Source organism: Sinocyclocheilus anshuiensis, unplaced genomic scaffold (genome assembly GCF_001515605.1).
Source record: "Sinocyclocheilus anshuiensis isolate Anshui unplaced genomic scaffold, SAMN03320099.WGS_v1.1 scaffold292, whole genome shotgun sequence".
Lineage (NCBI taxonomy): Eukaryota > Metazoa > Chordata > Actinopteri > Cypriniformes > Cyprinidae > Sinocyclocheilus > Sinocyclocheilus anshuiensis.
Window position 1 is genome coordinate 2424402 of NW_015555757.1, and position 55020 is coordinate 2479421.

General features: G+C 36.6%; 2 protein-coding genes across 6 annotated transcripts; one reads left to right on the forward strand and one right to left on the reverse strand.

Annotated features, from left to right (window-relative positions):
* Positions 1 to 3360: 3360 nt before the first annotated feature.
* LOC107673914 (mitogen-activated protein kinase 8A) lies at positions 3361 to 14654 on the reverse strand. Of its 4 annotated transcripts, none has more exons than XM_016467733.1 (12): positions 14578 to 14654; positions 12717 to 12885; positions 12494 to 12623; positions 12339 to 12397; positions 12018 to 12156; positions 10406 to 10571; positions 8934 to 9005; positions 6795 to 6977; positions 6373 to 6497; positions 5436 to 5499; positions 4515 to 4592; positions 3361 to 4385 (listed from the first exon to the last, which is right to left on the reverse strand). In XM_016467733.1, exons 2-12 carry the CDS (start codon positions 12836 to 12838, stop codon positions 4240 to 4242), a joined length of 1284 nt encoding a protein of 427 aa, XP_016323219.1. In that variant the 5' UTR covers positions 12839 to 12885; positions 14578 to 14654; the 3' UTR covers positions 3361 to 4239. The 4 variants fall into 4 exon arrangements, with proteins under 4 accessions (XP_016323219.1, XP_016323218.1, XP_016323220.1 ...); XM_016467732.1 differs by having other exon boundaries at positions 14439 to 14649; XM_016467734.1 differs by lacking the exon at positions 14578 to 14654 and adding an exon at positions 12973 to 13642.
* A 389-nt stretch (positions 14655 to 15043) lies between these two features.
* Positions 15044 to 49376, forward strand: LOC107673913 (tyrosine-protein phosphatase non-receptor type 13-like). 2 transcript variants are annotated; one of them, XM_016467731.1, is made up of 47 exons: positions 15044 to 15056; positions 19360 to 19484; positions 19577 to 19737; positions 21445 to 21510; positions 21654 to 21833; positions 21935 to 22010; positions 22695 to 22784; positions 23439 to 23514; positions 23607 to 23760; positions 23860 to 23931; positions 24086 to 24260; positions 24401 to 24536; positions 25529 to 25667; positions 25746 to 25898; positions 26072 to 26257; positions 26376 to 26535; positions 26729 to 26972; positions 27061 to 27161; positions 28956 to 29033; positions 29127 to 29234; positions 29318 to 29434; positions 29688 to 29887; positions 29986 to 30087; positions 30171 to 30264; positions 31378 to 31463; positions 32656 to 32845; positions 33954 to 34156; positions 34507 to 34602; positions 34684 to 35117; positions 36056 to 36371; positions 36708 to 36878; positions 37009 to 37183; positions 37340 to 37550; positions 37647 to 37684; positions 38687 to 38770; positions 39344 to 39408; positions 40882 to 41043; positions 41123 to 41297; positions 42036 to 42121; positions 42434 to 42507; positions 43042 to 43190; positions 43337 to 43482; positions 43708 to 43798; positions 46990 to 47324; positions 48290 to 48505; positions 48661 to 48723; positions 49031 to 49376. In XM_016467731.1, the coding sequence occupies exons 2-47, from the start codon at positions 19361 to 19363 to the stop codon at positions 49124 to 49126; spliced, it is 6654 nt and encodes a 2217-aa protein (XP_016323217.1). In that variant the 5' UTR covers positions 15044 to 15056; position 19360; the 3' UTR covers positions 49127 to 49376. The 2 variants fall into 2 exon arrangements, with proteins under 2 accessions (XP_016323217.1, XP_016323216.1); XM_016467730.1 differs by lacking the exon at positions 15044 to 15056 and adding an exon at positions 16565 to 16755 and having other exon boundaries at positions 19337 to 19484.
* Positions 49377 to 55020: the final 5644 nt, after the last annotated feature.

Sequence of the window (55020 nt, forward strand, 5' to 3'; positions counted from 1 at the left end):
TGTTCTGGAACAGTGTTGTAAATACAACTTAACCACTGATTTCTAGTCGTGTCCTCTTTTGGAAGGCCAAACAAAGTAGTTTCGCTTTCACAACGAAACACAGCGTCACACACGGCTGCCTAGAGTGAGCGGAGGCCGGAGGCCTAGAGTGAGTGGAGGCCAGGAAATAGAGTTAGCGGTGGCGGCCTAGAGTGAGCAGAGGCCGGCGGATTCGACAAAGGAGCGTCCGGCGGGCTTGCGGCATCCACATGTGACGACCCTGGGCTGGACTCCGCTTCGTCCACGGTGAAAGCCGATCCGGCGATCCTTTCTTTGCGTGAACATTTGGGCGGCGTTAGGCAAATCTTCCCACATCGTGACGTAGACATGTGGGGGCGTGTTAGAACAAGGTTCTAGGTAGGCGTGGTTGACTCTTAACTTTTATAAAGAATATCTCTTTGGATTTGAGACTTTAGTCTTTGCAACATTACAGACCTTCTTTATGCACCAAGAACTTATAACACTCCAAAGAGAAAGGAAAAATTGAAATTGCATCATATGACCCCTTTAAAACCAGTCACCATATACAAGCTGCATCCCGTCACACTGTGCCTCACACTTCCAGACATGAGATCAACTGTTACACCATCAGACCTCACAGACACAAACTCTTTTCAGCAAATCCCTTTATTGTAAGTAAAATGCACTAGAATAAAAGACCGTTTTTGAATTAGGTGAGGTAACTCCATCCAAACTGTACAACTGTCCAATTATACAACTGTTAAAATCTCAGCTATATTGAAAGATTATTTCAGCTGCAAGATTGCCAAGGCTAATATTTATTTAAGCTTTCTCAGGTGGTGTTTTTCAAAACACTCAATGAATGAGTCTCTTTATATAAAATAGATGATGGAACTAAAGCTGACGTACTTGAATGTGTTAAAGTATTTTTTTTAAGTATGCACATACTGTATTTTCGTGTGGTCGTTTTTTCTGTTAATTGATTCCTGAATGCAGAAAGTGCCAAAGTAGAGGTCTTCAAAAATTGGGTGTTTCATTTCAAATGAAGACTGACTAGTCTTCCTAATAAATTGTCGTTGTCATCAAAATAATTCTGTGATTTTATGATCCATCAAGGAAAGTCTGAAGTTAAGATAGTGAAAACTGAATCATATACTTAGTGATAACATTGTACAAAAGATATTTGTTTTCTATCAAACATTTCAAAAATTAAAAAAAGGAATAATTCACCCAAAAATGAAAATTCTGTCATCGATTACACTCGTCTTACACTACACATTTGTTCATCTTCAAAACAAAAATGAAGATTGTTTTAATGAAACCTGAGAGATTTCTGTACTTCCATAAAAAAAGTCCATTCTACCAAAACTTCAATGCTTCGAGAAGTATGTACGTTTGAGCTTACGTTTACATATTTTATGTGCTTTATATGTTCTCTGATCAATGTTTATATGTGAATAAAAGCCTAAGTAAATCTGTTCTTCACATAAAGCAATTGTGTCTACTCCGAGGACTTGGATTAAACCACTCGATTCATATAAATTTCCTTTATGAACATTTTTAATAGGCGTCAAAAGTTTTGGTTGAATGGACTTTTAATAGAGACAGAAATCAGTTTTTTTTAAATACCTTAATTTGTTTTGAAGATGAATGAACGTCTTATGGGGTTGGAGTGACATGAGGGTGAGTAAATGATGACAATTTTCATTTTTGCGTGAACTAACCCTTCAAAGTCTTTGGTTATATATATAGAAAGCAGCAACAAATTCCAAAGTTGTTCATGGTCAAGAAAGATAAACTAAGAATAACTTCTTGGAGAAGGGACAATAATGGGTAAACAAAAAAAAACACACACACAAGCAAACCCATTTTCCAACTGTTTATTTCCATTTTTCCAGTTATGATGTTAACAGTTGAATTTCAGTGCATTCTAATGAGGTGGTAATCTGCTAACCCTAATATAAAACAACTGCATCAGCTTGTGCAGTCTAATAAACCCAGCACCATGATCTTATGGTTCTTGTACAGTGTTTTGGACTTAAAATCAAATGCTAAGCAGGTCATGCAAGATACCGCCCATTGTTGAGATTGGGGATGAGAAACTTTTCCTCTCCATTTTTATTATTCTCATTTCTTTTTCTCGAAACAGCAAAACATGGACAGAATCCTTCCAAACATTTTCGCATAGATGTCGAGTCTGAAATAACATGGTTCATTGTTCAGCTTTGAGTTACTGCACATAAGCTGAAGAAAACAAAAAAACAGTCTAGATTAGAATAAACCAAGACATACTCGCTGAATTGTATACACATACATACAGTACTTTCTCACAGATTCAAACTATACAGCCAGTTGAACACTCCTATTTTTCTGAATAAATAAATAAAATGAAATAAAGGTTACAATAATACTTTTAAAATGTAGCAGTATAGCATCAGTGTGAGGTAGTTCAGACTCGACCTTCAAACGGCTCAGTGTTTCATGCCTAAAACATATCACATGTTAGTATATAGGGTTTAAAATCATTGCCACTGTTAAGAGCACTTAAAAACAAAACAACAATAATATAAAGTAATAGCAAAATATTGAGTTTTTACCCTGTGCACAGGTAAATACAGGTGCATCTCAATAAATTAGAATGTCGTGGAAAAGTTAATTTATTTCAGTAATTCAACTCAAATTGTGAAACTCGTGTATTAAATAAATTCAATGCACACAGAATGTGAGCCAAAATCATCGCAATTAAAAGAACCAAAGACTTAAACTACTTCAGTCTGTGTGCATTGAATTTATTTAATACACGAGTTTCACAATTTGAGTTGAATTACTGAAATAAATGAACTTTTCCACGACATTCTAATTTATTGAGATGCACCTGTATATCCAATGGGCTGAACCCCATGTCAACAACATTCAAATTCCCTCTAAACTCCACAACTTCAGGCCGATTCGGCATTCTCTATCACCTTCACATTCAGAAGCAAACGTAAAAGAAACCCACTTCCCTGATTTTTCTTAAACGTTTTATCAAATAATGTGTGGAGCTCCACAGTATTCAATGACACAAGTTACAAAACACATATGTACAGTAGGTCAATCCCCAAAACAGTAGGTCCCATTCATTTACAGCACATCACATGCCAATAAAGACCTTCCAACCTGACGGGGGGAAAAAACTAACAAAAAAAAAACACTAAAAGTAAAAGCGATCTAGAGATAAATTATTTTCAAATCTGGTTCATTCACTGTTGTACAAAAATAAATAAGTAGCTTAAAACTCTAATGGAATATGCTAAAAATTAACCAGTGTAGACTCTATTGTTGCTGTTCCAAATAATAATAATAATAATAATAAAATAATTGTAAATTATTAACATTTGTTCTACCAGCTCAGGAAATTTCAGACTCATATGCCACAAAACAAAACCTTATTAAGGGTTGGGAAAAACAGAGAAAAAAATGCAAAATGCAATGACACAATAATGAAGCGCAATGCTTGTTCTATACGCAGATTTTGAAGAGGTAAAACAATTTTTTTATTATAAAAAATAAAGGTGCTGAAATCCTAGGTAACTAGGACTAGAACAAAAACGAGAACCCCACAGACATACAAGCACGTCACATTTCACATTCAACCAGGAAATTAACCAGCAGCAAAACTATTAATGAAAAAAAAGAACAGCCTGGTAAAATAAATCAATGTACATATAAAAATATTTTTTTGATGTTGTAAGTTACTATATCTAAATGAAACTGTACAAAATTTAAATAAAATGTGCTGTGCACAGTGATGGAAAATATGACCAGAAAAAGCCACCTCAGGCAAGTTATGTCAAAATGAACTTAAATAACTATGCTGATATTAATTTGTGCAATATTGTTATGTCCATTCAAGAATACTAATATGGACTTGTTTCTAAAGTTTTTCATATCCCAAGTGACCAAGAAAATTATACATTGACCAGGAAAAAAAGACTCAAAATAAATTCATTTGAGAAAATATATTCACAATTCAATCTTTACAGATTACCTTCCAAAATCACTCTACGACAACTTGACAAAATACTCTAAACGTAGCTTTAAATATTAGGGCTGCTGCTAAAAAGATAAAATTGTGTAGTCATTTACAGCATCTAGAGCGGAACTAAAAAAAGCCACACCCGACCCGAAATGAAGTATTAGACTGGCCTAAATCTGATACCATGCCACACACAGAGAAACGCCAGGGGAAGGTGATAGTCATCTGCAGCAGCTCAGGGGTCCTGCGGAGGCCTCAAGGCTGCTGTCTGTGTCAGAGGCCACGGTGGGCTCTGTGGACATGGAGGAGACATCATTAATGGAGGAAGAGGAGGAGGGCTGGGGTGAGCCGTTGATCACTGCTCCACCTGTGCTATGTGAAACACAACAGTCAGTTAGATCACCCGCACATGATGTGTGGTTATATGCAAATGGGAAATAAATAAAAATAATCAACACAATCTGCATTAGACTAAGAGAAACTCGTCTTAACTAACCTAAAGGGGAAGGCTGACCTCGAATAACACCGTTTTTCATCCGTTCTTCCCAATCCAGGACTTCTTTATAGATCAGCTCTGAAGAAGACAAAGAAAGAATAATTAGAATATAATGCGAGACAAAGAATAGATGAAAGAGTCAGGTCATTTATTTTGAATTAGTCAATTCAAGTTGATTTGCTTAGACTACACTACACAATTTTTATCTAAATACAATGAAGCCATTTAAGGGAATATGGCTTTAGAAATGTATCTATTTTGCACAAAAACATAGGGATTTCAATTGGCTTTAATGAAATTGAACAGATACATAAAAACTAGGGGGAAAAAAACATATAACTTGAGAACATGGTGATGAACACCAGCATGTAATTACATACTTGGAAGAAAAAAAGGAATTGAAATGAAAGTCAATTGTTTTGTTTTTCCCCAAATGAACTGATTACTAAAATGAATCAAAATTGGCAACACTTTTAGGAACTTGTAGCATCGTCACACTACATACGGTAGCTAGTTTGTTGGAACAACTAGTTTGTCATTGGAAATTTGGAATGGCTAGACTGTCTTGAAAACAGCTGAGCAACTGTCATGCAGCTGAAAAAAAAGCTAGTTGCATTGTTACTTAGATATTTACTGTCATATGCTGAACAGATGAACGAAGTCATAGAAACTGGCAAGGTTTAAATTGACAGCACACGTTCCATGAGTTGAAAGAAATATCAATCTTTCTAATTTTAGCAACTGCCGTCAGACATTTAAACATGCGGAGGAGCTTATTAACACTATTCAATCAGGTGACCCCTGCAGACAAGATTTCGACTGCGTGTGCAATGGGCAAATGATGCTCATTCTCAACCTCTGGCATTTTCCTTTTGCATTGGCTTTCACTCTGTGAACTTTAAAATTAGAAAAACAAACCACCTTTCCACTCCTCCACTGTGTGATCCCTCTCATCGAGCTGTTTGTCTGTGATTAGAGGAGGTGGCTGAAGAGAGAAAGATAAGCACACATAATTATACTGGTGAGAAAAACAATCAATGTATTGAATATGAGCTTATCTGAAAAAACAAACAAAACAGAACCACAAACTCCATGTTTTTGTTGTGGGAACTATTAAATGACTACCGCTGAAAAGTATGTTGTTGTTTTTAAAAGAAATTAATAATTCTATTTCAAATAAATGCTGTTCTTTTGAACTCAAAGAAATCTGAATATATCACAATTAACAAAAATATTCAGCAGAATTTGAATGATGTCTTGAAGGATCATGTGACACTGAAGACTGCAGTGATGGCTGCTGAAAATTTAGCTTTGCCAACATAGAAATAAATTACATTGTAAAATACAGTGAAATAGATAACATTGTTTAAAATTGTAAGAATATTGTACAAAATTACTGTTTTTGCTGTATCTTTGATCAAATAAATGTGGCTTTGGTGAGCATAAGAGACTTCTTTCAAAAATATTAAACAAAAAACTTACAGAGACCCCAAACGTTTTAACAGTAGTGTATATTAAGTTATCTATTTTTTAAAAGCATCAAGTATCCTTGACATTTTCAAACCAATATTAATCTTTACATGTATAGAAATTATAAAAGCTTATCAATAACTACAAACCTTTCATTTGAACAATTCAAATATTTATTTTTTCTTTTTGTGCAAATTTACTGATGGAAATTTAACAGTTTTAATAAAAAGGTTTCAAAATTGCAGCTCTTGGTTTGACGATTTGAGAAAACAAAATCCAACATTATTTTTGTAAACTATTCATCAAAATTACATCAAAACAATGAGCTTGAATGTTAGTTGACTGCAATGGATTGGAAATTAGTGTGTGTGAATGCGCATAAGCTCACCGCTTCCACTTCAGCTGGGTCGTACCACACGTTAATGTAGGGGTGCTGCAGAGCTTCCTCCACAGAGATTCGCTTGGATGCATCTATCACCAGCATTTTAGACAGCAGGTCCCGCGCCTGGCTCGCTGCATAACAAATCACATCCAGTACAAAGAGTTAATGGTGGCTTAAGTGGCTTGACATGTCACCACAGCTGATTATTCAGGCTACTCACTGTGAATGCACTGGAAATGATTAGAATTGCGAATTAGGTTGTCTGTGTTCTGCAAATATGTGTGTAAATTAAATGATGGATGAAGTCTTTCATTTCCATGGTATTTAAATACTACACTGACAGAATACCAACATTTAGACATCCACATTTGCAAGCAGCGATTACAAAGCTGCCCAAATAAGAAAAAATGCTACAGAAAAAAAATTACCTTTCAGTTTGTTGTGTTCTGACTCAGCAGGGAACAGGACATCGGGGAAGAGCTTCTCAAAGCTGAATCCAGTGTACCGCGGCCTGTTCTCCACATAGGTCCGCACAGACTGGTTGAGTTTCATCATGAACTCCTGGGATGGTGTTCCCAGCTGCTCTATGACTTTGTTCCACTGATCAATATCTTCAGGCATTAGAGGGTTAAGAAAAGTATAAACAGGCCTACAATATCTAAAATGAACTTCTTGAAGGCTTTCAATAAATCTTGTACTTTGAACCAATTCATTTTGATTGCCTATGCTAAGTCTATTTAGTCCTAAAAGCCATAGTGTACCATGGAAAACAAAGTACTGTGTTTAATAAAAAGAAGTGATGACCACGGAACGGATGACACATTATATACAGGTAAGGATACGATCTGAACCCGGAAACAACACACTACCTCTGACCATTTTCAGCCATGATACAGCCAACAGACCATACATCCACTGAAAAATGAAATGAAAGTGAAATTAGCATGCAACACAGAGCTTAAAAAAAGGGAGGCAGAATGACAAAAGACAAAATGATGATGAAATCAGATGGCAAGCCAAGAAGAGTGATGTGCGTCATGCAGGATCTGCCATGTCTAGCAGGGAAAGTCAGTGAGGATGGAGCACAGACATAATAGAATGATCATCGCAATAATATAAATAAACCGGAAACGAGTTTCACAGGCCTGAGCATTTACACTCATGTTGTGACTAACAATGGTAACTCAACTGATTATGATGGAGGGGGAAAAAAACATTGTACAATATTACAGATTTAGATTTTTTACAGATGACATCAAAATCCTGATGTAGGCTTGGACGATGGGACAATGTGTTCTCAAACACCATCAAGCCACCCTTAACCTAGTGGTATACCTCAAAGATCCCAAATTTCTAATATACTGTACACTACCATTCAAAAGTTTGGAGTTGGTAAGATTTTTTAAATGTGTTTAAAAGTCTTTTATGCATTCCAAGCCTGCATTTGTTTAATCAAAATACAGTAAAAATCAATAATAGACTTTTATTTTAATATATTTTATTCCTGAGATGTCAAAGCTGAATATTCAGCAGCCATTACTCTAGTCTTCGGTGTCACATGGTCCTTCAGAATATGCTGATTTGGTGCTCAAGAAACATTTCGTATTTCGTTTATTATGTTAAAAAGTGCTAAATATATTTGTGAAAACTGTGATATATTTTTCAGGATGAATAGAAAGTTTAAAAATGCAATTTATGCATTTATATTTTTTATTATTTGTAGTATTATAAATGTCTTTGCTATCACTTGATCAATTTAATGCATTCCCTTCTGAATAAAAGTAGTATCTCATAAATGCAACCGATTCGGTGCTAAGGAGTAATTTTACAGTATGAAACAAACAATGTCAGACCCTTATCACAAGAGCAGAGAACAGAACAGCTAGAATGGCTGAATGAATGTCAAAACAACAAGTACAAACATACAACTGAGTTTAGTGCCACATAAAATACATTTTAAAAGAATTTCTAGGATAAACTAGAGAATAATCTCATAATATGCATATTGTTATGACTTTATTTTCAAACATTAGCTTCTTTTTCATTTAATATGAAACTAGAACAAGTACCAATGAGAAACAACTAATAAATAAAAAAGCAGGTGCTAGAAATCCAAAACTAACCCTTCAAATTAGTAGTGTTCATTAGACTTAGCCAGAAAGTAAACTGGAAAGTCAACCCCCCCCCCACAGAAATAAATAAGGGAGTGAAATGAAAAAAAGAGCTATAACCAAAACACAACCAACCAATGTTTGATGAACACACAGCATGCATAACAAAGAACACAATCTAAAAGAATCGTCATAAGCATAATAAATAAGGGAGTGAAATGAAAAAAAGAGCTATAACCAAAACACAACCAACCAATGTTTGATGAACACACAGCATGCATAACAAAGAACACAATCTAAAAGAATCGTCATAAGCATTTATGCCAGACTAGCGAGGGACTATACAGTATCTAACTCAATATGTGGCCCATGAGCAAAATGCAGTTTGTCAAAATGACAACAGACAATTCTAGCATTGATGATGCAGTTTTCTTTACTTGTACGGCTCAAGGATACAGTCCCTCCCAGGAAAAAGGATTTTGTGACGGACCATTTCTGCCAAAATGCAGCCCACAGACCAAATGTCCACTAAGCACGTGCAGCAGAGGGAAAGAGAGAAAACAGTTAAGCAGGAAGTCAGGGGGTGTTAGTATTTTTGTACTGTTGCATAAGAACTTGTTTTATTCATTATAGTTTGGGTAAGAAATGAATGAACTAGGGCTGCCCACGACTATTAATTTTTCTAGTCGACTAGTAGTCATTCATTTTAGCAATTAGTCGACTAATCGCACGTTTATATTAATAAACCATATAATTCATAATAATGAGCCTTTATTGCCTATAGCCTATCAGCGCTCAAGTGCACGCATAAAACTTTCCACAGTGCACTGGCATAAGCAATGATTATGAATGCGTCAGGGAAAAAAACAGCAAGAAGACTGCCTTAACATTAGAATAATGATAAACTAGTGTTTTCTGCATTTTCGGCTGCAGCGATCTCCACAGTGGACGTGCATGTTTCATACGGATTACATAATCTGAAAATATTTGTTTTCCATTTGAATTGGTTCATTTAAAAGTAGACAATTCGCTTTCTATAGATATATTTTTCATGTTGGTGAGGCAAACACGGAGTGTTTTAATCTTTAATTTCATTTTTTTTTTTTACATACTCAAGTTCACAGAGACCTAAGAGACCTAATAATGTTTGCTTTTGTTATTTTACAAAAGCACAACGTTCTGTTGTTGTTGTGAATGCACGCAAATAAAAGTAGACCTTTTACAGATTCGAAAGATGTATTACTCTGGATGAGCAAAAATGACAGAGTATTTTAAGTTAAATGCAAATTATCGCTCCGGCGCCTCCAAGTGAACTGTCATGCAGTGAGCGCGATATATTCAGCTTCCACACTCCGCACAAACAGTTCAATAGAGCACATTTTTCTAGATTAACGTTAAATGTAATGTTGCTGCTACTTACATGTTTCAGATGATAAGTCACATTTGAGGTCGATGAACAAAACGAACGTTTGGATGTCCGATGTACTGTAATTACCACATAGACCAGCTGTTAATGATCTGTCCATCACAGACTTCATGACTTTGCCACTTCCCGTGGAATTTTTTTTTTCTGTGACTAAGCGACTAATAAAATGTTGATCGACTAAAGCCTCTTCTCGTCGACTAATGGTTAGTCAACTATCAGGGGGCAGCCCTAGAATGAACACACCAAGCCATTGTCTACTCATCACACACTGAACAGGCTTCACATTTCATCAAAGAGAAAACAAAAAAGAAAGAATTCCCAACAAATCTTATCCCTCGTAACACATTTTGGTGCTGAAACCACAAAGCTATTAGTGCAAGGAAAGCATTAGAGAGGCCTATAAAAGCGTGAAATGAAACCTGCAACACGAGGATGATATTGGCCGTTAAGCATGCATAGGATGTGCCAACTAGGCATTCTGCAACTTGTCAGCAGCACTGACCATTGGCTTGATATCCCATTCCCAGGATGACTTCAGGGGCCCTGTAGTAACGTGTCACCACATATGGTGTCATCAGCAGACCTGTAGCTGCTGTCCTGGCCAGACCGAAATCCAGGATCTTCAGGGTACAGTCTGACTTTACCACAATGTTACTGGGTTTCAGATCCTAAAGAATCACAAGATAGAATATTAGTAAATTTTTCATGTAAATAAGTAAATAAGAGCTTGCATCTCATTTACTTCTTGTATGTTTTAACACATATTAAAAAATATAATGGCAGTCCAAAAGTCTGAGACCTAAAAAAATTTAAAACCTGAAAAGAAAAAAAACCCACAAAGTTTTAGGATAAAAAAAAAAAAAATGTAACTAATAATAATGAAAAGGTTGTGACATACTGTTTGGTGCTGGTATGACTTTTTAAATATTTTTGAATTAAGTCTCTTATGCTCACCAAGGCTACATTTATTAAAATAAAGAAGAAACAGTAATATTGCACAATATTACTACAATTTATAATACCTGTTTTCTAGTTTAATATATTTTTTAATGTAATTTATTCCTGTGATGGCAAAGACTAATTTTCAGCAAGCATTACTACAGTCTTCAGTGTCACATTCTTATATAGAACAGTTCAAAAGAACCACATTTATTTTAAATAGAAATTCATGTCAATTCAACTTTCCACTCAAACTGTTATGCTGATAATATACTGTAAAGATAAAAAATGTATTAAATTAGAAAAAAAGCAAAACAGAGGCAGACTTTTGGACGCATGGCTGTAGCTATTAACATTCAGGAAATATTTATGGGTAACTGTAAATTTCAAAAATGTGTTTCAATTTTTATCAAAATAAATAATTGCAAATAAACTGCCATAAGTGGCTTTGGAAAGGGGTTTAGATGTCAGCTACATTATTCACTATTTTTGGTTTCACTTATGGTCCTGTCTGACTGATAATTGACCAAAAAAACAGTATATTTCCAAGGGCTACAGTGTATCAAACCTAATGTTCTGTATTCCACTCTCAAACAAACAAGTCTTTCCACACCATTAACCTTGAAAAAGATGACTTATTTCCTTTCAGTGTTCCTATGTTTTCTCATTACCTATCAATCGATCTGTCAGAATGAAACCATTTTTATTCATTTAACGCTTGATTACCCACGGTTGCAAATGAAATTTGCATTTTTAATGTTCAAAGGTCGGCATTTATGATACACGACCTTGTGCAGTGACACGAGATTCATTGTATTAACAAAGGACTCCGGTCATGTCTGTGCAAAAGCAGTACACTGTATAAGACAGAGGTAAAGTCAAGGTGAAACGGGACTACAGGACAGCGATGTTTACTGAGGATCACTTGATCGCTTCCCTCCTGTCGCCTCTCAACACGTCCCTGCCTCAACAGCGCAATGCAGTCCACAGCAGCAGCTGCAGTCAGGCAGGCAGGCAGGCAGAGGTCTGGCTTTTTGTAATCAGCCCAGGGGATGAAACCCTTCCCCCTCCCTCACCTTAACTGATTATTAAGCTTTTCGCTGTCAGTGCAACCTTGGCTGCGTACGGCAGTCTTTTTGTTTAGGCGGAGAGGCTTTAGGCTAAAGAGCACAGACCCTGTGGATGATCCCCGCCGAGTGGAGGTGTTTTATTCCGCACAGCATCTGGTACAGCAGATAGGACAGCCGCTCGTGGTCCAGCTCCATCTGAATGACTTGGCAGAGGTTGGCATCCATCAGCTCCATTACTAGGTAACTGCCGTTGGGGAAGGGGCGGGAAGGGGAGGGACAAAAAAGAGGGTGTGATGGGGGGGCAAGAGAGAGCAGAGAAGAAGGGGAGGGGTGTGTGTGGATGGGAGTGAAAGGGGGGAGAGCATTAGGGGGGTATCAGCTGGGGTCTGTCATTTTTAACCATATAAATACGCAATATATACTCACACATCTTGGAATTCGTCTAATGATTTTTGTGATGTAAAAACATTTAACAGACCTATTATCTGGAAATGAAAATGCACATCCATTAGACGGCTTATGCTCTGCTGGATTTCCCATTGCATGCAACATGTTACGACCCATTTGGGTTCATGACTTACGTTTTTATGGTTGACACACTTCATGAGCACCAGCTCTCTGTATGCGCGTTTGGCATGAGTCTGATTCTGAAAAGGCCGGCTGAGTTTCTTTATAGCCACATTTCGCTCAAGGTTGTGGTCATACGCTGAGCTAAAAGGGAAAAGGATGCATAAATCAGATGAAAAGATGCGGTGACCGTGTAACGTCCTTGATTTGAGGTGGAATACGAGCTCTAGAACATACCAGACTATTCCCTGAGCACCCGAGCCAATGGGTCTTAGATTCTGATACCGCTTCAACACTGTGAATGTTGAATCACCCACATCTACGCTGTAGAATTCTTTTTCTTGCTTATTTTTGTTCATGGTGAAGCCGATGTGTGAGCATCCGAACAAGGCAGACTTTTACAAACCTAGACCATAAAAACAAAACAAAACCCAATATAATATTGCAATTGTTCTGATATCTTTATAACCGTCACATGATTTTCCTGCAGTACCTTTTTTTTCTGGCACAACAGAATAAACTGAAAGGACAGCATAGAGTGGTCTTGAACCTCTTTTTGGCTCTGGGCTTTATCTCTATGCCATCAAAAAGAAAATAACTAGAGCATACAGCTCTTAGAAACACACGCACACATAAAAAGGGGACTCATACACCACTAAAGAGTAGGGCAGTTTCCTAATAGCTCTTAACCGGAGTTAAAACAGCAGGACTAACAGCATGACCTAGTTCCACAGAAAAATGCTTCCACATTTTTTTGTTGTTTCTGCAAATGGCATAATATCAGGGATATTTTTTCCTGACATGTCGCAGTACATTAAAAGTAACACAATTCACTGTTTTGAGAGGAAGTAGCACTGCATATGTCTGAATATGAAAGCATGAAGAAACTGCATTTTGGATCCACAGCAACAGGGAGAGAATTTTGCCAAGATGTTATTCTGGACAAGCTTTGATTTGTGGTTGTAACTGTGTACAATCAAGCAAGAAAAAAAATATAAATAAATAAATTACCAAACATGTTTTGACATACAGGCCAATATCAATGCTTATATTGTATAATCAGGCATGCACCCAAACAAACCAGTTAATCAAGTTAAGCAACACAATTTCTCATCTTAATCAGAGTCTAATAAAGGCAAAGACTTCCAGGCTAATAACACTGACTCACAACTACTTAGCACAACATTCCTAGAGAGAATAATTTCAAACCACAAGTATTATTATGCACAATAAAAGAAATTAATAGAAACTGTATTCAAGCAATTGAAGATCACTGATAAAAAAGTAAAAATGAAACACACAGTGACTACTGTCATATAACGAATGTGACAAATCCTGATTAAGACACAAACTTTTATGGTTTGTTCATGCCACTAAAAAAAAGGGCTCACAGTTTGTTTTCGTTTCATTAATAATTATAACAATTTATTCATCAAACACATCTAATGGGCAAATTCTGTCAAGCTGAAATCAATCAGCCTGTCGCCAATTCATTCAGAAGTGACATTTAAATGTTTTAAAAATATGTTTATCCTGATTTATATGACAGTACAGGCCAGGAAGATACTATATACACACAAGAAATGTATAGTATAGCCTATCTTTTGTCTAGCCTTAGACAGTGATCAGTATGCATTCTAAACCTATAAGTAATTCAGCTTTTCATATGTTACGTTCCTGATTAAATTGTATCCAGAATACACACACAGTATGGTTACAGTGGGTGGCTGGCAAAGCGAACAACTTGACAAATAGCATTGTAAGCGATCTCACGTAACGTTAACCCACGGAGCCCGGCTCATTTATTAGCCGCTACGTTTAAAAGTCTCATCATTCAAAACAGCGACATTGTCGTATTACTGTTTCAGATAAAAGAAAATGAGCTGTGATGTAGGCTGACACCCTCCCCCACGGCGTAACAATACCACGCATTAAAACCACCTTAAAACGCTTACTTACCTGCTACTTTTGAAATATAAACACTTCCTCTTCCTAAATGCCACTTAAATACCAGGACTCTTCGGAAACGATGTGGTGAAGGCTCTATCGATTATTAAAAGCGCTTATTCTGCTGCTGGTCTCGATAACATGACCTCACCGTATTGAAAGCGCTTTCTTCCTCTGGCAGCAGGCCTCGCGTGCACTGCGGACGACATGCGCTCTACGTCAATAAACCCCACGCGTTTCCGTGCCATCACGCCGGTCTATTCATAGATACAGAATTCTATCTATCTATCTATCTATCGTCTGTCTGTCTGTCTGTCTATAAAAATCTGTCAAAAATAATATTGATATCAATTCTGTTGTGCATCCTTTTAAGGATATTATATTTAGCCCACTCGGATAGTTATTTTAATTCATAAAATATGAAAATACATTGGAAAAAATACACATTTAAAACTATGTAAATGAATCTTAAATCCTTTTAATATTTATTGCATGAAAATTGCTATATAAATCTGTTTCTCAAAAAAGAGGGCTGTCCACAGTTATGGCACCTAATAAAGTTTTTTCAAAAGTATTTTGTTTACCAAGGAGACAACAGTGGCAGTGATGAGCTTGAGATGAAGTAGACAGGTAAAACCAATTGTTTAAATATACCTTTTTCTTTTTTAATTCTGTGTAATTTTCAATCAAGCTGTAAAACTATGCAAGAAGTGTGGAAATGTTCAATTGTGTGTATTTTAGATACATCTGCTAGCTAGCTTTAGCAAGACAGCCATTTTATTCCAAAAATGTTTTAAATGTAATTTCCACTACAGAATGATATTTAACACAATATGTGGTGAGAAAGAATCAGAATTCTTCTGTGCATGCAACAAGGACGACATGCGCTCTACGTCAATAAACCCTACGCGTTTCCGTGCCATCACGCCGGTCTATTCATAGATACAGAATTCTATCTATCTATCTATCTATCTATCTATCTATCTATCTATCTATCTATCTATCTATCGTCCTATCTATCTATCTATCTATCTATCTATCTATCTATCTATCTATCTATCTATCTATCTATCTATCTATCTATCTATCTATCTATCTATCTATCTATCTATCTATCTATCTATCTATCTATCTATCTATCTATCTATCGTCTGTCTGTCTGTCTGTCTATAAAAATCTGTCAAAAATAATATTGATATCAATTCTGTTGTGCATCCTTTTAAGGATATTATATTTAGCCCACTCGGATAGTTATTTTAATTCATAAAATATGAAAATACATTGGAAAAAATACACATTTAAAACTATGTAAATGAATCTTAAATCCTTTTAATATTTATTGCATGAAAATTGCTATATAAATCTGTTTCTCAAAAAAGAGGGCTGTCCACAGTTATGGCACCTAATAAAGTTTTTTCAAAAGTATTTTGTTTACCAAGGAGACAACAGTGGCAGTGATGAGCTTGAGATGAAGTAGACAGGTAAAACCAATTGTTTAAATATACCTTTTTCTTTTTTAATTCTGTGTAATTTTCAATCAAGCTGTAAAACTATGCAAGAAGTGTGGAAATGTTCAATTGTGTGTATTTTAGATACATCTGCTAGCTAGCTTTAGCAAGACAGCCATTTTATTCCAAAAATGTTTTAAATGTAATTTCCACTACAGAATGATATTTAACACAATATGTGGTGAGAAAGAATCAGAATTCTTCTGTGCATGCAACAAGGACATGAAATGAAATTATACATATTCAAATATATACATATAAGGACCACAGCTTCACTCTCAGAAAAAGGTACCAAACTGTGGGCAGTAGCCTTTCAGAAGGTACTGATATGTACATTCTAGGTAATAATATACCTTTAAGGTACTAATATTAAGAGTAAGGTACAAATATGTACCATTTAACTTTTGTTCCTTAAGGTACTGTCCCAGTTACAGATTTGTACCTTTGTTTTTGGGAGTGTTGAGTAAAAAAATGTTCCTGAAGACTTCCTCATCCTCTTTTGTCGCTGCTCATTTAATCCAATTGAGTTTTTAGCTGTAGTCTAAGAATAGTTGTTCAATTTGCAAAAATGTTTCGCGGTCCCACAGACATCAGTTGCTTCTTAGTGATTAGATGTGAGTAGTTTATCAGTAAATGCATTTTTGCATGGTTGTACAATACTACAGTATGCTGAAGCAGAGATTGTGCGTGGCTGGGTCACATGAGGCACTTTGTAACAGAAGGTAAACAAAACATGTAGTGATCCACAGGATTAAAGTGTGTGTGCTGGGACTGAAGGCATCAGAGGGAGATCAGGACCTTAAGACATCGAATGCTAGAAGGTAAAATCTGTTGATATTCCCAAGATGATAGATCACATTTAGTAGATTTTGTACTATTATGTTAATCTATCTACTATTATGTCTTCATTTAAAATTCACAAACATCGAATGCTAGAAGGTAAAATCTGTTGATATTCCCAAGATGATAGATCACATTTAGTAGATTTTGTACTATTATGTTAATCTATCTACTATTATGTCTTCATTTAAAATTCACAAACATCGAATGCTAGAAGGTAAAATCTGTTGATATTCCCAAGATGATAGATCACATTTAGTAGATTTTGTACTATTATGTTAATCTATCTACTATTATGTCTTCATTTAAAATTCACAAACATCGAATGCTAGAAGGTAAAATCTGTTGATATTCCCAAGATGATAGATCACATTTAGTATAGTCTGTTTGTAATTAATGCTGCTGCCATGACTTGGTCAGCTATATTGGTATGCTATTAAAAAGCTACAGTGCTGAGCTGTGATTGGTGCATGTGTATCTTTTTATTTTGGACAGGGAAAGCCTAGAACCTCTCGAACCTCCTGATATATTTAGTAATTTAGGCAGTGTTTGTACATGCCCCTGTTAGTATTTGTGCACAGAGGCTACACTGTTTGTCAGAGTATTCTCAGATTTGATTATTGTAGGAATGCAGAGAGAGTTTAGTGTCATTTATTTCTCTTAGTACATGGGAAATTGTATGTCTTCCTAGATACTGATGGTCTGAGAGAGCTCAAGCTTATATTGATTTTTATTTTGAGTTTAGAGGCACATATATACAGCTTTGTTGATTTAAGTGTTTTTAGCATTTGTGTGCTTAAAATTAAGCATTCTATTTCTGACAGGCCACAAAAAGAAACTCAAGGCTCCTTGTAATGTTCAGACCTATGTTTACACATCTGCAGGTCCTGCTTAACCTTCTTTGGAGTTCAAGCTCATTATTGCATTGGTACAGTTTTGTGTGTGTATGTGTCCAGCCCAAACATTTGTTGTTCTAATTGATCTGATATGAGGCAGTGAACAACCTCAGGTATCTATAAATAATTTATATTTAGATTATTGCATTTACCATATTTTAGTATGTCCTTTTTTTACAAAGGTGTTGAGTCAGCCTGTTAACACCCAGGTTGTGTAATTAACTAGACGCTGTAATCTCCCTGTATTGGCACATGGACTTGATCTAGTTTAATATAATAAGCCTCAAGACAACCAAACAACAAAAGACTGAGTGTAAGGTTTTGAAATATCCTACATTCTTATTTAAATGCATTTAGTATATTTACTTAATATAATTCATATATATTGTTTAATCTAATTTTTAAAATCTAAATTACATTTTTAATTTTACATTTAATGTATTTTTGACAATATTCAAGTTCTGAAAAGTCATATAGATGTCTTATTTTTCAAGCAGTACTTCAGATTTTACAAAATATACTGCTAAATATCTGAGTCAGCAGTATACAGCAAAATCATTATTATTTATGAGAGCTGTTACATAGCCTTTACATTTTTTTTTTTTTACATTTTAGTACATTCCTCTTGACTTAAACCAGAGATGAACCTGAAAATATTTTGCTCTCCGTGTCATTAAATGCAATGTAGTATTTTACCTTGACATGATGAAATTAGCAGAGTAAGAGTGTCGTTGAAAATAATGTCGTGACATGATGGCTCACGCTGGTGACATCTCTTGGCACATTTACTTGAGCAGTCACTTGGAGTATCCTTATGGACATCTGATTATATCCCACTTCTCATGCCAGATCACTGTAATCCTTAACTTTTTTTTTTAGCTAAATGAATTAAAAAGTCACTATTCTGTTGATAATTTTCTAATAAATCCCCAAAAAGGTGTGTACATTAAAGTTCATTTCTGCTCTAGCTATCAATTTAGATTTATGAACTTCTACATCAAATCAAAAAGAATGGTACCAAAGAAACATTATTTTGTTGAATATTGAATTGAATATTGAATATTATTGACTAGTCTAGTATACATGTACTTGATATGAAATGTCTCCCTCTGGCTTCCATTTTGAGTAGTTACAGTTAAGACTCTTCAGACCGCATCAAAAGACTTTAGGAAACTGTCTGTATGTCTGTATTGTTCAGTATTGCAGCAGGGGAAAATACTATAGACTTAGATGTGGAGTAGAATTAGATATTTTAACAAAAATATTTAATATTGGGGAAAAAAACAGGTGAACTCTTTTGGCATAGTTTGTAAAACAAATATGTAACAAATTAAAATCGGTCAGTTTGTAGTTTTGCTATTCTCCAAAAATGATCTGAAAATGACAAACAAAAGTGAAGAAATAAATTTATATGTGTCCTATGAAGTTAGAAATGAAGTGGATAGCTGGAATGAGGTCAGCAAAAGACAAAAATAGATAATTGCAGACAGATTTAGATTTACACATCACAAATTATAAATCATGTGTATATTACACAATATTGTTATGAAACATTGGTGATGAGCTCAGAGTCCCTACTGATCACTCTGTTTAGGCTCCATCCTCCTCTTTCAACAGATTTCTCTCCACCTCCATCAGCCAGTTAGCTTGTGTCTCTCCTTCACAGGTATCTGTCTCTCGATTCCGCAGGATGAGCAGCACGTTTGTGACCCTCGCCGAGGTGCTGGAAGCCAGAGGAGGACCGCTGGAAGAGGACGAGGTATGGTCGCTCCTGCTGGGCTCAGCTGAATCACTCTTAGACCTTTCCTACAAAGGTAAAACACTGACCTTGAAGTTAGGTGATTTTTCCTGATGGTGAAGAGTGCACTCCATGCAAAATTAATTGAATGTGGGTCTGTTTTTCTAGGTCACAATATCTGCAACATTATAACTCCTGCATCACTGCTCTTGTCCACGACTGGGACGCTGGCATTCAAGAACTGTGCTATGACAGATGAGTTGTGTGCCTTCACAGCCCCAGAGATGCTGCAAGGCCGTACCATCTCCACCAAGCTAGCCATGGAGAAGGTCAGTTTCATTCAGCTATGCATGGCATGTAGTCTATATATTATTGTTATTATTATATATGTTCCTGTGGCTCAGTGGTAGAGCATTGCGTTAGCAGTGCAAAGGTTGTGGGTTCAATTCCCAGGGAACACACATAATGATAAAAAATGTATAGCCTGAATGCACTGTAAGTTTCTTTGGATAAAAGTGTCTGCTAAATGCATACTTTTAATTTAATTTATTATACATAGCAAATCAAATCAGGTTCTCTTCACAAAATGACAGATTTTTACGAAGAACACTGCGAATAGAGTCATATCAATAGGAATAGTGCACTATAGAGAAGGAGAGGGAAAACTAAACTGTCTGTGTCTGCGTCCAGTTAGCTGTATTCCCACTTTATTTATTTATTTTACAGCTTTTTTTCACACCCTCAAAAATTAGCTAACTTAGAAATACTGACCTGTCAAACGCTCAGAGCGTTCTATAGGCACCCTAAAGTGGTGATATGATATGCAGTGAAAATAAATGTATTCTCACTTATGCATAAAATTTTATTTATTTAATGCTAAATTTGATATATATATATATATATATATTGTTTTTATTTTTATTTTTTGGTGACACTTTACAATAAGGTTCCATTAGTTAATGTTAGTGGTCGACCGATATTGTTTTATTGACAGCCGATGAATATCTTAGAAAACAGGGTGGCCGATATAAATGTATTTATTTTAATTAATATTTAAGAAATTTGAAATCATTTGAAAATGGATTTTAAATAAATTTGTAAAATAAACATACTTATACTTTAGATGACAAAGTATTTTTCACAAATAAATAAATATTTAATAAAATAATTAAAAAGGAAGTCAACTGTAACCAACAGAGCACTCAGTATTCTGGGAAGTTTGTGTGCATTGGGAATCATATTTTTTCAAATAAAACCAAGGTAACACTCATTTTACATACAGCACACAGTGAAAATGACATGAATATGACAGTGGGCAAATGCATAAAGCGCAGCATAATTTGAAATCAGAATTTAATGTTTAAGCATTCAATTTGCACGAACCGAAAGTCACGCAAAGAACACACGATCATGCAGGTCACATGCACACTTCACAAGATCTCCAGAACTGTTAAGGACGACGGCGAACAAGAGGGAGAATGTGAGCACTGCTGCCGTTCTCAGCCCTGTCAAAATAAAAGTCCAGCGCGCTGTCGAAACGCATGATCGAACGCATCCGCCAAACAGAAAAACTTATCGGCCACTGCCGATATTTGAAAAATGTAAAATACCGGCCGATATATCGACCTTGGCGATATATCGGTCGACCACTAGATAATGTATTAACTAACATGAACAAACAATGAACAATACATTTATTACAGTATTTATTAATCTTTGTTAATGTTAGTTAATGAAAATACAGATGTTCATTGTTAGTTCATGTTAATTCACAGTGCATTAACTAATGTTGCCAAGCACAACTTTTGATTTAAATTTTAGTTGAAATTAACATTAACTCAGATTAATAAATGCTGTGCAATTATTGTTAATGCTTAGTTCATGTTAACTAATGTAGTTAACTAATGAACCTTATTGTTAAGTGTTACCATTTTTTTTGTCTCCTAGCATGAAATTTAGTCGCAGGAAGGTTGGATTTATTTTAGAAAAAGTGCTTGAATGCTCAATATGCTGATGATGTTTGTCTTTTCTTCCAGATAATCGTGTATTCTCTTGGGATGACTCTGTATTGGTCAGTTGATTATCATCTCCCTCAAAACCAGGTCAGTCTCATTGAAATTAGAGTAAGAAAAAAAAGTAAATCAAGTAAAATATTGATGAACAAATCATGCCAGTGTAGAATAAGGCAGCTACATTAAGCTTCTCACCTTCAATGTGAAAATAAATGTGTTTTCTGCTCGTTCAGCCCATTCAGCTAAGTGACTCTCTGAACTGCCTTCTCCTGAGCATGTGTGAGGACATGGCCCATCGACGAGCCAACCTGAACTCCATCTTGGAGGTGTGTGAGTCACACCACAAAGCATCTCTGCTGCCTCCTCCCAACAAAGTCATCAAACAACTGGTAGAGGACGTCTTCCAAGACTCTGTGAGTTAAAAAAGAGCATTTATCATTTATACCTCATATACTTCTCAATTGCTCAATTTAGAAAAATATTAGCCAAGAAGTTCATGAGATTTAATTTCCAGGTGGATCGAGCTGCTTTAACTAAAAATGTTGTGCAGTTGAGTGGGAAAAGTCAGATGATCAGAGAAAGACTACATGGTAGGAATTTCATCCTCTTCTGTTCTTATAGTTGTGAAATTGTAAAGAAGTGTTGTCAAATGAGTTAAAATATGAAAATAATATTAATATTTTTGTTTCATATTTTAAAATGTTATTTTTATATTTTAATAAAAAAATAAACATTATATTGCATGTAAATGTGATTTGATGTCTTGATACATATGCAAATTAGTTGTTGTAATGGGTATTTATAGAAGAGTTTTAGCCTGTCATGTTAGAATCAGTGCACGTCAGATCCTTTGCATAACAAGTCTAAGTGAGTGCGGATGCCACATATTTGTCTTAAATGCTGTCCTTAACTAATCGTTTCAGTGGTAATCCCAACATATTCCTTGGATTATAATGTTTATCTTAAAAATGTAATTAGTAAAACCCTGAAGGTTTGACTAACATGTGCGTAAGAAAGCACCACCGCACCAATAAAATAGTGTCCACAATAGGATTAACGGTTTAACTTAAACCGAACATGGGATTACAAAAGGTTGTAATCAGGCTCAAAGCGCTGATTCTTAAACACAAACTGTAATGTAAAGCGTAGTGATCTTATGTTTGGCCATTTTCCAGAGGTTACTTGTGCAACCATATGCAGTATAAACTGCTGTGTATGCAGTGGATGCACAGTATGCGTTACGTGCCGGTAGTGATCAGGGCTCTGTTGAGCAGGTAAGCGTGGACCATATCCTGGTTATACAGAGGGGAACGGAGCTTCAGGAGAGACTCGCAGACTGTCTTTGGATTCCGAGCCAAAGCAAGGTAAGCTCATACACTAGCATTCAAAGATTTGGGGTCTGTATGTTTTTTTTTGTTTGTTTATAAAATGTTTTTGAAAAAACTCTCTTATGCTCATCAAGTTAATAAAAAAATATATAGTAAATTATATAAAAATAAATATAGTTTTCTATTTTAATATCTTTTAAAATGTCTTTTATTCCTGTCATGGCAAAACTAAATTGTCAGGAGCCATTACTCCAGTCTTCAGTGTCACATGATCATTCCGAAATCATTAGAATATGCTGATTTGGTGCTCAAGAAACATTTCTTATTATTATACTTTTTCAAAGTTCTTTGATTAATATAAAGTTAGAATAAAAAGAACAACATGTATTTGAAATAGAAATCTTTTGTAACATTATAAATGACTTTACTGTCACTTTTGATCAATTTAATGCATCCTTGCTGAAAAAAATATTCATTTTTGATTACCTTATGACCCCAAAATTTAAACAGTAAAGTATTTCACGTGTTTACATGTTTAGTGAATCTTTTGTTACAGTTTAAAATGTCAATTTGTTAAATTGCCAATCTTTTTTTTCTCTTTATTGCAGAGCATTTAGACATACAGTAGCTAATTATTTTATTTTATTTTAATTTTCAATATTCAGTTTAGCTGATTTTTCTCCCCGCCAGGAATTTCCCAACAACAGAAAACCTGGTCTCTCAGAAGTAGACCTAATCAGACCACATCCTATCTGGGTTCAAACAAGTTAGTAGTATTATTATGCATTTTTAAATGTAATATCAGGCTGTTAAACATTAGTGATGTTAATGTCAATCTCTGATGCTTTGTTATCCCAGAATTCCACTGGGGCTTCACCACAGACGAAGCACAAGTTGTTGGTTGTCACAAAGTACATGTCTCAACGTTCCCAAAAAGGGTGAAACCCGACCGTCCAGTCCCTGTATCACTGTTAGTGAGTCTGCAGTCAGCCTCTCCCAAAGGAAAGCCAAGGTAATGTTCTTAGCATCTGTGCTGTACAATAATATGTTTGCTGCAGCCTATGCTTACTTAATTAGATGTTAATTGCGTGTTTCCATGTTTTAATTGTAGAGTCTTGGGCCTGAATTTACCAGGATGATTGATGAACCTCAAATAGTTTTAGAGCTGCCGGGATCTATAGTGGTAAACTATGTCTTAGTACTTCTGGTTACCTATATAACACACTTCAGTTTTAAGTGTTCAGCACTTCTGTTCAGCTTTACTGCACTAACTTTACTGCCAAGTTTGTGTCTCTGTATATTTAGCTTCTTCCCCCTTTCTCTCTTTATTGATACAGTCAAAGAAAGGCAAGTCAGGCTTGTCTCAAAGGGAAGTTAATGTGATCATGCCAAATGAACAGTGTGTGGCAGTGAAATGTGACATCAAGTCCCGTGGGAGAGATGTCTTCGACATGGTTGTGGCGCATGCTAACCTTGTGGAGCACTTTTACTTTGGCCTTGCTTTCATTGATGGTAATTCAGTCTTTATATATACCTTTGTGTACTATTGTGTGGTTTTAATGACTGTAAAAGGATCAAGTGTTTGTAATGTACATTTTGAACTGTCTTACTTAAGTAATTGAGCATTAATTAAAATTTTTTTTCTCATTTAGATGGTGAATTTTTCTTTTTGGACCCTGAGACAAAAATCTCAAAGGTTGCCCCAGATTACTGGAAGAAAGTGGCTTCTGCAAAATTTACGCTTTTTCTCCGTGTCAAATTTTTCCCTGATGACATCTCCTACATATTGTATGTCTTTTTCTACTGTCTTAGGGGCCATTCACACAGAACACACTTTTGCATTCCGCTGTGCTGCTTTTCCATTGTTTTTATATGTAAACGTGCTAGACGGATGTGTTTGACCATTGCATTGATACGCCATTCTAAAAATTCTGTGCGTAAGTTAAAAGAAGTTCAACTTAAATAAAACTTTTTCACTCCACTGCTTTGCATTCTGTATGAATGGCCCCTTACATACATAATATTTAGATTGTCTATTTAAAGACCACATGATATGCGAGTTTTGTGGCTTTTAGTCTATGTCTGTCAGGTTTGGGGTCATCTATGTGCTAGTTTACTCCAAAAACTAACTTTTAGTACATATATACTATATACTACCTTTCAAAAGTTATTACTTTTATTCAGAAAATATGCATTAGAATGACCAAAAGTGACAGTAAAGACAATTATAGTGGAACAAAAATGTATATTTTTCATATAAATGCTGTTCATTTGAATTTTCTATTCAGCGAAGAATCCTGAAAACAATATATCGCGGTTTTCACAACCGTGTTGAGCAGCACAACTGTTTTCAACATTGATAATAATAAGAAATGTTTCTTGAGCACCAAATCAGCATGTTAGAATGATTTCTGAAGGATCATGTGACCCTGAAGACTGGAGTAATGGCTGCTGAAAATTCAGCTTTGCCATCACATGAATAAATTACATTTTAAAATATATCAAAACAGAAACCGTTTATTTAAAATGTTAATAATATTTTACAATATTACTGTATTGATCAAATAAATGCAGTCATGGTGAGTATAAGAGACTTCTTTAAAACATTAAAAAAACCTTACTAAGCTCAAACTTAGTAAGATATTTTTCTTGCAGGAAAATGAACCAAAAGAAAACTGCACTTGTCAAGTGATTTCACTGGGTCTTTAATGGACATTATATCTAATAGTTTGCAGTGAAGTTGTACTCTTTTATTCTAATGCTCACTTTTTTTTTTAAAGGCATAGACTTACACAACACCAGTACTATCTCCAGCTGAGGAGGGACGTTCTGGAGGACAGAGTGCACTGTAATGAGGAGACTGCATTGTTTCTTGCTGCATTAGCACTTCAGGCTGAGTTTGGAGATTATATGCCTGAAGTGAGTGAGATATTAATGAACATTTGAACAACAGATCTAACTAGACTATATTTTGAAATATCACACTGACTTTTTCAGGTTTATGGGAAGAATTATTTCCAAATGGAGCAGTACATCTCTAAGAGAGTCATAGAGAAAGTGGCCTTGCCCTGTTTAAGAGAGGAGTTGCCAAGGTTACATGCCAATAATGCCCCCATGCTTCCAGAGGAGGCTGAGATGGAGTTCTTAAAGGTTCTTTCTTTTGGCCTTCAGTTAGAGTCACTCATTCTAAAATTACTCTTGTAATGCTTATAAAACTAAGCAATAGAATAAATAAGCTCTCAGATCAATAGTAGTTTCGCTCAAACATCTGGCTGTTTGATCATAGTTTGTCAGTGTCTCATGTGTCTTTCTTGCTTTTATAGATTGCACAGCAGCTGCCAGAGTACGGGGTGCTGTTCCACAGAGTTGCCCGTGAAAGGAAACCTATTATTGGAGAGCTGGTTTTGGGAATTTGTGCCAAAGGAATTATGGTTTATGAAATCAAGAACAATTCTCGGGTGTTAACCCGCAGATTTCCCTGGACAGAAATAGACAGTCTCTCAACAAGTGTGAGTTTATTATTTGTGTGACTTATGTTGCTTGTTTACGCCTTTTTTTTGTTACTATGTGAAATCCAGAAACATGCTATTTGAAGGTTTTAATCATTTTCCATTAATCCTGTCAAAGAGACGAAAATTTACCATTGAGTGCCGCCCGAGTGGGAAGAAGCACTCGTTTGTGACCGAGAGCTCAAAGATCGCACAGTACCTCCTGAACCTCTGCTCAGCCCAGCACAAGTTTCACAGTGAGATGACCTCTCGTCAACTGACCTACTGTTTAGCCTCAGGTGTGTAGAATTCCTTCTGTATACAGAGTCATTTGAGGTTGAATATACATTAGTGTTGTGCTCCAGTGAACTTTTTTAGTTTATCGTTTTCATCAGCTATTTCTTTTTTTATTAGTTTATCATTTTCATCAGCTACAAAGGTTTGATAGTTTGTCAACTGGTAGTTAGTTATTTTTCTTATATTTCCTCCTAGATGACAATGTGGCAAAATATACATCAATATGCCGTGCTCGACAAAATCAGATAAAGAGGCTGTCTTGCTCGGAGATTGTGCTCAACAGTATTGGTTTGAATGTGTTACCAAATGACTCCATGAGCAAGTCTTGCGATGACTTGTCAGTAAAAATCGGAGTTCGGATTCGGCAACCGAACGAAGTAAATTACATTCCTGAACCAAGAACTCCAAGTGAGCTGAAAGACCAGAGCCAAAGCAACAGGTGTGTTAATGGATCTGCTCTGCAAATCATTTAAATCACAATACAAACCAAATATTTATCATATGGTGTTGCTCTTCCTTGCCTGCAGTGCAACAGAAGCTTTCAGTCCTCCAGTCTATCGCATCATGTCCAATGTCTCTTTGCAAAAGCATGACTCAGAGGTTCATTCCACCACCTCGTCTATAAGAGGTAAACGGTGAAACTCTAAAGTTTCTCTCTGGATTTAATGTTAAAGTTTGACTTTGACTTCTAACAATTAGCTTACATTTCTATGATAATGATATTTCTAATATTTGCAATGTAAATATTTAACCCTCATGTTCTTTTTAGGTTCGTAGAAATTCCAGGACCAAGTTGATAGCTGCTTCATAACTTTTCCTAATTTTATGGGAACTGATTATAAACAACATTTCAACTCAATAACATTCTTCAAACATTAAACAATTAAGTTATGCTCAATATTAAATGATAAAGTCGATATTTAATTTATATTATTGGGTTTATATTATACAGTGGGTATAGAAAAGAATCACCCCCCTTTAAAATAATCACATTTTGTTGCTTTGTAGCATGAAATGAAGACAGACACAGTTTTTTTTAATGCAACTTTTTGTTTTATACTCCGTGCAGCTTATAACATCCAAGTGAAAGATATAACACCAACATGTCAGAAAAAAATATAAATAAAAAACAGAATCACTGAGTTGGAAAAAGGATCACCCCCTGCTAAAATGACTTGTAAACTCAATCACGTGTAGCTAATGACCTTCTCACTGGCACACAAAGCCATTTGACGTTCAACTGTGATCAGCAATGGTTATTCTGATTAGCCCAGCATGAAAAGAGCTTTCCTGGAGCATTTTAGTCCTTGGTAGTGCAACTGAAGTAAACTATGGGTGACAAGGCACTGTCAAAAGGTCTCCGGGATAAAGTTGTGGACAGGCACAAGTCAGGAGATGGATACAAAAACATTTCAAAGGCTTTATCAATGCATTAAAGCATGGTGAAGTCTGTTATTAAGAAGTGGAAGGTATTTGGTACAACACAGACCCTCCCTGGATCAGGACGTCGCTCTAAACTGGATGAAAGAGCCAGGAGGAAACCGGTCAGAGAGGCGACCAAGAGGCCTACAGCAACCCTGAAGCAGTTGCAGGAATTTATGACAAAGAGTGGTCATTGTGTGCATGTGACAACAATATCACAAATTCTCCACAAATGTGGCTTGTATGGGAGGGTTGCAAGAAAAAAGCCACTCCTCAAGAAAGGCCACATACAGTCACGACTGAGCTTTGCCAAAACACAGCTTGAAGATTTTGTGGCAGATGAGACTAAAAATGAATTATTTGGCCTCAACACCAATCGATATGTCTGGTGGAAATCCAATACAGCTCACCATCCAAATAACAGCATTCCTCCAGTAAAGCATGTAGGTGCTAATATCCTGTTATGGGGTTGGTTCTCTGCAGCAGCGACTGGAGCACTTGTCAGGATAGAAAGAAAAATGGATGGGGCAAAATACCGTCAAATTCTTGAGGAAAATCTGCTGCCCTCTGCCAGAAAGTTGTCAATGAGAAGAAATTTACCTTCAACCATGATAATGACCCAAAGCACACAGCAAAACTGACCACACAGTGGTTGAAGAAGAAAAAGGTGATTGTCCTTGCATGGCCTAGTCAGAGCCCAGACTTAAGCCCCATTGAAAATCTGACATTTTTGTGAACTGACACAAGGGGGTGATCCTTTTTTCCAACTCAGTGATTCTGTTATTTTGTTTGTTTGTTTGTTTGTTTTTTCTGACATGTTGGTGTTATATCTTTCACTTGGATGTTATAAGGTGCACTGAGTAAATACAGCTGGATAAAACAAAAATGGTATCCGTTTTAATTTCAGGCTGCAAAGTAAAAAAATTTGATTATTTTAAAGGGGGGGTGATTCTTTTCTATACCCACTGTGTGTCATTTTTTAATCCATTTATTTTTTTAGTGGACACACCCACAAGAACAACCCCAGAGAGAGAAATCATCTGTGTTACTTTAAAGAAGGATCCCAAACTTGGTTTCGGTGAGTGAAAATGAGCGTGCATCTTTTATGTAACATTAAGCATTTGCAGTAATCGTGCTCCAAAATGCTGATGTATCCCTTTTTGATGAAAAGGTTTTGTAATTGTCGGAGAGGACAACACGGGGAAGTTAGATCTAGGAATTTTCATTGCATCCATCGTTCCCGACGGACCGGCTGATAGGGACGGCAGAATCAGACCAGGTAAATATCCTGAACATTTTCCCTCTTTTATGCCAAAAAAGAGAAAAGAAAGAAAAGTCTTTGTTTCTTTTGTTTGTGTTTAGGTGGTCGGCTGATCTCTATGAATAAGATCAGTCTAGAGGGGGTAACGTTTAATATAGCTGCTGCCATACTGCAGAGCAGCCCAGATGAAGTGGAGCTCATAGTGTCCCAACCCAAACGTATGTCTTCATATTGTACCAATCCATTACGTATTTGTCTTGATCTGTCTTTATAATTAAACTATAAAAGATGAAGTGTGTACATTTTTTATATTAAAAATACATTCTCCTATCCCAGCAAGCCATTACTGTATATCTGTATTTTTGCAATTATAGTACATTTGGTGATAGTAATTACACATTTATTTTTAAAAGAAAAAAAAACTAACCACTGTCAGGTAAGTTGTTTCCATTTTTTTTTGTTCCTGAGTAGAGGATCTTCGGGACAGTAAGACCTCACTGGCTACAAGTAATTTAGGGATGATGCTGGAAAGAGGCTTTGGCTCTCAAAGCACCCTGAGTGCAGAGTACAGGCCTGTGATGGAGGAGCTGGAGGAGACCCTCTCCAACATCATGACTCCTAAAATGGGCAAAAGGCTGCACATACCTGTGGTGCGGATTCTGGATATTCAGGTGTGATCTACAGTGATGCAGTCTGTTCAGTTTATTAGAAAACATCTGACATGAACAAAAGCTAACCGAAATCATTTTTTATTATTCATCCTATACAGGATAGGATGTCTAACAATTCTTCCAGCTTCAGCTCAAAGCCAGGTGAAGCAATCTACATGGAGCTCAGAAAGATCAACAGCAGCTTGGGCATCAGTGTTGCTGTGAGTTTTTACTCAGTGTGGTGTTCATTTAATTTCTCGAATCTTAAAACATGGAGTATGATACTATTTTTAATGATTTTTAGGGGGGAATCAACACTAATGTACATCATGGAGGAATCTACATCAAAAGCGTGATACCAGGAGGAGCGGCAGATCAAGATGGAAGAATACAGATAGGTTAGGATTAGGGCTGCACGATAAATCGCATGCGATATTTAACGCGCATCTTATGAGTAAAGCCGGTTCTGTAATCAGCGGTAAATCTCCATCACCTGCGTGCTTTCACATTGAGCAGCATTAACTACACAGAGCCGCTGTTCACCGACGAGCTGCGCAAAACCAGTTCATATTCGTGCGATTTTTTGCGCAGCTCGTCAGTGAACAACTCTGTGTAGTTAATGCTGCTCAATGTGAAAGCACGCAGGTGATGGAGATTTACCGCTGATTACAGAACCGGCATTTTGACAAGATGCGCATTAAATATCGCATGCGATTTATCGTGCAGCCCTAGTTAGGATCCATCATTACCAATTATAAAACCTAATATTCAATTCAATTCATGTTCTGTTAGTCAGACTTTTCCTAGAATAATGTTTTAAAGACCTAATTTTTGTAAGATGACAGTCTGTAAGATGAAAGAAATCTGTTATTTGATCAAAAATACAGATAAAATCACTAATATTGTAAAATATTATTACAATTTAAAATAATTATTTTCTGTTTGAATATAGTTTAAAATGGAATTTATTCCTGGAAAAGCTGATTTTTCAACAGCCATTGCTCCAGTCTTTAGTGTCACATGACCCTTTAGAAATCATTCTAATATGCTGATTTGGTGCTGGAAAAACATTTCTTATCAATGCTGAAAACAGTTGTGCTGTGTAACATTTTTGTGGAAACCGTGGTATAATTTTTTTCCAGATTTTTGGATGAATAGAAAATTCAAGAACGGCATTTATTTGAAATGGAAATCTTTTGTAACAGTTTAATTTATAAATATAAAATTTAAAATGAGTACATTTACTGTCACTTTTGATGACAAAAATCCTTGCTGAACAAAATACTAATATCTTTGAAAAACCAAAAACCTTACTAACCCCTTTTGAACATAGTGGTATCTGTTCCAGTTTGTGTTCTATACATATTTATCATTTCCTTGACGATGTACAAATATGACCCGAATGTGTTCCAAACATGCTAATGAGCATGAATATGCAGCATCCTGAGTCCTGACTGGTTGTGAGGCATGATTGGTGTTGACAGCTCAATGAATTCTTGTATGTGTGACAGGTGACAGGCTGCTGGAGGTGGACGGCTGTAACCTGCGTGCCGTCACACATAGGCAGGCAGTAGAGTGCCTGAAGAGGACTGGGGAGGTACTGACATGTGTTTGCTTTACTTTTGAGTGGTACAATCACAACCATTTATGTAATTGCATATGACTGAGCCCACAGTATGACACTAACACTCATGATTACATATGTAAGACAGTTACCTTTTTTCATATTTAAAGTGATATATATTTTTCAGTGATATTTATATACTATTATATAATTTTTAATATTTTGAATTAGCTCTTATTCTTTATTTCCAGTTTAGTTTTTTTTTTTTTTTTTTATTTAATTTTTTTTGTAAAGCCTACTGAAATTATTTGTTTTTTTTTTTTTTTTTTTTTTTTAATTTTTTTTTTAATTTTCATTAGTTTTTTTTTTTTTTTTTTTAATTTTAGTTTTAGTAATTTTAGTATTTCAAGTTATTTTATTTCAGTTAGCTTCCAAGGCAGCATTTTAATTTTCATTCAAGTTTAAGTTTTTAATTTTAATGAAAACCATAATAATTAAAGGGGTCATATGATGCGATTTCAATTTTTCCTTTCTCTTTGGAGTGTTACAAGCTCTCAGCATCATATGACCCCTTTAAGAAAAACAGTTTTTAATAGCTTTAGTTTTAGGTAACAGTCACAAAACAGCTCGGAGGCCAAATGAAGTGAAGGCTTATTCTTCACCTGACAAGCATTTTGACATGTGAGTCAGTTCAGTCTTTAGTAGCAGAGCCCTTGCATTAAGTTTGTTTTTACGAACAGTTAAAGAGCAGTTACTTTCATTTAATCTTAACTGATATTTTGAGAAGTAACTGCTGTAGATGTGAACAAGGGGGCGAGCCAAAGGTCACATTATTTCTGAAGGGCCTTTGCTCCTCTCTTCAGCATGTCATTTACTTGTAGGAGGATGTAGGAGAATAACATCAGCAACCCTTGAGTCTTATGGGTTCTCAGACAGCACAAAAGAAAGATCTAAAGTGACACACGGTTGTGAAAGCATATGTGTCGGTCGTTATTTTTGTCTGGGCTAATAAGATCTTCTGGGGTATGACGCTGAGCCCTGCATCGTCATACTGACACACTATTACACTTAAGCTGACCAGCCACATGATCTTCAGCCACACGCAATGGTTAGGTAACAGGCCTTGTGTTAAGCGGAGTGATGACGTGAGAATGTTCACTATAGGTGTGCAGCCGATATGATAAAATAAGAAGACATATTGCTTTAATGACGGTGTTATTTTCAGGTGGTGAGCCTGGTTCTGGAACGAGAGCCTCCAGTGGTGTTGGACACTTACAGTGCCTCGTCCACGTTGGAGAGACAGAGATCTCCTTCACCCTTCAGTGCACAGAGCACGCCCACCCCCCTGAGGAGAGATGTGACCATGGAAACGCCCTTGTCTGTCAGGGCCAAGGACTTCAGCTTTGTGTCAGATGGTGAGACAGGGATCAGAGAGGGGGAGAAAACACTGCAAAACATTTCAGCTGAACCTGACAGCGACTCTGTGCTAGCTGCCAGACCCATGTAACTCAAAGACCCAGCCAAATTTAGATCTCGTCCGGAGGAACATTGTTTTTTATGTATATATTACATCACCATAATTAAATTTTTGCGCTGGCGTATGTTTTGCATCAAATTTGACAGTTAGAGTCACTTTTGGATGCAAAATATAGTTTTTTTTTTTAATAGATAGCACATCCAAAAATGAAAATTCTGTCATCAATTACTCAACCTCATGCCATTCCAAACCTGTATGATTAGTTTTTTTCTTCTGTGGGAAACAGAAAGTGAAGTGTTGCAAAAGCATCATAAAAGCAGTCCGTTTGACTATATTGCAAATCTTTTGATGTCATATGATTAGTGTTGTTATTGTTTACTAAAGCTATTACAAATAATTTTGGATAATTTAAATTTATTAAATAAATATTAATTAAACTTAAAATATAAAAAAGAGAAATTTTGCCTTGCATAGTAAGTAACTGAAATAATTTGAAGTTCAAGTATTATAAATGCTAATACTAAAATAAAAATAAAGCTAACTAGAATTATTTAAATACAAAAAAATACTAAAACTTACAAAAGCACATGACAAAATTGCTAAAACCTCAACTAAAATTAAAAAGAAAACTGAAAATATCAAAATAAAAGTGAATTTCAATGATCAGTTAACACTATAAAAGTATATAAATAAGTAAGTTGAATACGATAACCGGATCAGTCTATTTGGTAAATAAATCATTCAGACTGGTTTTGTGAACTGGATGGACTGATTTATTAAAAATATCCAATTCAGAATAGTCATTTTGGAGTACTTATTCACTTTTATTTTATTAAAGAGTGTTCAGGGTATAATGTAATTACCACAGAAGAAAGTAAGTCATATGTGTTTGAAACATTATAAGGGTGAGTAAAATATTTTTATTTCATTTTTCCTTTTTGGATGAACTGTCCTTTAATAGTTACATGCAACTGATTTTAGTGTGTGTGAGTCTGGACTGATTAAAAACCCAAAAATTAGAGAGTTCTGCTCTTTCTTTGTGGCAGATAACATCCTGGAGGTGACGCTACAGAAGAGTCTGAGGAGCCTGGGGTTCAGTTTAATCATATCTGAACTGGGTCCGGATGAGGGCAGCATGGTGCATATTAAGAGCCTTTCTTCTGGTCAGCCTGCAGGGGATTGTGGGCTTCTGGAGGGAGACATAATCCTGGCTGTCAATGGAGAACCTGTCAGAGGCCTCTCCTATGAGGTAAAAGTTGTATTATTTAAATTCAGTATTCCAAGATCGGATACATCATAGCAGAGTGAGAGACAAATAACTTAAAGAAGTACTGAGAATCTGTTTGTATATTTGTATACAAATATTTATTTGTACATTAACAATTCTGTTAATGTAATATATTTACAGACTTGTTAATATATTTGTATATGTATTTGTATATTTTAATAAATCATATTTGACATATTACTGTTTTTACTTTATTTTTGATCAAATAAATGCAGCCATGGTGAGCATTAGAGACTTTCAAAAACATAGAAAAAAAAATCTTACAGACTCCAGACTTTTTAACAGTAGTGTATGTCTTTCTATTACCACAGGAAGTTCTGCATCTCCTCCAAAAATTTCCATCTGAGATCAGGCTGTCAATCTGCAGACCCTCACAGGATGAACATACAGATATTGAGACCTCTCTGGTAAAATCCTTTTTGCTACATGGTTGGCAATGACTCTAAATTTGAAATGTTATTTCTCAAACTCACATCTCTTTTTGACAGGGTCTTGACACACTTCCAGCCCGTGCACTGAGATCCAGGTCTCTAGACCTGCAGGTGAGGACTGTCGCCCCAGACTTTAGTGAACTTCTCAAGAAGCGGGTAATAGAGACGGGTCTAAAGAAAGAAGTTTGCCCAGAGAAAACCCAGGAGATCCTCTTGACCCAACAGAAACAAGATACTGAGCTGGTGGATATGACTATATCAGCCCATCCACCCCTACCTCCACGTCCATCCTCAGGTGAAGCTGGAGAACCAAAACCTCATGCCATCATAGGGGAGGGGCATGAGAACAAAGCTCCACCCCCAACACCAAGCGCTGTAAAAGTGACCGCAGCCAACACAGCACCAACTCCTGCAGCCCCTGAAACAGCAATTACAGCCCATCAGCAAGAAGATGATACCATCTCAACCAACCATGTCACAGCTTATACCAGGTAAAGGCCTGTTTATTTCTGTGATATGTTCTATAAAATTATCAATAGCATCCTAACATTAAATATAAATGTGCCATTTAATGCGGAATCAAAATTTCGTATTGGTTTAGAGAATGTTTGAGATACAGTACCGTTGAAAAATCTGGAGTGTGTTAGATTTTTTTTTTTAAAGAAGTCTCTTATGCTCACCAAAGCTGCATTTATTTGATCAAAAATACATTAAATATAGTAATATTGTGAAATACTTTCTATTTTAATGTGATAAAATGTAATTTATTCCTGTGATGGCAAAGCAGAATTTTCAGCAGTCATTACTCTAGCTGTCAGTGTGACATGATCCTTCAGAAATCATACTAATATCCTGATTTGATGCTCAGTTCTTATAATTATCAATGTTGAAAACAATTGTGATGCCTAATATTTTTGTGAAAACTGTGATACATTTTTCTTTGAATATAAAGTTCAAAAGAACAGCATTTATTTTAAATATAATTTTTTTAACATTATAAATGTAATTTTTGGTCACTTTTGGTCAATTTCATGCATCCTTGTTGAATAAAAGTTTTAACTTAAAAAATGTAAATTCAGAACTTCCTCCTTGACCCAAAAACTAACCATTTATTAAAACACTGTGCCATAACCAGATGGGACTTGGTATGTTTCCGGTAAATGCAATTTGTCTGTCTACACTAAACACAAAAATGCTGCACAATGGAACACAGTCAGTTCATATTTAATGTTTAATATGCAGCTATGTGGAATGGACTTTTGAACCAATGAGATTTCACTGTAGTTTGGGCTACCCAGTACAAAGCCACGTAAATGAGAAATTATCAACAAAATTATGTCGCTTGTGGTTTATAGTTACAACAAAAACTGGGGATGTTTATTCATATAAGACAATGATCTTGAAGGACTAAAATATATCTTTATCACAGTCACACAACTGAAGACGTGGACGAGAGCATGACAAGTTTCACAGCTAATGGACTGACTGTCATAGCTGGTGAGGAATACTTGACCATCACCACCACAGCGTCCTCTCCTCCAAGCTGCAGCATTGCTGTCTCCAATGAACCGCCCCCTCCACCGGCCCTTTCTCCATCACTGCTAAGCACACCTCCATCCTACCAACAAGCAACTCAAGCGTCATCCCCAACAAAACTTCATGCGCAGTTCACCACCCCTTCAGCCAGCAACAACAATGGCTGGGACGATGATGAAGAAGAGGAGGATGAGGAAGATCCCAGAAGGGTAAAGTCTGATGCATTTGCCTATAGATGTACAAGCCCTCAACATAAATTTCAATGCTGGTCAAACTTTAAAATTCACTACCTACTTAATTTACTTAAATCCTATCTGAAAACATATTTTTAGGATGGTCTTTACTTGATTTTATTCATTTATGCATGCATTGTTACTTGTTTTTCTGTTTTCTGTGAAACCGCCTTGAGAAGCTTGCTTTTTAAAATAAAGTGCTAAAGTTTAATATTATTATTATTATTATTATTATTATTATTATTTAATGCTGGTCTTGCTGGTGAACTAGCATAGCCATGTTGTTTACCATCCCTTTTCTTCTTCTTTTAGGACATATTGAAGGAGTTTGAACTGACTGTCTCATTGACCAAATCATGGTGTGGCAGTTTCGGTTTTACAATAACCAGGAGTAAACTGGACAACTGCTTTTACGTCCAGGAGGTCCTGGATAATCCGGCCAAAGCAGATGGCAGACTGAGGGCAGGAGACAGGCTTGTCATGGTACAGCTTTTCCCACCATTAGAAACATAATCACAGTTATGCAGTTATGACCGTCCCTTTCTAAAGATTTCATAAGAATTGATTTGATTGTCAGTGATTTGAACTGGCATTATCTCCTTATATTTTTCAGGTAAACGGTCACAATGTGACCAGCGTGTCAGATGACGTGGCTATTAGCATCCTCAGGTCCTCCTCTAAAAGACTGCACATGGTGCTGGGCAGAGCTGTGCAAAATCTACTCCCTCCACCGCCTCCTGACACCCTCCAGGACATTGTCATTCCCAAGACTCCATCCGGACAACTGGGTGAGGAAATGCTATATAGTAGCGGAAACCAGGGTAACATTGTGTCACATAATGAGAATGTTCAACAACAACAACAAAAACATTTTAAGGTATGTAAGTTTGTATTCAATTCAAAATTTTATCCAAAAAAGTATCCTTTTGCATTTGTCTATGCAGGTATCAAGCTAACAGGGGGAATTGGCAGCAAGTGGCAGGGAATTTATGTCCAGGAGGTGGTGCCAAACTCCCCTGCTAGTGAAGAGGGCAGCGTCCAGCCCAATGACAAGATTATTTATATATGTGGGAAATGCACCCTGGGAATGATGCTGGAGGATGCTGTGAAAGTGTGCGAGAGTGCCCCGCGCAAAGTCAGATTAAAAGCCATGAGGTGAGATTGGAGTATAATTGAGTTTAAATGTTAATTACATAAAGTGTCAGTTTTTGCCTTTGTAACTTTTTATTAAATGTTTTTTCTTTGTTTCAGAGATGATCAACCAGTGATACCAGTAGATAAATGGAATGGTATGTTTGAGCTAAATCTACTTGAATTACAGCAATAATTGGTTTAATCATAACCTGTACAGAATAAGAGGTTGTAATTATGTTTAATGTTTTTGTTCGCTTTGAGTGTGTTTGTTGCTATTATTGAGTCTTGGGATTATATGGTGTTACATAGAGACTTTAACCTTCCCATGGGCCAGGTAACTACTCCGGCTGTCAGTGGGATGTTTTTTTCTTGCTCTGGGCGTGTTTAGTCTCCGGCTGGGCTGCAGCGGGCAGTCGTGATCGACGTGTTTCAGTCTAGTCTGAAGTGACAGAAATGAGGCAGAGAGCTGCTCCAGTGCTTTTCCAGAGCAGCCTAGGCTTTCACGCTTCACTAGACATCGCGTCATTTTAAGCGGAGTGTCAACTTTTATTAGACTGCATTACCCACTGTGTCAGTCCTGAATAATATTTGATTATTTTGATTTCAATCACTACCTTTGAATTTTCACGCTATCCATATTGATATGTACAGTGGAATTAATACAAAAAGTATTAATTAAATTAAAAGCAATTCATAAACAAATATTAAAAAAAAAAATAATTTGACTGGTGCTTGCCTGTGCAAAACCTGTTGTTGGTAGTGGTTGTGCAGAACTAGTTATGTTATTAAATGAGCCTGAGCATAAATAATAATAATAATAATAATAATAAAATTCATGCCATACAGAAAATGTCAGAAAGAGTTCATTGAAAAAAAGACAAAAAATAAAAACTTTTGTAGGGTCTAAAAATTGTTTAATATTTTCTTACACATGTAAAAGGAAGCAAATGTTGATTTATGGAGTACCATATTTAAAATAAATAAATATTTTTTTTCTCATATGTGAGTAAGATTTAATTGAAATAAAAATCTCATGTAGGTCTATAAAGTGTGTTTTTTTTTTTTTGTTACAAATGTAAAATGAAGCAAACTGATTTCTCGAGTAACATATTTAAAACCACAAACATTTGTTTATTCCTTCTATTTCTCCTCTTCAGGTTTGTTTGAATGGAAGGAGAAAAAAGTCTTTCCTCGCTTTGAAGAGCCTGTGTCCCCTGACGTGAAGGCAGCTCCTACCAATGGTAAACTTTTGGTTTCCTGTGTCTCTGTTGTCTGGGAGTTGTGGCATTAGATCTGTGCTGACAGACATGGCATGTTCTGCTCAGAGGGCAGCGGGTGCAGGATTAATTATTAGCAAGGGACATGGCCTCCTCTGGTCGATCAAAGTGCGCTTTCGTTGTGTCTGACGAATAAAGGCCAGCTGATCTAGTGGGCATCTGGGTTGCTAGGAGACCTCTAGCCAGGAGGTCCGAAAGAGCTTGAAAAGGCAAGCATAGTTTACCTACAGTAGCACAGAGCAGGTCATCAACACATCTCCCCCTGAAATGGCAGCAGAGGAGGGAGACATTCGTGAGTTTGGGAAATGTTTTAAATTGCTGTGAACTTGTTTCTCATTTCGCAGGAAGAATAAGATTGTATGTGATGCTTGGATTGATTTTTATCTTAATTTTTGATTAACTTTGCAACATTTGTTGAATGAGTTTGATGAACCATTCAGTGTGTAAATGGTTCTGCTTAAAGAAATGCATCTAACATTTCTATAGTTTTGGTTGCAATTATTTTTTTTGACAATCTTTCTCTCATTTCTATTACAGTTAAACCTGTTGCTGACAGTGCCATGCAATTCAGGAAAAGGCTGTCTGTCACATCAGAGCAGGAGGTAATTGTCCCTCTGCCTTATTTTAGGCTGATGACATAGGCTGTAACATGACTCTTGCTTTGTAATCTGTCATTCACCTCTAAATACCTTTGTAATCATCAGCATCAGATTCTTAATTCATTAATATTACACTATTCAAACAGCAATCATTTAAACCTTTCCTACAAAATGGGAGCAGATGCTTGTTCAGACAGGTCTTGCATGTCTGGCCCTGTGTTCAAATGCACTCATTTTCACTGTCTTTCTTCATTTAGTGATTGGTAACATTCACTCATTTACCGTCCACAACATAGTAAATAAGTTAGCAGTTTTGAACACAGCATATTCCTGAATGTGTTAAATGCATTTCAATCAGGACAACAGATTTTAGCATGGTGATGGATATGACAATGTAAATGTATTTGGTCTTGGCGGAATAGATCTGCTACGCTGCTGCTGAATTGCTGCTGCTGTTGGTTATTGCTGTAGTTGTAGATTATTGCTGCCGCTGCTGCAAACAAGTCCAGGAACTTGCTACTGCCAATGCATATGGCGATACAGTGCCGTGAGTTTTTTAGACATACTGCTGCTGCACAAATTGCATATAAAATAACCCGTAGCAGATCTATACAGGTGGAGCTGGGGAAGGTGGAGGGTTTCAGAGAAACTCTGAAAGCGCGCTGCAGGAATCTCAAGTGAATGCTAGCCAGCCATATAAATGCAAGGCAGTAAGCTCATTGGCTGCATATGCAGCATGAACCAATCAGCTTGTGCCAAGTCATTTAACTACCCGTCAGCCTGCGCCATCTAGAGTTTAATGACTGAACTATATATCTATCCCTTATGTGAATACAGCATGATGTATAACATTTTCTTTAAAATCTATGCATTAGTCTTTAAAAGGATGCATTAAATTGATCAAAAGAGACAGTAAAGACATTTACAGTGTTACACAAGATTTCTATAGATCAAACAAATAAAAACATTCTATTCTTCATGAATCTTGAAAAACAAAATTACGGTTTCCACAAAAAAATAAGTAGCACTACTGTTTTCAACATAGATAATGATAAGAAATGTTTCTGGAGCATCAAATCAGTATTTTGCAATGATTTCTGAAGGATCATGTGACACTGAAAACTATAGAAATGGCTGCTGAAAATTCTGCTTTGCCACCACAGGAATAAATTATTTTAAAATATAAAGTAAAAAGAAAAAAATTTGCAATAATATTTCACAATTAATGCAGTCTTGGTAAGACTTCTTTCAAAAACAAACTTACCGACCCCAAACTTTTGAACACTAGTGTAGATATACTAAATATTGACCCATCTGATCTGAGCAAATGGATCTGATTTCATCACTTGAAAAATTACAGTGTGAACAGACAGTCCTATTGATTGGATTTGAAAGCCAAGTTGTATTTGTGTGCAGTGTTAACAAGGCCTCAGTGTTTAGTTTGCCTAAATGTTCCTGTTCCTTTCTTTTCTGTAGAGCTGTATCCTCCAGGTGGAGTTCACCAAGCCTGAGAAAGGTGGGCTAGGCTTTGCTCTGGTGGGCGGGTTCAATGGGAGCACACTAAGAGTGAAGGATATTTGTTGTGGGGGTGTGGCCGAGCAGGACGGTCGTCTCCGTGTAGGTGACATTCTTTTGGAGGTATGTGCAAATCATTCGCTCAGTGATTTTCCATTGATAAACCATATAGAGGTGTACCAGATCTGTGTATGTTGTGCAGGTGAATGGCATCATTGTATCAGGACTGAGTCACAGTAAAGTTGTGGATATTTTACGGAAGGCAGAGGGTACTGTTCAGCTGACGGTATGTAGGGACATCCTGCCCATGTCACCCTGCTCTGGTTCCAGCTCCCCTGCTGAGGCCTCTCAGGAATTCATCACATCAAATTCTGCAGGTCAGCAAGCCTGATTCACGTACACCATGCTCTATGGGTCCCTCTGTATTATCTCTCATCTGTTATGTCAGAGTGGCAGCATCATTTATCACTCAACATATATCATTAAAAAAAATGTAATTAAGGTATGGATTGATGGATGAATATGTAGGTCAATTAATACCAATAGCTCTCTCAGTGGATAAAGCTTTTTGTTTTGATCTCTTTTTTATCCATTCATTTTTTTGGCAATTTTAACTAAATATTGAGTAAATATTTTTACAAATTAATTACAAATTATGTAAAATATACACTACTGTTCAAAGGTTTGGAGTCTGTACGATTTTTTTTTCTTTTATATATATATATATTGTAGAATAATTTAAAATAGAAAAAAGTACTTTTAAATTGTAATAAAACTTCACAATAATTTTTTTAATTTATATTATGCATATTGCAGGGTGTCAATTTAACACATTTAGTGTGATTAATTATGATTAATTATTTTTTAAATATGATAAAATAATTTAAATTTTGATCTATGCAATTCATTTGATTAGTTCATTTATGAGCTAATCATGTTATTATTATTTGACAACTAATTCTATTGGTCACCCTTTCCTAGACATATATGCCAACACAATCTTAAAAAGCTAAATTGTTCAAACACTAGTACTGACACTTGTTAGAAACTAGTTATTATAGATATTAGTTCTGTTATTTTAATTGTCTTCTCCTGCTGTAATACTTCATTTGCAGATATTACATCACAAACAGAAACACATGCAGATCATGTGTCTTTCCCGACCTCAGAATGTCCTGGTCTTGGAGGGGAATGTGAGCAGGTATCATTTTTTTTTTTTTTACAGTATCATTTAGATTAAACTTGTAAATTACAATATTGATATGATGACTTTCTCCGGTGAATTGAAAGCCCTTCCTAGAACAGATTAGTTGACAAAAAGCTGATCTAATAAGTGACAAGTTCCAGCACCTAGAAAGGTTCACCATAAAATTAATTAGCACCGCCTCCAATTTCTCTCAGAGGAAACCGCTGAAACTTAGATGACAGTAAGGGTGTCTCGAGCAGAGTTAACTCATCACCTGTCTCCTCTTTCTTTCTCTTTCTCCTTTTTCTGTCTATCTCTTGCCTGTAGGAAAGTCGTAACTGTACACCTACCTGTCAGAGGTGTTGTCCATCTCTGGGAGTTACAGACATGCTACAGGAAAGGTGAGTGCCACTGAATTCCCATATTTTTTTTTTCTCACTTTTTTTTTTTTATGCTGCTGCTGCTATATTACATTTGGCATCAAGAGTGCTGCAAGTGCATTGTACTGTACAGTATGAGACCGAAGAGTATTTGTTCCGAATGAACTAAAACTACATGTCTTATTTATCCATAAATCTGCAATTTGTTGTCACTGAACATAAACCAGGTCATAAGGGCTTAATTTCATTGCAGTTTTTGTTTCGTTTCTGTTTGGTTTTTGTTTTTGTTTTTTTAACATAGCTCTCAAAAGGAATCGCCACAGGGAGGCAATAAAGAGTCATTAATGAAATACAGGCCCAATAATCACAGTTTTGGCTTCTAGTTAGGCTGGCCTACAAGCCACACTTGCTATAGTACGTAGCACTTGCAATTAGCAGCTTTTTTACATTTTAGGTGGAAAAATCGCAGGAAAATCAGCCTTGCATGATAACAGGCCCCGGAACGTAGCAATGTGGTCAAGGTCTCTGCTCATTCCTGCCCCGTACCCCCTTCAGGACAGACCCCCAGAAGCAGCATCCAGAAAAATCTGCCATGAAAACAGAGCACAGCCAGTCAGACGGCTGGAGCAGTGATGAAGAAGAGGATGGTGATGATGACGACAATGCTTCTCAGCCATCGCTTCCCGAGACGCTTACTCATACAGGTAAATGAGACTACATAATCTTCATGTCTCATATTTTTCACCATCTAAGTAATGTAATTCCACAGTAATTCTAAAGTAATGAATTCTAGAGATCTGTGACTTGTGTAGATCCTGAAATCACCTGAAAAGGACTTTATTGCATTAAGGTCAACCAATTGTGTCAGAAGAGGAGCTTGCTAGGCTTGCAGTGATATCCCCATCTAAGAATGGGCAGTATTCTGGCTCCAGGGTCAAAGCCCTCATCCAGGCCCTTGAACAGTTAGAAAAGCAAGATCTGATCAAAGAGTTTATGGTAAGTTCCTTTTTTTGACGTCAGTAGAAACAACTGTATTTTATTTCTTATTGATACAAGCAGACACATCCACCACATTTATTTTCTTGTAATATTTTTAATATAAATCTGTAGTTTCTCTTTAATACTAAAGTAGTGTCTACAATACACACTGAAGTATTTTATTTAAAGAATGATAACTCAAATGTGTTGATGAGAGAACGTGTGTGGCTCTTTTTTTAATAGGCTTTAGAGCATTTGAAACCCTCAGACAGCTGCCTGGTCGGAAAAGCACCCGAAAACCGGGATAAGAACAGATACAGGGATATCCTGCCCTGTAAGTTCCTCTGCTTCTCCCATAATCCACCACAAACCCACCTTTAGTTAGAATTTTTATTGCCGTTTTACAGTTTGTAAGCCTCAGTTCTCATTAAATAGATTTTTGGGTGTACATTTTCACACCATTTTGCAACCACATGGACCACACACTGTATACTGCCAGGAAACTCTAATTTCTTAGAATAAAAAATAAACTATGCAAATTTTTACAGTAAAATCACTGCAGTCATTTTTGATAGTAAAAAATCACTAAATAAAATAACTATATTTTCATGCATTATTCACTGTGAAGACAGAGTATGCAGTTTTACAATAGTACTTGACTATGTATACTTGACTATGGAATGACTCCTGTATACATTTACCTGTAAACAGTGGAACACATGACACGGCAATTAAGTGAAATGTAACCAATCCCTGGTTGTTTACTCCCAGATCTCCTACCAGTACAGGGTATAAGATTACATTGCTCATGTAGACTTCTATTTGACTCTGTATTTCACATTCTATCCATCACCTTTGCGGCTTTCCGGACCTCCTCACCCATGTGGTGCCATTTTCACACTATAGCCACGGTTATCCTGTTAGTACTGATTCAGTTTTTGCTGGTGTGAAGTGTAAGCAGGTCAGAGGCTACATGAGGTATTGTTTGCCCTCAGTTTAAAACAAAACAAAACATAAATTCAAACAGGAGATGTGTGACTCATAGATCTGCTTTCACTGTTAATGGGAAACATCCATTCATGTGCGAGGTCAGAACGAGTATGCAGAGAGTGGGCTGCAGTTGTATTGAAGAGAGGTGGGTCTCTGTACAGAATGGGGACAATATGGCGCTTCATGTGCTGGCAGGAGGCAGACTGGACCTAGCCTGGCCTGGAGTGTTTGTTTATTATCACGGCAGCTCACTGGGCTTCTGTTCCCCGAATAAAGCGCCCGGGATTGAAAAGTGTGAGGCCCCTGGGACTTAACCACTGTTATTACTGGAGGCAGTTCAAGGGCCGCAACCTTCTCCAGGAAGCCTGATGCCACCCATTGTGGAGGCCGCTCTGCACGAATTTACCTACTCCTAGTGACATACGCTTCCTCTCACATATGCCCCCCTTGTTTATCTCCTTCCCTCTCAGTTTCATTTTTCAGCCCTTTTCCTCTTCTGAGCTGTTGAACATGTTTTTGCAAGCAGCCCCCTTTAAAGTGTTACAACAGCAATCCTTTCAGCACTCTCACTAGACATCGCTTACTGATTCTTGAGTAATTGGACAAAACAAGCAAACAGGTTTGTTTTTTTTTTTTTTACAATTTTTGTTTTGTTGACATTATTGTTGTAACACACAAAATATGAGCACAGTTACTTAAATATTTAAAACTCACCAGAGCCTAACTGATGAACTCATAGTACATGTAGGTCAAATATGGAAATTGGATGTTTAAGAAGTATTATATTATATTATAATATTTGTATACATTTACACTACTGTTCAAAAGTTTGAAGTCATAATGTTTTTTTTTATATATTTAATATATATATTTTTTATATATTATAAAAATATTATTACAATTTAAAATAATTGTTTTCTATTATAATATATTTTTAAAATGTAATTTATTCCTGTGATGGCAAAGCTGGCTTTTCAGCAGCAATTACTTTAATCTTCTGTGTCACATGATCCTTCAGAAATCATACTAATATGCTAAATTGGTGCTCAAGAAACATTTCTTATAACTATCAATGTTCAAAACAGATGTGCTGCTTAATAGTTTTGTGGAAACAGTGAATTTTTTTCTGGGAATCTTTGATGAATAAAAAGTTAAAAAGAACAGCATTTATATGAAATTTAAATCTTTTGTAATGATGTAAAAGTCTTTTCTGTTATCTTTTCTGAATAAAAGTATTAATTTCTTCAAAATAAATAAATAAATAAATAACAAAGTAAATAAATAAAATAAAATAAAAAAACGTTTTGATGCCAAAGGGCTAAATAGTAGTGGTTGTCTGCTTTTCTAAGTTTGATATATATTTAATCTATATAAAGTATTAAAGTAATAATGTTATTTTAACTGAAATAATCAAAAATCAAGCAATATAGTTCCCCTTCAGGAACTCGAGCTGCGTCGAAGTTGCTTTGGGAACGCCCTTGCGTGACCGCGTTCTGAAGCACGTGTCAAATCAGTCCAATGGAGTAACGAGACGTCACGAGCGGGGTGACGTAAGCACCAGAAAGTATAAAAGCGCATCCGGCAGAGCGCAAACCAGCTTCTGCTCTTCAGTAGCGCTCTGTGTATGTGTCTGTCTATTTACTGTTGTCTGTCCACACGAGCATATATAAAAAACAATCATGAAAAAGTCTATGGCGAGCGAACGGCATTACAAACGCTGTGTTCCCCCCTGCCCACGATATCTGCCCTCGGGGAACCATGGTTACATACGTAACCTAGAGACGTTTTTTTGTGTTTCTAGTCAAAAAAAAAAAAAAGTGATCATCACATTGATAAATGTTGCTATTTTAAAAATGCCAGGTAATGTCTCAAGTCTCAGTTGGCTACATGAACCAACATGCCACCATGAGAATACACTAAAATATTCTTCTCACTCTGCCCCCTGTGTTCACTCCTTTAGGCTTAACAGCCAGCATGACCTTGAGAGCTTGTTTTGTTTATTTGGAGCTATTTGTTGTACCGCTGCATAATTTGTTCCTCCTCTATGGGGAAACCAACAACAATGCATTCTTGGTTTGCAGATTAATAACACTGTTGTCTACCGAAGCCAACAACAGCAATCACCTCATTACAGGAATGCAGAAGCCTCGTATAAATCTCCTACATCAAAAATTTGTTTGTGGTTTGGGAAACATACATTTGATAGTAAATACACAGGAGTTTTGTTTGCTTATGCATGGATTTTAAATGAATATGAAAAGAGAAAAACTGTATACCTTCTGGTTTTCATAATAAGCACTCGATGGTTAGGTTGCCCTGTGGGAACTGAGCTGTCAGAGAGAGTTTAACTGTTGTTTTCTTATCTTATATTATGGCCAAATAACATGCATGCTTGTTTAAGCTGAAATGTACTAAAATCTTGGCTGAGGAACACATTTATCATTACAACAGAAGCAATTGCTGAGTTTTTCAAACTGTATGAATAATTGATCACAATCTACAATCCCTGTTTATCTCAACTGTTTGAACAATCAGATGATAAGACACGTGTTCCTGTTGGAGAGAATGAGGGCTACATCAATGCCAGCTACATTCGTATGAAGGTGGGCACAGAGGAGCTCTTCTACATCTCCGCTCAGGGCCCTTTGCCTGGCACTCAGGATAACTTCTGGCAGATGGTGTGGGAGAACAAGTCTGATGTTATCGCCATGATGACTCAGGAGGTGGAACGTGGCCGGGTAAAATGCCACAAGTACTGGCCCGAGAAGCTCGATGTTCCCAAAGAAACCAGCCGTTACCAGCTCCACCTGGATAACTACCAGATGCTTGGCTATTTCCACATTAAGGTCATCAAGATGGTGGAAAAAGAGGTTAGGAGCGCGTACCTGATGGAAGTTTTCTTATTGTAGCCTTTTCAGTGTAAAAGCCACCATTTAAACATCACAATCAGTGATGTTTTCAACATCCCTAAAGGAATAGTTCACCCAAAAATATCAAAATTGGGCCATCCAAGATGTAAATGAGTTTCTTCATTGGAACAGATTTTGAGAAATTTAGCTTGACCACCTGCTCACCAATGGATCCTCTGTAGTGAATGGGTGCCGTCATGATGAGAGTTCAAACAGCTGCTAAAAACACAATAATCCACAAGTATTCAACTCCAGTCCATTAATTAACATCTTGTGGAGTGAAAAGCTGTGTGTTCGTAATAAATTCCTCATTAAGACATTTTTAATTTCAAAATGTTGTTTCCGGCTAAAATATTTAGTCTTTTCTCCAAAATATTGCTTTCTCTAGTGAAAAAGTTGTCTCATCTGAATCAGGAGAGAAATATACACAGATCAGTAACCGTTCACAAGTGAAAACAAGGGACAACAAGTGAAGGACTTTTTCCACTGGGGGGGAAGCATTATGTATTATGGACTGGTATTTTGGCCAGAAGCGACCGTTTAAAGTGAAAACTCCTTAATGAAGGATTTGTGTTTTATAAACACAAAGCTTTCTGCTTCACAAGATGTGAATTGATGGATTGGAGTTGTGGGGATTACTTCTGGATTTGAGATGTTTGCATCAGCTATTTGAACTCTAATTCTGACAGCGGATATATATTCTTTTAAAATCTTAAATTTATTTAAATGCATTTTAAATTTAGTTTTATTTAATTTATTTAAAATGCTTTAATAATGTTTAGATATGGAAACAAGACAAAAATACTGATTAAACATAATTGTTTTTGCAGTTTATCTTCTAAATTCCAAATCTCCCAAAATCTCAATTGCTGATTTTTATACAACTTTGTATTCAATACTCATTATTGAACTGTGTACCTTTCCAGAGTGGAGACGTTCATTTTGTGAAGCATCTAAAGTTCACCACATGGCCTGACCATGGTACACCACACTCCTCCGAGCAGCTAGTGTGCTTCATGCGATACATGAGGGCTGTTCACGCTAAAGGACCGATCGTAGTCCACTGCAGTGCAGGCATTGGCCGAGCTGGAGTCCTCATCTGCACTGATGTCATCCTCAGTCTCATTGAGAAAGACTTAAGTGTGAGTATTTTGCACCAAGCTTAAAGCAATAGTTCACCCAAAAGTGAAAATTTGTGTTCATTTAAATATAAGTAGTGACAGAATTCTCAGAAATTAAACACAGCGTAACATTAAGTATGAGCAGCTGAATGTACGTACTTCTGTTGCTGCCATAGATTAACGTGAGTGGCATAGTAAAGGAGATGAGACTCCAGCGGCATGGCATGATTCAGACCAAGGTGAGTATATCAGGACATTCAGTAGAAATACTTCCTTCAGATGAATATATAAATCAATGATGGGAAATTCACTAGGACACATAATTTCTCAGCCCATGAACAATAAACCTGCCAATCATGAGTTGTTCTTTATATGGGTTTCATTTACTTAACCTTTTCATTTATGTCAAAATATGTTTGGGAAGAATATAATACTTATCCACTATGCTTGTGTATTTATTATTTTTGCATTATCCTTCTTCTGAATATACAGTATAGTCGAAAAAATCCTCTGGACAGGTTTTGCCATTCTTCTCTCTGATTTCAGGAACAATACCTCTTTTGTTACAAAGTCTGGCTGGAAGTGTTACAAAGTATCTCACTTCTTCATGGTCACCACTGGCAAACTGAAACCTCTTCATGAACAAATCCTTATAGTCCTTAAAACAAGTGTTTCCTCAGAAAGGCAACAATATGTGTTTTTGAGTGGCAGACATGGTGATGTGTTGATTGTGTGTCTAATATAGTACGACCACTTCTATTATTAATCGAATATTGAATATATCATAGGAAATATGGTAGATATGTTCATTAACTGTGCAATGTCCTTGTGTGATTTGGTATATATTTTGTACCATTTTGGCTTAAAAACACTAATTTCATAGCCTTTCTGGACTCTTAGTCATTTTGCCTTGAAAATGTTTTTTTTTTTTTTAAGATAAAAGTTATGCACATTAATTATTAATTTAAATGAATTTAACTTATTTTTCATATTTTGAACAGAAGTACGTTCAATTATGTGATTTTCTTATAGTATTGCACTGGTTTGATTTTGACAGTATTGCAGCATCTGATTTTAGTAGAGAGGCCATCTTCCTTTAAAATGCTTTTTACACTCTCAGAAGAACCAGCTGCTAGACAGATACTTTTAGCAAAGTGCCTTTTAATTTCACTATGTGGGCAGTTTACCAGTTTCTTTCTTTATCTGCACTCTTCTTGATTAAAACAAGCTGTTTTACCTCTTAGTTGACATTAGGTCAGAGCAGGAGGAATTAACCCAAAGAAATAGGATTGATGCTAAGAGATTACAACCCACAGCCTTCTTATCTGAATGCATAGCTTATGAGGGACTGCCAGCAGGCGTAATCACTTGGAAACCAGGATTTGACTTTGGACAGCAGAGCAAGTATCTGCTTACACATGTAATGGAGAAAGAACTCTTGCAGTAAACCATCTTAAGACATCGGTCTCATAATATTAAGCAACAAATGTGTGAATGGGTTGGAAATGCTAATGGACCAATATTCTGTGAAACTGTAGTACTTTTCACTGTTTAGCTTGATGCAAAGCAACAGCACAAAAATTTGCAGCACACTAATGTCTTAAAATCTAAGTTTATTATAGTCTATCGGAGCACATCAGAGCTTTTAAAATGGGTAAATTGTCCAATTTGATCTATTTATTTGCATTAATTTTCCACAGGCTGTGTGAAAAGGTGATCAAACTACTATATTGCTGTATTACACTATAAATTATTAACCTTGCACTTTGATGGAAAGCTCAATTATAAGCTATAGTTATGAGATGTATCAGAAATATATTACTCTTCCTGTACCCATTTTTACAAATAAAAACACTATATAATTGTATTTCATGTGTTTCAAAATGTCATTTATCATATTCAGGTTAGAAACTGAGAAACATGGGGGTTTTTTTGCGGACAAAATACCATACTAAAATACTCTTGCGCTGCAGTAGACCATGCATTACTTTCAATGGCACCGCAACACTGCCATTAAATCTACATATAGAAACAGACAACATGACCATCTCAATCTCGTTAGAAAACACGATATGATGTGCAATTTCATATAAACTTTTAGAAAAAAGCGTGAAGGTCAATACCTAAACCTAACCATCAATGGGGCGTAAGCGGAGTATGAAAACGAACAAATGAGATGGTACCAGTTCATAGGAATTAGCCACTGGTTCACCAAAATGTAAAATAGTTACAAATTGCTCTTAGAATGTGTTGGCAAGTTATGTCCGATTACAGAACTAATCACTCTTATGAGCCAGATTCGGAATCGGAAAATGTTAAATTCTTTTACATTTTCTATTCCCTATACCCTCAGCCAATAACAAAGAACTACAACACTGATCTTAGTAGCACACTGAATCATATACTATGTCTGCACATCTCAGAAGCCTTTCTTCCTGTACTTGATCTGTACACATCCTGAGGTTTCCAGGTGTCATTGCGGCCACGCTGTGGATGATACATTTCAGTAGGAGAAACAAAAACAAAGACTTTACAGCCAAAAGCCATGGCACACGGGGCAGAGTGTTCCCACTCTGCTTTTACTGCAGAGTAAATACCGCCTCTCACATGGGCTCTTGTGACAGCATGGAAAGCCTTTTGACCTTGCAGAAGAGGAGGAAAGCCTTCAAAGCCAAACATTTGTGCGAAAACACGATTAGCAAGTTTGACTGTTCCAGGCCTTGTTGGTATTGTGAACTATAGCAGCCGCCGCTTGAGCTGTCTTCAACTTTTTGTAAAGTGCTAAACCACAAATGAGTGGTAATTTCACATCAGGAGGGATGTTCCCTATTATTATTAATTGAACAATCACTCTTTGCTGAGAAGCTACCTTTATGGGTTGGAAATGAAACACTCTTCCCCTAGCTGATGTGATTTCAGGCATGTTTTGCTATAAAAAAGACCCATCTGGGTTTCATTATTACTTCTGTTTTCTTCATGTTCTCCAAATGTTTTCAATTAGTAAAGACCAACAATGCCACTGTTGCCTCATAGTAAACATAATGTGTTGGTGGAATTAAATCCCTGACATTAATTGTATTATTTAGCACTTGGCAATTCTATATTATTTAATTATTATTCTGGTTTGTGCAAATATTGCTGCATTTTTTTCCATCTACAGTGTGGCTATAAAATAGCTATTCTATGAAACTCATTGACAACAGCAACCCGCTGACATAAAGCAATTCCTTTAGCGAGGTCTGATTTAGTGAACTTGCAGAAGGAAACTGGTGGAGGATGTGGTTGGTATCTGACATACCCCAGTCATTGATCATGCAATTGAAACCACATGTGCGGAAATTTTAACATACTTTAAGAATTAATATAAACCCTAACTGAACTCTTCTTTCAGTTTTATAACACTCCCAGAGCCGCTGCTATTGTCACTGAGCTGTAGAGTTTAAGAAGACAGTGACTTTCATTTCTGCATAAAGCTCTGGATTGGGAGTATTGTCGTGGTAAAGTCATTTGGAACCGTGTATTTCGAGAGAGCCAGTGATTTATAAGAGTGTGGAAAGTGTGGAAATGATCTCACAGCCACCTTGTAAATCCACCAACTTTTGGGTTCGCAGTACAGTGCAGACATAACTTTTTTGGTAACAAATGTAAAAATAGCACACAACTTGTCAACGTCCTCCTGAAGCGGTTCCACAGAATTACATTGAAATTATTGCTAATGCAAATAGATTCTTCAGTCAAAAATTAAAGCACAAAACCAGCTCTTACAAAGATTTTGATTTGCAGCATTTAGAATCAAAGCACTTAAGACTTAAAAAAACTATGGTTCCCTTTTGAAAGTTCTCTCACTGTGTGTATGGGAAACTCCTGTTTAATTTAATCCTGTTTAATTGCATTTTTTTTTTTTTGTCACACTTTATTTTAAGGTCCAATTCTTGCGATTAACAAACCACATCAAGATGGCGCCGCACATGGCCGCCTCGGTTTGTTGCTCCTTGGTACTTTTACTGTTTTGGTTTGTTTGTCCTGTCTTAAGCAACGTTTTTCCGATCAGCTTCACTAGAAACGAACTCTTGGACATAAGGAATAGCACACCAGATAACTTTTTGCCGACATTTGAACATTCAGACGTTTTACTGGACATTTTAGTCAGAGGAGCAGCGTTCCTATACAAGCGCTCCAGGCGACGCAAACGAGGAAAGCACGCCGGCGCGCTCGTGAAACTCTGTCAGCGCGGTTTTAGGACTCCGCTGCCGAGTATTCATCTGGCAAATCTCAGCTCCCTTGCAAATAAATCAGACGAACTACAACTCCTCACCCGCACAAACAAGGACTTTTTTAAACTCCGCTGTGCTCTGCTTTGCGGAAACCTGGCTAAACGGAGCCATCTCGGACAGCGCGCTTCATCTAACGGGCTTCCAGCTGTTCAGAGTGGACCACGTCACCGAGTCGTCTGGGAAAACGAGATGTGGTGGATTGTGTTTTTATATCAATGAAGGTTGGTGTACAGACGTGACAGTTTTAAGGAAGATGTGCTGCCCAAACTTAGAAGCTCTCTTCATTAACTGTAAGCCTTTTTATTTGCCGCGGGAGTTTTCCTCGTTTATTCTGGTGAGTCGCTCAACACGCTCAAAACTGTAGAGATGATAGTAGACTTCAGGAGAAACCGCCCTGCATTCCCCCCACTCACCATCATGGAAAGCACTGTGGCTGCAGTGGAGTCATTCAGATTCCTGGGAACTACCATCTCACAGGACCTGAAGTGGGACACTCACATTGACTCCATCGTGAAAAAGGCTCAGCAGAGGTTGTACTTCCTTTGTCAACTGATAAAGTTCAACCTGCCACAGGCGCATATGACACTGTTTTACTCAGCCGTTATTGAGTCAGTTCTGTGCTCCTCTACAACTGTCTGGTTTGGGTCAGCCAGCAAATCAGATAAAAGAAGACTGCAGTGGACTGTTAGGACAGCAGAAAGGATGATTGGTGTCCACCTGCCCAATCTTCAGGACTTGTACAACTCCAGAGTGAAGAAACGGGCAGGAAACATCATCAAAGACCCCTCTCACCCCGGACACTCGTGAAAAAGGCTCAGCAGAGGTTGTACTTCCTTCATCAGCTGAAAAAATTCAACCTGCCACAGGCGCATTTGACACAGTTTTACTCAGCTGTTATTGAGTCAGTTCTGTGCTCCTCTATAACTGTCTGGTTTGGGTCAGCCAGCAAATCAGATAAAAGAAGACTGCAGCGGACTATTAGGACAGCAGAAAGGATCATTGGTGTGCACCTGCCCAATCTTCAGGAGTTGTACAACTCCAGAGTGAAGAAATGGGCAGGAAACATCATCAAAGACCCCTCTCACCCCGGACACAACCTGTTTGCACTTCTCCCCTCCGGCAGACCCTACAGATCACTGTGCACTAGAACATCTAGGCATAAAAACAGTTTTTCCCCCATGTCATCTCCAGCCTAAACAGCTAACACAGGAATTATTACCTGTGTTCTGTAATTCATGCCTGTAATTCATTCTCCATCTCTAATTATTGCTTCTCTCTCAAGTACTATGTAAATACATATGCATATTTTTTAAAGTAAATAATGCACAAATCTGTACATAAATCTTCGTTCCAGATTCATACACATTATTATTTATTGTTAAGTCTTTAAATGTTTCTGTTCTCATGTCAGATATGTATGTATATATGTATGTATGTATGTATGCATGTATGTACCAAGAGCTTCTTAAAAACCACAACAAATTCCTTGTGTGTTTGCGCACACTTGGTGAATAAGCTGATTCTGATTCTGATATGACTTTTGCCTTAATAAACTCCTAATTTTCTGCTTATTAATAGTTAGTATAAGGTAGTTGTTAAGTTTAGGTATTTGGTAGGATTAGGGATGTAGAATATGGTCATGCAGAATATGTGCTTTAAACAGCCAATATGTTAATAATAGGCATGCTAATAAGCAACTAGTTATAGTGAGAATTGATCCCTCTACTAAAGTGTTCCCATTTTTTCTTATCCTACTTGTTTCTTAGGCAGCTATGTAATTTTTGCGTAAGTGTGGTTTCAGTTGGTTCAACTTTGGTCTTAAAGGGGTCATATGATGCGATTTAAATTTTTGCTTTCTCTTTGGAGTGTTACCAGCTCTTGGTGCATAAAGAAGATCTGTAAAGTTGCAAAGACTAAAGTCTCAAATCCAAAGAGATATTCTTTATAAAAGTAAGAGTCAACCACGCCTACCTAAAACAGCTCGTTCTAACACGCCCCCACGTCTACGTCACGATGTGGGAAGATTTGCATGACGCCGCCCAAATGTTCACGCAAAGAAAGAAGGCGTAACTTTTATTCTCGCTGTAGTATTGTTGCTGCCGCCATGTCGAGACGCTGTGTGTTTCGTTGTGAAAGCGAAACTACTTTGTTTGGCCTTCCAAAAGAGGACGATATCCGTTTCGTCATGCCTAGAGCTGATCCATGCTGGTTGCTGAGGGAATACATCAACTTTGCGCTGTGGATCGCCGGATCGGCTTTCAC

Bases quoted from the DNA above. Each gene is read 5' to 3' on its own strand.
- LOC107673914 (XM_016467733.1), bottom strand. From the start codon at position 12,838: ATGAACAAAAATAAGCAAGAAAAAGAATTCTACAGCGTAGATGTGGGT. The intron at 12,624-12,716 runs GTATGTTCTAGA...TTTCCCTTTTAG, and splicing joins GGTGCTCAGGGAATAGTCTG to CTCAGCGTATGACCACAACC. The intron at 4,386-4,514 runs GTTAGTTAAGAC...CACATAGCACAG, and splicing joins AGGTCAGCCTTCCCCTTTAG to GTGGAGCAGTGATCAACGGC.
- LOC107673913 (XM_016467731.1), top strand. From the start codon at position 19,361: ATGAGCAGCACGTTTGTGACCCTCGCCGAGGTGCTGGAAGCCAGAGGA. The intron at 23,761-23,859 runs GTAATGTTCTTA...TTTTAATTGTAG, and splicing joins TCTCCCAAAGGAAAGCCAAG to AGTCTTGGGCCTGAATTTAC. The intron at 29,888-29,985 runs GTGTGATCTACA...CATCCTATACAG, and splicing joins TGCGGATTCTGGATATTCAG to GATAGGATGTCTAACAATTC.